Source organism: Filicampus tigris, chromosome 13 (assembly GCF_054856515.1).
Source record: "Filicampus tigris isolate MCC_2025a chromosome 13, RoL_Ftig_1.0, whole genome shotgun sequence".
Classification (NCBI taxonomy): Eukaryota; Metazoa; Chordata; class Actinopteri; order Syngnathiformes; family Syngnathidae; genus Filicampus; species Filicampus tigris.
In genome coordinates, this window is record NC_141229.1 from 16,744,508 (window position 1) to 16,804,291 (window position 59,784).

A 59,784-nucleotide genomic window follows, 5' to 3' on the forward strand; every position below is an offset into this window, starting at 1 on the left:
CACACAAAACACACAACCTAATAAATGATATTTAAAAAAAAGACATGGCAAGGCACAGAGAAACCTTATGAGGAAAGAGTACCCGGAGAGATCCTCTATGCTGAGAGGAATGACAGTCCACAGCTCCAGGGAACGCCACCATGACAGAGACCCCCGGCCCAGAATCACTGGGGGAGACACATGGTGCAGAGGCCCCTCGTCCCCCGGGCCTAAAGAGCCTCCAGGAAGAGGCGAAGAGAAGGCCAGCCACACCTCCTAGCGCGGAGGCCCTCCATGAGGAAACACTGGAGATAAAACAACAGAAGACAACGAAGCTAAAAGACAAAACAATCAAAGAAGCTAAGAACAAAAAAACTGTAAGATTCGATCAAAAATAGTTCTAAATCAAAAGAGTAAGAGAAATGACTTGAAAAGCAAACTAAAAAGGTATTTCTTCAGCCTCCCTTGAAAAATGTCAACAGTCTCTGGGGACCTGATGTCCTTGGCAGGCTATTGCATAGCTGTGGACCAAAATGGCTGAGCAGCCTCACCGTGTGTTTTGGTTCTCACCCAGGGTATATTAAAAGGCCAGTACCGGAGGACCTCAGGATCTGCAATGATGAAAACAAGTCAGATAAATAAGATGGTCCAAAACCATTAAGACAGGTAAAAACTAGTAAAAATAAAACGACCATGAAATCAATCCTAAAACACACAATTCTGAATCATTTTTCCACACCATAGCAAGAAAACAGCATGACCGAGAAGTCATTGTTTTTCATGGTTTTATTCAATAAAATACACCTATACTTTACACTACTTATCTTGCACGGCAAACAGAACCAATCTAAGTAAAAAGTGATGTTTAGAATTTTGAAGCTTTTTAGATATGATTTGAATGAATGGGCCATCAGTTGCAGTATACATAATGTTGACGGCCGTCAGTGACAATTGATCACCCTGATTGGCTGTTAGCTAGCAAATCAGCGCATGAGATAGTTAGTACACAAGTTAGTACACAAAAGCATAGCAACTGCAAATAAAATGACCTTATCTGGTAAATTAAGGCCAGCAAAACGTTCCTTTTTTATTTAGACTTGATCCTGCTTGTATTATGAGTGTGTTGGGCAAATGTGAATTTTATTTCATGAAACGCTGACTGTGGACGGTATGATAAACAATGACTTACTTCTCAGTCACTGCGGTGGTTATGAGCATGTGAACGTACATATCCCCATGGGTGTTTGTGATGACTTTTCAGTGCGCTCTTTTGTCACCCTGGCGTCCCACTGGATTTTTTTCTGACTAAGCCTCTGCACACATATACAAGTGACTCAGAGTTTCCATGATTGTATTTCAAATACCTGATGAAGTGCTAACATAAAAATGATAACAGTGTCTTTATGCGCACATCCAGACACAACAGCTGAGTGTTGCCATAAACCGCCACGTTCCTCGCTTCCTTAAAACGCTCCCTGGTGCGGGATGAGTAATTCCTCCCTCAGTCTGTGAGTCGGGGTTTTCAACATAAGTGATGAAGGCCGATGATCTTCACTTGTATGGGAGGGAAATTCCAAGCGGTTGATGGTGGAACTTTTCTGATGTCGCTCCTATCACTGATGGCTTTCCCAGACCATCACTCATGACTTTGCTTTGTGCTGCATCGTTTGAGGGAAACCGGATGACGGCTTTAGGTGTTGCGGTCTTCCGTCTCCCGCCCACTTCTCCCCTCCAAGAAGCAAACATCAATCCGTCATTAAATAACATGCACGGCAAGTTCTTCTGTTTCCAATTTGCACGACTGACAAATGTAAGATTGGCAACAACACGTCGAACTGAACAAAAATGGGAACATTGACATATCCGTCAAATTGATGTCACTTACATTCATTACATTCACATTTGTTAAATTCCAGTGTCTACACTCCTCGTGCAAGACGTACATCACCCTTTACCTAAATATAGAGTGAACCTTTGTACCAAAACAGTGCATAATACACTGCAAAGACTGTAATTAGGGCAGACACATCATTCTCTAATGGAGTCATAAATCTTGTGAAGAACAAGGGTCCTTTCTTCTTCTTGACGTACAGCATAGGTGAGACACAGAAACACAGTGCCTATCATCTGCTGATAGAGAAATAATTACAACAAATTACAAACCCTTAAAAATTGCGTGATTTTTGATTTGATCATTGAAAGATGAAAGGATTAATTGAGGACATCATAGCATGCAACAATTGGTACATACAGAGGATACGGAAAGTATTCAGATCCCTTGAAATTTTTCACTTTCTGTGTCATTACAGCCATTTGCGAAAATCCAAAAAGGTCATTTAATTTCTCCTGAATGTCGACTCAGCACCCCATCTCGACAGAATAAAACAGAAATGTAGACATTTTTGCATATTTATGAAAAAGGAAAAAAAAAAAAAAATCTATATCGTTTCTCCACACAAGGGTCGCGGGCGTGCCGGAGCCTATCCCAGCTGTCTTTGGGCAGTAGGTGGGGGACACCCTGAATTGGTTGTCAGCAGGGCACACAGAGACAAACATCCACACTCACAATCACACCTAGGGGCAATTTACAGTGTCCAATCAATCTACTAAGCATGTTTTTGGAATGTGGGAGGAAACCGGAGTACCCAGAGAAAACCCACGCAGGCACGGGGAGAACATGCAAACTCCACACAGGGAGGCCAGGGTCGGGATCGAACCCACGACCTCTGAACTGCAAGGCAGACGTGCTAACCAGGTGTCGCACGCCAGGTAGTCGCAGGGCATACACAGACACCGTCACTAAGCGGGAAATGATCCCACGCTGCCCACACACAGCTCAGGTGTGTGTACCATTACACCTTCAGCGACCCACGCTTGCAAGTCTCTTCTCCCAAATCAAGATACTGTTTCTGTTAGTAGTACCAAGACTAACCTATGAGAGGCAGCATTGTGCCACAGGGCATCTAGGCTGCAGGAAAATTCGAAGAGCAAAAAGTAGTATAAGAAGCAACAAAAGAAACTAGGATAGCTTTGGGCCTCTACGGAAAATCAGTCCTAACTTTTATGCCACCTTTGCTTGACCCTTGTTGGAATACATCGTCGGGTCTAGGAATGGACGTAGGATAGATATGTGCGTAAAATTTCAAAGATGAGTTGATTTACGTGAAACAATTCAAGCATTATCAGACAGATCTTTTAAAGGCGATTCCAGTGATGTAAATATTATTTTCCAGTAAAAAAAATATGTAGAAAGTTATGACTCTTTAAAAGAAGTGAAAATGCACCATTTCTATATTAAGTCAATGGGGAGGTTGTTGAGATTTTAGGTGTGACCTTTTTGCAGAATCCGAGTGTTAAATTTCCATAACTTTCTTAACCCTTATCCTATTTTCAAAAGTGTATTATCCATCCATCCATTATCGATACCGCTTATCCTCACAAGGCGTGCTGGAGCCTATCCCAGCTGTCTTCGGGCAGTAGGCGGGGGACACCCAAAATTGGTTGCCAGCCAATCGCAGGGCACACAGAGACAAACAAACATTCGCACTCACAATCACACCTCGGGGCCATTTAGAGTGTCCAATTAACCCACCAAGCATGTTTTTGGAATGTGGGAGGAAACCGGAGTACCCGGAGAAAATCCACGCAGGCACGGGGAGAACATGCAAACTCCACACAGGGAGGTCGGGGCCGGGATCAAACCCACAACCTCTGAACTGTGAGGCGGACATGCCAACCAGTCGACCACCGTGCCGCCCAAGTCTGTTATCTTTGAAAAGAATCAGAAAAGATAACAATGAAGTTAATCACTGGTAGTTGAGTGATTCCAGTCAATGCATGAAACAGTAGTCACATCTCATCTTAACGAAAATCAATATAATTTGATAATTAAAATGAATATTAAATTGTAATTGTCAACAGAAAACAACCTGAAAGCCTCCTTTTAGTAAAGTAATATCAATGTGCAAATGTAAAGTCATACAAATGTGGTAAATTAGAGTAAATAAAGCAAAATAATCAATAGAATGAATGAGCCATCATGGCGTGTCAAAGTAATATCACAAAGGACCTGGCAAACTGTGTCTGTAAGTCAACCAATTGAAGTGACTTAAATATGTAATGTGTTATAATGCAGGAAAAAATCCCGGAAAATGGAATAGAAAATGGTGTCCGGGAACTGTGTGTGCTTCAGGTTGCTTCCTAATTGGCTATTGTTCAGTTTAATGGCACAATCACAGACTCTGTGGCTCACCCCATCTTTGTTTTGAACATAGCCCTGAACGTTTTCCGAGTTAGACTGGGGATGAAAAATACCTCCTGACGCCACATACACCGGTTAATTTTTAAGGACATCCAAGAATTGGGCCTGTGTTGACTTTGATCAGAAGGGGGGGAAAATACTCAAATTCGGCACCGTTGTCTATTTATGTCTAACCGCTTTTAATCTGTTCAAGGTCACAGAAGCAGAGCCTCCCAGAGACTGGATTGTTTGCCAGTGAATAGCAGTGCATCTATTGAATAAAGAAATCCATTCATTCTAAATTACAAAGCTATTGTACACATGGTTCTTAAAGATACAGTACACTGCCAAATGTCAGAATCTTTTTACTCATCAACCACCCACACTTGTTTCATAGGCCTATGTTGATCTTATCGAATGTCCAATTATCTTTCACGCTTAGTCATTATTCCAACAGCTGATAGATATTAATGATCTATCATAACTTTTTCTTCAGCTGAGGGTTTTATAAATGTGTACACATGAATAAACACCCAAACGTGCTTTACCCCGACATGTCAAACAGTTCTATCTGTGATATGTATCGAAGGATTAATTAGGTGCCAGGAAAATTAAACTTGATCGCTTCAAGCTTGGTGATTACTTTTCTGGTCTTTGGCTACTTTGGCTCAGCGTCCGAGCGTGAAAGCAATAGATGAAATAATGCTGCATTCGAGGAGCAGATAAATAAGCTGACAGAATTACAAAGTAAGCTGTGTTGAAGCAAGAAGGTCAGGGCCACGAAACTGCAGCTCCACAGAGTTCAGTCTCTTGCTGTGATTGGATATGAAGATATTTCTGCAACAACAATCAGTGGTTACATTTTTTCCATTTTCTTTTCCTTTTTCATGACTAGGAGAGTCAGCAAAGAGCAAAAGATGAATGATTGACAGAAAAAGGAATACGCCAATGGCCCAAAGATTATTTTACACCTGAAACCACAAAGTTGCCAATGCTAAAATATGATTGCCAGTAGTACAAATCGTTTTCAGTACTTATATTATGTAACACATTCAGAGGGGAAAAAAAAAACAACAACCGTGGATATAGCCAAAGGAAGATTTAAACATACACTGTCAGTTAAATAAATAGAATAGGGATGGTTTGCAGAAAAGTAAATTGTATGTCTTCTGGCTGCAATGAACGATTTCGATATGGGATCCAAAATTTCGACGTAAATTTTGGACTAGATTCACAACACAAAGCCAAATCTACTGTGCAGTTTGAGGTGAAAGACATGATAGACATAGTGTGGAAATACATTTTACTCTCTGATAAATTAATGGCTGGACACTGACTCTGGGCAATATGATACAACTGCTCATATAAAGAGGAAATAAAGCTTTAAAAAATAGATTTTGTTTTAAGAGCAAGTTTTAGTCCCAGAACATTTGGAATCATTTAGGATTTTACATAATTTCTTCAGATCTCGCCATGCTTATAAATTGTGGCAATAGAATTACAATACAATTGCAATACTAACAAAAGTGCATATATGCAGATGTTTATGCTCAATTAACAATACAACAGTTGTGTGGTGCCACGTCAAATACACAGTGATTCTCAAAACACGAGTGCATTGATTCTCCAACTGTGGTACTAGTATCACTAGCAGTAGTGATGGGCATGACAGTTCTTTTCAGTGAATTGAATCATTAGAATAAGTTCATCAAAAAGAACCGTTCAAAAGATTCGTTCACCGTATCGTTCGCATGGCTGAGTTCAAATGAACTGAGAAAGGAAGTAATCACTATGTTCTGTACCTGTTCTTTGCTTGAATAAAGGTATATAAAAAAAAAAAGAACAAAACACTTGAGTGATCAAGTGATCCATTCACTCGCGTTCACTGAAAAGATTCGTTCTTTTTGAACGAATCGTTCAAGAACGACCCAACGCTAGCTAGCAGTACTCGGGCTTACTCAAGTGGTACACAAAAGAATCACTGCCCATGTACAGTTAAATCGTATCTAACTTTTTAGTACAAATTTCCTGTTTAGGCAGAGTGTTAGTGTTCGAACTGTATATATTGTTAGATTAACTTGTAATAATAACAGTCATTATTTCATCGCGCACATGGGTATAATCATATATATATATGGAGCATTATTGTATTTTAATGTTGGTCATAATGGTGGTAGTTGGAGCACTCAGTATTTTTTTTAGGTGATACTCTGTGTAAAAGGTTTGAGAACGATTGCATTAGCAGACCAAATGAGGAACCGCCAAAGTTTGTTGCTCCCAACTCAAATGAGTATAAGGTCCTTGTTATGAACCTTCAATCATAAGTCACAGGGGAACATAAATTATATATTATTCAGTATTATTACAAGGGAAAATGCGGTTAAACATGTGATTGACAGCAAGTTATTAGAAGCATGGTTAGATGGATAGCTGTTTTGTTTTTAGCGACATATTATGCGTCAGCATCTCTTAATGGATTCCAAGTCAATAACAAAATATGCAGCCCACTGAGGAGGCGTGATCTATTGTTTTGCTCTGTCCAAACACAATTGATTGTGAAATGTTGAAATCCACTTGAAGGACACACTATGGTAAAAACAAAAACAAAAACAAACAATGGCTAAGAAACTGGGGCTACTTTACATACTTCAATATGTGAATTTGGTATCGAAGGAGACTAATTTAATCCAGAGGATCAAGAATGGATCGCTGCAAACTGTGGAGCGGCATCTGAGTAAGATTAAGTTAAGGTGTGTTTATTTCTCACATTCCTGGCCACGCATTCTGAAATGTTACACTGCTCCACCATCAGCAGCGCGACCAGCGCTATGTATTACACAGTATTATAATCATATTATCGTACATGTTATAGTCCCTCCAGGGAAATTCAATGGACACTCTGCTGTAGGATTTTTGTTGCAGTCCACTGAAAGAATCACACCAAACACATGCGGCTATGCATAGGGAGATAGTCATCAGGTTTACATCATCTACACATGTGGACAAAATTGTTGGTACCCCTCTGTTAAAAAATCTGACATTGCTTTTGAATTGTGGGTCAACAGCCTTATAAAAAATTAAATAAAATAAAGTTGTGAAACAGGCCTGGACAAAAATGATGGGTATCCAAGAAAAGATCTAAAATAATTTGACCGTAGGGACATGATCATCCAAGGTGTGTCCTCTAATTAGCATCACAGGTGTCTTCAAACTTATAAGTCGGCCTATTTGACAAGTAGTCACTGTGTTGTTTGGTGACATGTTGCACAAACACAATAAACATGGACCACAGGAAGAGAATGAGAGAGTTATCTCACTCTCAGGAGATTAGAAAAGAAATTGTAGATAAGCATGTTTAAGCTCAAGGCTATAAGACCATTTGCAAGTAGAGCTTGATCTTCCTGTGACTGCAGTTGCACATATTCATAAATTTAAGAGCCACGGGACTGGTACCAAACTCCCTGGATGTGGCCGTAGGAGGAAAATGGATGGCAAATAGAAGAGACGGATAATGCAAATGGTAACAAAAGAACCCAGAATAACCTCCAAAGCAATTAAAGACAAACTCCAAGGTCAAGGTACATCAGTGCCCGATTGCACCGTCCATTGTTGTTCGAGTCAAAAGGCACTTCATGGGAGAGAAGGAAGACACCACTGCTGAAAATAAATCATGAAACAACATGCCAAAGTGCATGTTGACAAGCCACAAAGCTTCTGGGAGAATGTCCGATAGACAGTTGAGACAAAATTACAACTTCAGCTCTATGTTTTCAGATGCAAAAATTAAGAATGCCAAGAAGAGAACAGTGTCCCTACTGTGAAACATGGAGGAGGTTCACTTATACTCTGGGGCTCGTTTACTGCATCTGGCACACAATGAACTCTCAAGACTGTCAAGGTATTCAAGAGAGAAACATGCTGCACAGTGTCAGAAAGCTTGACTTCAGTCGCAGGTCATGGGTCTTGCAACACAATAATGACCCAAAACAAACAGCTAAAAACACCCAAGAATGTCTAAGAGCAAAACATTAGACAATTCTGAACTGGCCTTCTGTGCCCTCTTAAAAATCTCCGGAAAGAGCTGAAACAAGCCATCTGGAGAGAGCTAGCCTGGCAGGTCAGTCCGGAAAGCCCGCCCTCCACCACGGCTCAGGCCAGTTTCAAAACGAACTGTCCAATCAAATTCATTTCTTTGCTGTGATGTATTCTTCGTGAAAAATGTCACTCTTCGGCGACAGAAGTCCATCGTCATTCAGAATAGCGTGTGGGTGAGACGATAGTTTGATAACCTCATTCAGCATTATGTCAGTTTTAAAAAAACAGAAATACATGAAATCAACTATATATATATATATATATATATATATATATATATATATATATATATATATATATATATATATATATATATATATATATATATATATATATATATGTGCGTATGTGTGTGTGTGGGGTGTGTGTGTGTGTGCGTGCGTGTGTGTGTGTGTGTGTGTATGTTTGTCACACTTTTAACATTGTTAAATGTGTACCCCCGTATAAGACAAAAAAGGCCGCCTCTTAAATTTACAACTTGGTTTTATGCCTTAAACAAATTTCACTTTTGTCAGGCATAAAAGCATTACATTAACAATACAGTCAGTCACTGACAAATGTTTAAATGGTGTAAATGCATCTATCACCAACCAGAAACCAGGAACTAGAAACGAATGCTGGAATCTCCCCATGAGCCAGGGAAAACTGTCAAATGAAAAGTCATTCATATTGGAGGTTGGAACACAAGGAGATGGGAAACATGACGCTTGGCAAATAGTTCAACAAAGTTCCAGAGAAATAAAGCTTCCATAGCTTTTGTAATTGATACAGTGATTATTTGGCGGGGGAAGGCAAACAATCTTGGAAAAAAACAAGATTCAGAAGACAACATTCCATGAAGTAGTCACAGGGGGATTGTATGTGTGCGTGAAATAAATCGAGATGGTGGGCTCAAGTGGGAGGCCCGGCGGGGGCAGGGAAGGATACATCAGTCAGACAAACTGCCGAGAAACAGGCGGATGCCAGGGAGGGCTTTTTCATGGACCCCAAAGACTTCATGATTACGGCCACTTCGACAGCAGCCCATCTGGCGACTCGGGGTATTGCAGGTGACAGGTAAGAACAAGCATTAGGCTTCAGCCTGGCACTCATCCTGAATGCAGGTCTAACTGAAGACTCATATGAGGCTCAGGGGAAGCTGTTTTACTGCCTGACACCAGGCTGCAAATATACTGCTTTTGAGTTTATAGTCAAGAAAATCCATGCTGCAAATTTTATTTTCATAGGGTTAGACTTTTTTGTTGTTGTTGTCATAAGCAAAAAACATTTTCCAGAGAGGCTCATAAATGTTTAAATTATTTGATTAGAGCTCCTGTTGTTTAGTTGAAGTAGCCACAGGGCACAGAAGTCGGTCATAGGCCAGCTTCTATTCATAATAACAAGAGTCAAACAGGGAATATGATTCATATGCAGAGAGCTCAAAAGGACACATGGAAAATGTTTGACAACGAAAGTCATTACATTTGAAGAGGAATACTAGAATAAAGGAAACCAAATTGTGAAAGTCTCTAAGTGGCACAACAACCTTTTAAAATTCAAAATTACATGGAGAGAAGCCCACCTAAAGTGGCGCTGAATAGGCATCGTATCGCCGATGAACTTGACGAACGTTTCAACTTTTGCTTCCCTGAATGGTCCATCATTTGTGCTCTTTTGTAATATTGTGAACTGACCTTTACAGGACAATTGCTTTCAGATTCGAAATCTGGCAAACACATACACAAACACACACAGGGTAATGTGTTAATTACGACTGTCCTGTCGACTGGAACTGGGATAACAAGTGTACAGGGGACTTGGAGGAGACCTTTGGAGTTGCTTCCATGTCCATAAACCATCAGCATGAAGCTCCAGCCAGAAGTATCAGTGGAAAACCAAAGTGAAAACATCTATGGACACATACAGTAAAACATTCTGCACTCTGCTTCCAGACTTTGTGTTCATATAAGATAAACTAATCAGCAGCTGGCTCAAGCACAACTTCCCGCTGAAATCTTCTCAACTGATTTTTGGCATTAAAGAAATATAGCCTATGTGGAATTGTGAAAAAGATGCAAATCAGTCTATATCGTGTGTCATAAAGCACAACATTATAAAACACTAAACACATTATACTTGTCACCATTGCATATAAACACTTCTATGTATTCCAATTTTGATAATACATATGCAAAATGTGTGTCATTATTCTTAATTCATATTAAATTTTGCGTACTAACTGCTATCCATCCATCTTTTTGTACCGCTTATCCTGTTCATGGTCAGGGCTAAAATGGAGCCTATCTTGGTTGATGGTAGGATGGTCGCCAGTCAATCACAGGTCAAACACACATTAACTGATAGGCATTTTAATGTCTTCAATTAACTTAACACATGTAACATGGAAGGTGGGAGAAGTTAGTTACATCATCATCCATCCTTTTTAATGCCTTGTGACACTTAAGCCTCACCCAAACTAGTTGAAACAAGGCATTCTGATGGATATTGCGTTTGTGGAATATGAGTCAAGCAGCAAAATCCAGCCATTTTAGCCATGTCAGGGGGGCGGCCATTTTGTCACTTCTGTCAACTGAAGATGACATCACAGATGCTCAGGGGTCAGACAACAACAATCACGACTCACCTGTTTTCTGAAGCTCAGCCGTGATTGGTTGTTACCTGAGCCCTGAGCAACTTCAATGTCATCTTCAGTCGACAGAAGTGACAAAATGGCCGCCCCCTTAGCTCGCTAAAAACGGGTGGCTTTCTCATATTCCACAAACAAAATATTCATCAGATTGCTGTGTTTAGACTTTGAAGTCACGCACAAGAGAGCTCCACTGTTTCTTGCAAACATGCCAGGATTTTCCCATTGCCCTTAGTTCTTATTCTGTAGATGATCACCAAGTAGATCTGCTCCTCATATGCCTTGTGGGTTCAAATTCACTGATGTCTGGTGACATTTGCAAAATGCGTGGCCAATCAAACTCCATTTGTGGTGTGGAATTAGAACCATATCGTTCTGCACTTTCCCACAGTTCTAAATTTCTGACTTTGTTGGTCCACTTGATGTTGATTACCACTCAGATGACAATGAAAATCAACAATTGATATTGTTGATAACGTAACATTGTATCTATTTTTTTTTTTTAATCACTGGATAGTCATAAGGTGATAACAATATGTATGCGACTGAATTAGAATGCATGCTATGTATGACGTTCTGGACCTTGGCATGGGTTCATTTTACTGATTTATTTAACTTAAATATTGTAACTAAAGACCCCTGGATCGCTGTAGTGAGTGCTCCTAAACACCAACATAGAGAGGAAATACTGAAATAATTCTCCTAAAGTTATATTAAGCCAAGGTAGGATCTTTATTGGGGTTAAGGTTTTCAGTCATTTCTTTACATGAGGTGTCGGATTATCACTATTGTGTTCGTCAAGTTACAATCCCAGTTGGTATGCACATGCTGTACACAACCAGGAGTTCATTTCTAGAAGTATCTGTGTTAAAACATGAGTCTCAGGTGATCGCACGAGCAGACCAATAGCTAAATACATGGCAAGAAGCCCCATTCCATTATTCAAGTCATATTTACCTCGGATATCTCTGAAAACACTTCCCATGTGTTCCCTATTATCAAATGAAAAGTTGCAGTGTGTCAGTGATGTGAGGGGAAGGTCGAGCCAGGTTTCAGCAGATGTCTTTGGTTTGCTTTCTTTGTTCCATCCTTCCCTCGCAAAGATTTACCATGAACAGCAGACTGGATGTGATCGGAACGCGTGCAGTGATAGTGTGCAGCGTGCTTATAAACCAGCCCCTTTCTGGCTTCTCTCAAGTTTGTACACAAGTCAGACAATAATCGCCTTTCTTCAAGACTGAAAAAGGATGTCAACAATAGACTCTCGCGTGACCTGACGTTGGTTCCAAGCTAATCCTGGAGGGATTTCTTTGGGGTAACACCCCTGATATCATTTTACAAGAACACCTGCATAGGGATTATGCTTCAGGACAAGATGATTTCATTTTCCTCCTTGCATATTAAAAGGCTGTCATTATGAAAATATGTTTGTTGTTTTACAGAACGCTTTGTTCAACCGTCTAGATAAACCTCATAAAAGAAAAATAATCATACCCCCATTAAAGTGGGCCCGTTGGTCTGCGGCATTTAAAGCTTTCCATCTTGTCCTTGTTTGAATGGTGGTAGGCTTAATTAGTCACTGTTGGTACTGTCACAAATCCTTATGTGTGTGGTCACCATTAATGATTGTGATGTAAAACGGAACAATAGTCAATTAGAAAGCGACCTGAAGCTTTGTGCCGTTGCTGCACATAAATAGTGTAGAGGAGCAAGTGGTTGATTAGAAATTACTTTACAGCAGTGGTTCCCAAATACCAAGGCCATGTCTTTTGTTTTTGTGTAGCAAAGCATGTACATCACGACCAGGAATATATGTCAGCAAACAGTCCAACGCCACCTATCCCATCTGAACTCTTATGAAACTATGAACTGTTGCCAGTTGGAGAAAAATATGGATTACCATTGACCATTCTTTTGTGGAAAAAATGGTTGTGGACCATTGCCTTAGAGGCACTTCCTACGAAATATTACTCAATCCATCCATCCATCCATTATCTGTACCGCTTCTCCTCACAAGGGTCGCGGGGCGTGCTGGAGCCTATCCCAGCTGTCTTTGGGCAGTAGGCGGGGGACACCCTGAACTGGTTGCCAGCCAATCGCAGGGCACACAGAGACAAACATCCGCACTCACAATCACACCTAGGGGCAATTTAGAGTATCCAATCAACTTACCATGCATGTTTTTGGAATGTGGGAGGAAACCGGAGTGCCCGGAGAAAACCCACGCAGGCACGGGGAGAACATGCAAACTCCACACAGGGAGGCCGGAGCCGGGATCGAACCCACGACCTCTGAACTGTGAGGCGGACGTGCTAACCAGTCGACCACCGTGCCGCCATTACTCAATCCAGACATCTTTAATAAGATAAGGACCTTATCATTGTGATAATTATGATTATTTTTTACAGATGTTTTCTTTGAAGACTAACACAGATGTTATAAAACGCTTTTGTTAGTTATGCCTTGGTTTAAAGATGCCTCATTTGTCTGCGGTCTGAAAAAAGACCGTCTGCTAGGCCAAATGAGCTACAGATTGAGAACCTGATGGAGATTTAGTTTTCATAAACACATTCAGAGTAAGGCATGGACTGAGACGACAGTTAAATAGAGAAATCAGAATAAGCAATAGCCGCATTAAGATCAGGGGATATTTCGAAGCTGGGTCGCGTTGTAGGAAACCCATATCGCTGGCGTCGGGCCAAAACCTTGTACTCAAAACAGTCACTTTTCAGGAGACCCCAGGAATGGCAAGTTTGTTCATCCATTAGCATTGCGAAAGAGAGCAAGCCATTTTCAGCACTTTAAATTGGTCAATAATGTTTAAAAAAATTAACACTCACGTGTGTGGACTGACTAATGGTATAGATTGTTGAAGAAATATGAAAATCACCAAAATGTGACTTATGAGGTTTTGGCCCGACTGCAGCGATATACTGTATGAACACCGGTAATACAGTAGCATATATGGCTAACTGCTGGAAAACTGTCTGGTTTCTGTTCTGTTTTTTGTGTTTTCTGGATGTTAGCGAGATCCTTTTCAATTTGAGTCCATAACAAGATAAATATGATAAAGCCATTGTAAGAGCGAGTGTCTGTCCATTACATGAAGTGGATGTGAAGTTTTTACCAAATGTTTCGCTCCAGGGACAGAATTTTTGCACCTTTGAGTTGACATTGATTTATTTATCCATGCTGTTCCATGCCTGTTGGAAGGTACATGTGTACCGACAATTAAATCCTTGTCTGTACATTCAGACACTGTCAGCTTCAATTAGAAATCTTCAAACCATCGCTGGAAACATTTCCACTCTTTGCTCTTTGTTCACTCACATTTTCCATCTGCTCTGGAAGTTTAAGTTCCAACATGTTAAGAGTAAGACGTTCTTTCTTTTACCCTATCATTTGGGTTTGAGGGAAAAAGGCCAAGAGATTTCTGTTCATGTAAAAGGAATTAAAACATTATGATGTATTTTTAAACTTTTTCACACTAAGCACTCTAAAAACAGTTAAAGACAAACAAACACAATTTTGGGTCAAAAATGGACCGATCCACAACTTGGGTCAATTTGACCCAACTTTCTTGGTTGTTTTTGCAGAAAACACAACCAGAAGTTGTTGAGCAGAAAACAACCCTAAAAATGGGTAGTTTTGTACAAAACAACCCAGAAAAATAAGCTATTTTGTACAAAACAATGCAAGAAAGGGGGTCAAATTGACCCAATTTGTGTATCCTTCCATTTTTGACCCAAAATTGTGTTATTTGTAACCCAACTGTTTTTAGCGTGAGAGCTTTGCAACTCACTATTGCATTGCTTTTGACTCCTCGTTCCCCATTCTTAAAGCAACTGATTTTCTATTTGGGCTTTGGTATTTCCCTGTTACGAAATGATCAACTTTCTTGTGGGTGAAGATTTTATGCCAATTCCTGTTTAGTAAAATACATGTGTGGACATTTGGGGTGTGATGGTGGGCAGCCCCAGCAAAATATTACTGTATGAACTGAGTTACTGTATGAACCCACACCCCCCAAAGACTTCCAGCAATCAGAGTTGTTTTTGTATTTCATGTGTACTTACTTTTCTACTTGCCAAACCTATTAAGTGAAGTTTTCACAGAGTGTGGAATACCACAGCTTTCCACGTCCATTGTACAACTTAATGTTTTTTCAATTTCCATAATTTTGTTTTTCAAGTTTGATTGATGACACAGGCTTGAAGCTTCTGTCTGGCATATGGTGAACTAATAACCTTTTTAAGAGGAAGATAAGAGACACTGGTTCATGTACCATTAAAATCAGCATCTATTTATTTAGATAGTGAAAATAAAAATGAAATTAAAAAAATATATCATCTCTCTATGCCTCTGTCCATCACGGATGATGAACAATGATGCAGGAGCTGCATGGTATTCTGTCGATTGTGTGAGTTTTGCAAAGAGACTACCGGCTTTCTGTCATTGACTACAGAGGTGTGCTTCACATTAACGTGCAAAAATAGTATATCTTGACTCTCTTTAATTTGTCATTAGGGGGGAGCTTCTAATGCTGAAAATTGCACCGATTAGTCTTGTATCTTTTTGAGTCATGGACAAAGTACCGTTTTTTTTACCATGACTTGTTGTTTGAGGAATGTCTACTTGTGATTTCTTCTGAGTTTTACCCAGCATGGCCTTTGAAGGTTATCTGATCATGTGGAAGGCTGCTGCTAAAAGGTCGTTAGTACACATAATGGGAAAAAGATGTTAAAACAGATACGTATTCACATGCAGAATACAGTATTGATAACAGTTACTGTGCTTGCTCAGTTTGAAGTTTTCACTGAGGAAACTACTCTGTTATTTTTACTTATCTGGAGCAACAAAGAAGATAAAACACTGACTTGCAATCATTTTAGAAAGCAAAATCAAAATTGTCCCTAGCTGTGATTGTGAGCGTGAATGGCTGTTCGTCTATATGTGCCTTGTGAGTGGCTGGCAACCAGTTCAGGTTGTACCCTGCCGTCTGCCCGGGCTACAACCTAGGGATCAGATTATTAGTTTTTATTTACAGATGGATGGATGATTAGTTCCCTTGGAGACAATCAATAAATCAGTCTTTATTTCAGACTCAGAAGAGGTCCATAAAATAACGTAAAGATGACATTGAAGTTGCTCAAGGGCTCAGAAAACGACCAATCATGGCACAGCTTTAGAAAGCAGGTGAGCCGTGATTGGTTGTTACCTGTGCCCTGATTAACTTTGAAATCATCTTCAGTCGACAGAAGTGACAAAATGGCCGCCCCCTGAGATGGCTAAAAGTGGGTGCCTTTTTGCTGCTTAATTTATATTCCACAAACACAATATTAATCAGAATGCCGTATTTCAAATAGTGCGCCTGCATAGAACACGACTTCCCCTTTAAATAGGTCAAGTGACTGATTACAAGTTTGAAGACACATGTGATGCTAATTAGAGGACGCACCTTGGTTGAATATATCCCTATGGCCATCGTTTCGAATAATTTTTGTGAAAGCCTGTTCCATGAATTTGTCTTTTTCAAGTAATTCTATTGAGCCACAATTCAAAACAAAGTCTGATTTTCATCAATTATTATTAGTTTTTATTTACAGTATTATTACTTTTGTAACATTCAAGTTATTTCTGTGACCACTGTGGGTATTTCTTTCATTAACAGATGGGTACTAATAATTGTTTGTTTCAAAGTTATAGTTATTGATGCACATGTAAAAACATGCAAGTAATAACTTGTACTGAATTGCAAGTGTGAAACATTGTACTGTATACCTTGTCAAGATGTCGGATTATATTTCAAATGAGTAAATGTTGAAACATGAACAAGTAACACACAAATCCGAGCTGGTTACAGGATAATATGCCCAGAAAGTCTTCTGCGATCAAACCCGCAGCAAAATGAAAGGCGCCTTTGTTGGTCTTGTGCTGTTGTCCTTTCGAATGAACCACAAGAACCATACTTTCCATGGTACCAGTCCAAACTTGTAGATCCGCCATGACGGGGGCCCACTACCTGAAGAGAGGAAGGAGTTTTGGTTCGTCTGCACTCTGTGACTCAGAACGTCCGCTGCAGTGATTTCTTCTACAAACGTTCACATCCAAGCTAATAAGTCACTAGACAACCTGCATGACTGTACTGTATGTACAGTCTGCTGGATTAAAATACATGAAAATTGTATATGTCTGTAGTTGCCGATCTGAATGTGAAGCCAACATGTAGCTACACTGGCAACCAGAGTCATTTGTTCTCACTTAGGGTTCCACTGCAAAAGCGTGGAAAGAGGGGCATGTTGTGTAAGTGGTAGAAATGTGAATAGTCCATTAGATTACTGTTACCTAGAGGAAATATTTGATCAAATATATACAAGCGTAAATATAACTGCATAAATGTCTTGTGTTGAATGTTAAAATGTGTACTGTATATAATCAAATATGAATGCCAATAATGAAAGTTTTGACCTTTGCATCACTTTGGTAAAGGTTATTTTATTGATCTCATCAGTCCATAAAACATTTTTGCAAATTACAGTCTGGCCTTCCTATTCTTGCTCATGAGGTTTGCGTCTTCAGGTGTAATATCTGTACTTTGTTTAAAGTTTGACCTTCACTCTTGCCCTAAGGTTGTTGCTGATGTCACTAACAGCTGTTCGAGGGGCTCTCCATTCAGCTCTAAAAATGTTCATGTTGTCAACGACATTTGTTTTCCTTGGTCTATCTATTACTTTGTACGCCAATGGTTTATTTGCCCTGGGCATTCCAAATGGTCGTATTGGCCAATGGCAATTGCTCCGATTGATTTTCCATTGTCACTCAGCTTCACAGGCCAGTCCCACGTTCCAGCACATTTGCTCTCACGCATAATGGGTGGGTTCAAACAAAAGGAGCTATCTTCGAAGTGGCGTATCACATCCAGATCCACTATTTATTTCTAGGTCATCTGTATCACATCCAAATGCACTGGATGTGATACAGATGACCTGGAAATAAAAAAATGCAATGTTTATCTTTCGCCATATATTCTCAAATGTTTACACAGACAACAGGAAAAATCAAGGGAATGGTCTCTGTGTTCCAAAGATTTCTAGCACATGTAGAGTAAATACCTGCAAAGAAGTCACTCCAATTAATGGCAACTAAATGTTCAGATAATTAAGTCAGTATAATTTTCCGTGTCTTTATTTTATTATGTCTGTCTCTGGCGTTTTTAATGAGGACACGTTATGGAAAATGGACTTTGTAATCGCTTGCACTCTATACAAATAGTTGAGTTGCTGAAGAGCCTGGCCAGCCATCAAGTAGGGAATTACTGGCATATAACCAACTAAATTCATTGTTCTGTCTCTATTTGTAAAAATGTGTCCATGAGTGAGCCGTTCATCACTTCTGCCCCACTGTTACCTATCAGTGTGGCTAATTAACATAACTACCATCAACATCATTCCGGAAATACGCCGTAGCAAACCTGCTGTGTATAGTGGTTTGCTGGTATGCTTTTATTTTGAAGGCCGTGATCGAAGGGAAGTGTGGAAAATAAATAACTTGTTGAATGCGACCATCTGTCGGACCCAAATAATTGGGTCCAACAGAGGGCGTAACGAGGCGGGGGGTGATAATTTTATAAATAAGGGCGGCGGGTCGCGGCCGAAAGGGTACCCAGGTCAAGGGTGGAGGGTCGCGGCTGGACCAGCAAAAAAGGGTCAAGTGCCCAGCTCTGGCAATAACAATTGCAAAGAGCAGTTAACCGGACAATCAACAATGACTGACAACTCGGCCTTCTTGAAATGACATCACTCACCAAAGATTACCAGAGATTGCCAAACATATGCATTTTTGTTGCTAAATTATGAATCTGTGTGGTTTGCATAAAAAAAAAAAAATAAAAAAAACCGAACAAAAGTATGCTTAAGTTGTTTTAGCCGTTAGTATTAATCAAAAGCAAAAGTTTACTTTACACTTGATCTTTAAAGCGGAAGTCAACCCAAACATATTTTTTTCATGTTCTGCCAGGAGCGGAGCCAGAACGTGGCTAATGGGTGGGCCTGGTCAAATCAGCCTGAATATTTCTCTCGCTGAGCACAATCCTCCTATCCCGACACATCGTATATTCAAATAAAATGACAGACTGAATAATATGAAGTTCAGAATTTCCTTAGACAACCGCAATTATGCCATTCTTAATGTTCAACAAAATAAAAAAAACACAACAAAACACAAATTCAAAAATAATTCAATAACAATTTACTAAAAATGTCAAAGTATATATTTTTTTCATGAATCTCACTGGGTGGGCAGTCTGTCAATCTGGGTGGGCCTGTGCACACCCAGGCCCACCCGTAGCTCCGCCCCTGTGTTCTATGCAAGCCCACTAGTTGAAACGGGGCATTCTGATAAATATTGCGTTTGTGTGTGTTGTGTTAATCCACTCGTTTTTAGCCATCTCTGGGGGCGGCCATTTTGTCTTCTGTCGACTGAAAATGACATCACAACTGCTCACAACGACCAATCACAGCTCAGATTCAGAAAACAGGTCAGCCGCGATTGGTCGTTGTGAGAGGTTGTGATGTCATTTTCAGTCGACAGAAGACAAAATGGCTGCCCCCAGAGCTGGCTAAAAACTAGTGCATGTTGCTGCTTGATTTATATTCTATAAATGCAAAAGTCATCAGAATGCCGTGTTTCAACTAGTGTGCCTGTTGGGAACATATTCTTGAAAAAAAAAAAATGTTTGGGTTGGCTTCCGAATTAAGGAGCAGACAGTGAAGGCACGAACAAGGAAACATAAAAAACATAAAATTCCATCTCACACAAAACAAAAATTTGGTAATTACAAAATCTGTAATAAAAGTTCAACGGGAATACAGATCATGACAAAAATACGACAGTAAATATTGTCGCAACATTATTGCTTGTAACAATCTGTTGGTCTCATTTTAAGATTCCAGTACTAATGCTAAGTGAGCCAGGACTATATGATTCAACAAAAACCCACAAAAAACATTATTTAAAATGTAGTATAATCATGAATTTTGAGTTGCCACTGAACTGTCTGAAGTTCTTGTTGGGTCACTGGTCTGCAGATTTCAATGACATGGCACAGCGTAAATACTGTTGTAAACACGTCATATATGGAATGCACTGGTTTACGTTTCCATAGTGTTTGGAAAACCCTGGGGCCTTGAAGCTCATCAAGTGAAAAAAAATACACAACAGATCCTCACATCGATGGAAAAATATCTCAAAGTGTTGCCAGATGTCCATGTAGACTTTGAGCAGCCATCGTATGAAACGAAATTTAAAGACAAGCATGGATTATATTTGCATAGTGGTCTGTACTGACCATTACCAATGGAATGATTTTAATACCTGTGCATATCATAAACAACTTTATTTCTGCAGTCACTATACCTTAAACTGAGCATCCAGTTGTTACCAGCGGATCAGCTTTTAACTTCCACTGATGCTAATAGTGATCCAGACCTCTCTACGCATCATCTTACCACTTGGGCGGCACGGTGATCGACTGGTTAGCACGTCCGCTTCACAGTTCAGAGGTCGTGGGTTCGATCCCGGCCCCGGACTCCCTGTGTGGAGTTTGCATGTTCTCCCCGTGCCTGCGTGGGTTTTCTCCGGGTACTCAGGTTTCCTCCTACATTCCAAAAACATGCATGGTAAGTTGATTGGACTCTCTAAATTGCCCCTAGGTGTGATTCTGAGTGCGGATGTTTGTCTTTGTGTGCCCTGCAAATGGCTGGCAACCAATTCAGGGTGTCCCCCGCCTACTGCCCGAAGACAGCTGGGATAGGCTTGTGAGGATAAGCGGTATCGATAATGGATGGATGGATGGATCTTACCACTCCGCTTTCTCCGGTGCCAACCACACAAGAGCCTCGCCTGATGGACGGGGATAAGGGGATCTAAGGTGATCTTCCATTACTGCTGCTGTTCACTGTCAAGACGGCTGACTATCAGGTGGTGGCTAGCTACTAGGATTGTAACGATAAGTTATTGATCGATTTAATCGATGTACTTAACAAAATATTTTATACCAAAAAAATCCTAATATCCTGTTTTTTAAATTCAAGTACGAATGTTATTTTTAATCAACTTTTCTTCATTTTTCGCTCATACACGGATTTACAAAATAGTTCATGGCGGCGAGGAAAAATTAGATTTTTTTTATGACAAGATGCCTTTGCAATTGCCGAGTAAAATGTAACTGGAACACGACAATTTGCCTACCGGCGCCGTGGCGTCAAACAGCAAAAAATGTGAATGAATCAACAGCGGCTGTTGGTTAGCAAAAAATCTCAATGAATCAACAGCGGCTGTTGTTTAGTGTTACATACGGATGTCATTTATACAGATCAGTCACAACAACAGGTTAATTTAATGTGAATAAAAGTTTTACAAAGTTTATATTTTTTTTGTTCCACAAAAGAGAATGTCTAATATTGTTGGGATATATGAACCACTTTATCAAAAGGGTTTGTTTACTTTGATGTTTTAATGCATAAAAAAATCAATTTTATGATAAGGTAAATTAGTGTATAAAAAGAGTACTATAGCTTCTTGTGATATCAATGTTGTTACATTTTGGAATCAGTAAAGCTGAGTTGGTTTTGAAATAAAATCCAATGGGAAAAAAATCATCTTTATTTAAATTAACTTTAATTCGGTTAGGTTTATTTACGGGAAAAAAACTTGGGGGCGCAATCGACTTGGACCAACGGCAATCTTCAAAATTGTAATTTCAACACAGATATATCAAATCCCTGTTGCTCAAGCAATGGGTATCCATGTGCCTATCCCTACCTTTACAGAAGTGTTTATACAACTAAAGACCTCCTTTCAATTAAACTAGGTAAGTCCAATATTTGAAGGAATGCAATAATATTAAAGCTGCAAAAAGTGATGAACAGACCCTTACACACCTTTCTTCAAGGCAAATCCTCCAAATGATCATCAAACTTTGATGCCAGGCTACACCCACACACCCACCGCAACACTGATGTTGACAAGAAATCTTATTTGGGCAAATTTCATTGCGAGAGCCCTGAATTTTGCCCAAAGTGGTTGCTTCAAATGAAAAATGGCCAACTTCCTTTTCCGTTTTAGGCATTAGTTCTGGTACTTTTTCGTTTATCCTCTGATGATACAAGTATACTCTGAATTTTGTCAATTGGTGGAACTGAAACAAATTTTTTCAAACTTTTCAGGAATTACTGGGGACCTGTAGAATACATAGGCTTTCAACAAGATACACACGCTAGCCCAAAAAGGTGAGTTTTTAGATGACTTCATTGGGATGATCATAATAATAAACGTTGACAAGAGGGCCGTAGCATTACCTGTCCGGACCGAAGCAAACCTGACTCTACTGAGTCACCAACAACAGTTTGAAGGTTAATATTTGTGTGCTTGTGGTTTGGATCCAGCACTTGGGCATAGTCTTGGTTTTATTCTCTCTTTTGTGCATCATCTGATCATGAATTTTATTGACTTCTCTGTAACACCAAGCACTTAGTCATTTTAGATTTTTGATCCGAGAAGTGACTCATGCAATGCAGAGGATGCGTCCTTACTGATACTCTCGGTTAGGTCGGGGACCAAACAATGGAACCGAATAACACAATGCGGTGAAAACCTCAATAATTAGAAACAGTCTTTATTCGGTAAAATGTTGTGTCATTCAGTCGTAAAACTTGTCATTTTAATTTATCTTTCAATCACTTTTCTAAAGCTCTGTTTTTTGTTGAAAAAAAAAATGTCTCGGGCCATAATTGCTACTGATCTGCTCCTCTCTGATCACTGCTCAAATTTTGACTGTATTTACATTTAACAGGATACAGATTTTCCACTCCCCTCTGTCAACGGGAGATGAGTACAAGTCTGCCAGGGCCGCATCTATTCATGGAAGACTCCACATTGTGACTCTAACCATCAGGCTAATTCACAACATGTGTGTTTTTGAGGGCCGAGCAGCGGAAGCCTTCAAGCTGGAGAGACAGCTACCGCATTTAATCGTTCGTCATTAGCGTAAAGACTAAGCATTTCTTCTTCTCCACTCCAGCAAAAGTGAGGCATCCTGGGGAGATGGCGTATGGCCAATTGGGTCTCCAGCATGTCCAGCCCCCAACATTTGTCATTCGTCTCGCTAAAACATGCCACATAGGAAACATGTACTGCTTTTTGAAGAGTTTGATATTAAACCACAATTTATCAAATGCTGACATCTGAAGCCATTCTTACATAAACACAACGTCAATGGAAACACAATTAATTAATGTACAGAATAATTCTTTGGCTGAGTGATGAATCCATGTATTTTATTGTTTTCTTTCTGTCTATATTATATGTCACAGATTATTGCAAAGTGTGAACTAAAAAATGTACCCTGGTTATCATGCAGGCTGATGTACTGCCTGTCAGCTTTTACTGTAACCAAGCCAAGCAGTCTAGGTTCAAACATTAACCATTTTGGAATGAAGCCACCTTCCTGTTGATGAATGTTAAAATGAATTATAGTCTCTTTTTAATAGATTCAGCTATCTCCGAACTTGTTTTCTTGGCCACTGACCCCAGTAGCTTTTCCCAAACCACAGCACACGCTGCCTGGATACCACAGGATAGCGCTCAGACATGGATAACAAATAAAAACCCATTCCTTGCACTGCAGCAATTGTCCAATGGGGGGGCCCTTACCGTATAGCGTTGTTGTATATAGAAGAGGAGTGTTTTTTGCATTATAGGCTCAATATTCGTACACAGCCCAACTGTGCTCAAGTGTAAAAACCTGATTGCCGGGTGGACGCAAGCCTTGATGGGCCATTGACATGCACTTGGCACGCATAACAATTTGGTGGCTGAAAGTAGACTAAACTTCACGCCTGCTGAAACCACGTCTAACTGTTGGCACGGGTATTGCGGTGAATTTAATCAAGGGGCAGACAAGCAGATTCTGACGTGTGTGACGTGTGGTGGATGCCATTGTATTTCATTCTCAAATATGACAATGGCATGTGTTGAAATCTCGGAATCATTGCAGAAATCAATTAATTGAACAGATTATTATAATTATCATCTGTATTATATATTTTTGGAATCATCGCACTCGCTGTGCATGGGGTGCATGGTCACACATGGTTCGTGTATGATTTGGGTGGAAGGCAGTCTAGTCTTCAAGTGCCAACCTCACAGACCTGTGGTCTCCACGGCCAACCGGTGGAGGTCCGCTTGCAGTTTTTATACACACGCTTCGACCTCCTGCATGAACTTCAGGTTTCCCCTTTCACCATCACTCTAAAAACACGATTTGTGTTGCGTGCTGCCAACAAAATAATGGCTTCACCAAAAAAAAAAAAAATCATGATTTGACATGATTTTTTTGTCTTCTAAAACCAATAATGTACAACCTTACTATAGGACACCACATGGGTGTCCTATAAGAACTTACGGTTTCAAACACATTCCAGCAATTACATCACAAACAGACTCATTACAGGGTCTGAGGCGCATAAGACACACGTGCACTCACCAAGTGCAGTAGTTTTCAATAATATATACTTTTGTTGTGTAGTGGTTTCTGGCAGTGTCAGCCAAGACTGCCTAAACTCCTCCATATGTCATGCTGGAACATTTTCCTCCTTTTCTTAACCTGCGGTTTTTCAGAAAGCTTGTATTTCCAGGAGATGTGTTGGAGGCCTCGAACAAACTGAATACACCTCAACTGGATTTTCAATTATGTTAATCAGAGACTGATGCGCAAATGCACACAATCAGCAGAAAGTCAATGACAAAAGTATCTGCAAAAGGAAAGACATTATGTTGAGGCGCCACAAAGAATTTACTGTCACTGAGTGATACATTAGGATGTTGTCGCACATGTTAGCAATATTAGTAAAAGGTGGACATGCTGGCGTTTTTTTTTTACATGAACCATCACCCTAAATTGGGCAAGCAAAACATTGTGTCTGTTTTAGGCTCATTTCTGCCACCAGCCTTTAAAAGACTTTGATAACAGAACGTTTCCTGTGCCATTACAGCCTAACGCACCCCTTGTTTATGTTCTCCTGTTATTTATTGACCATATCTTAATTTCAGCCCTAATGCCTCTATAAATATTCTGGACTGCTGCAACGGCAATCCGTGTTCATCCTGCCAGTCAGTAGGAAAGAGATCATCTAAGTCATCCAAAATAAACACAAAGTTTTAATGATTTTTCCAGGTATTTTTTTAGAGGTGTGTGCTATGAGGTCCAGCAGGGCTTAGAAGCAAAGAAAGGGTGATGCATTGTTGGCAAACTGAGTAACCATGCTTACCTCTTAGAACACTGAAGACAGTGAGATGTTCAGTTCGGCATCATCCAGTCAGGATTTATATGAAGGACAAAATAATTGTTTCCTCTAGTTTATTTAAGTACCTTGCTGACAGGTTTGACGTCTATTCAATGAATAGGTTATTGAAAATAAGGAAAATTATGCAACATTTGAACTGAAAGTTGGACCTCAAGAATAAACAACAGATTGCTTTCACAAATAAGCACATTTTCAAACTCCTGGGCCTCATAGCATGTCTGCACTTTGTGTTTCACCGCATGCTCAAGGCGCCTGTTTTTTGGTTTGGCACTCTGCGTTTTCCATTTTGTTTGTGCAATAGTGGCGCATGAGGTTATTGTGGCTGAATCTTCCTTTTTGACAGTGTGTTGAAGAGAATATACGCTTAGTTAAAGCTCAAACTTTGCAGAGTATACAGGTCAACTTTTTGTTTTTATTGCAAGATGTGGTCAGCGAATTTAAAGTACAGGAAGTCTTCAATTTACGAACGAGTTCCGTTCCTGCACTGGCGATGTAACAAGGATTTTTGCGTATGTCGGATTTCACGGATTTCAAAGTCGAAATTTACGTCAAAATACTTTGTATAAAAAAATAAATGAAAATACATTAAAATAAAAAGCATAAGCTGCTGTACTTCGCATTACTGCTGAGCGGTGGATGGAGAAAAAGGAGAGGAAGGCGAAAATGGCAAAGATACTGCCGGCGCGCAAACAGACACAATCGAGACGCTCTGCCACCAAAGTATGATGCCATCAAGGCACTTACATTTGTTGACAAATCAGTTTTGAAGTCTGCATTGACTGCACATATTGTTGTGCAGAGCGGGCTTCCTTCCTGCGTTGGAATCACTGTCGCAGTCAATCCATATTTCAAGTAGGTCTTCTGGTATTGTCTGTGAAATGTACCCTTCTTTTTCTTATTGGGCATAGGCTCTCGTGTTGAATTCTGACTCGGCCTTTTCCCATTGCAAAGAATCTTTCCAAATACGTCTGTTTAATTTACTCATTTGCTAGTTTGTCCATTTAATATCAGTGTTACGCGTTACAGTCTTGACATGCGTTAAGAGTCGGTCATTGATGGTTGAGACAAAGGGAATCCAGTCACTTTTCAAAATAAAATGTTTTCCAGCCTCGGATAATAAATAAACTGGAAGTACTGTACTTTTTAAAAAATTTTTTTTAATTTCTCCCATCTGTGCGGCCCAGGAACCATGCAGTGCCGGGCAGCGGCTCGGTAGTTGGAGACCCACTGGACTATTGCAAATAAAACAATGACAGCTGTGACTCCCGTACAGTGAGTAATTATATGGACGCTCTGACACATGATCTGTGGCCATAACAGTTTTAAATTGTTAAATGGCTTAGCTTCAGTAAACAGGTGATCCGTGATTGGTTGTTACCTGAGCCCAGAGGAAATATGATGTCATTTTCAGTCGACAGCAAAATTTCTGCCCCCTGGGAGGGACAAAAGCGGGTGGATTTTGCTGCTCAACTCAGATTCCACAAACACAATATTAATCAGAATGCCGTCTTTAGACTAGTGGAGGTGCATAGAACATATTATTGCAAAGAAAATGTTTGGGTTGGCTTCTCTTGAACAATAAAACAAACAAACAAAAAAAAACATTAACTGCAACAAGTGTGAAAATAAAAGTTAACCTTTTTACAGCATAAAATTTGAACAAAAGACTATCTTTAAAATCAAAGGCCAACTGGCTTGCGTCAAGCGAGCTTTGTCTTTTTAGGCTTACAGTCCTTTACCACGCCAACTCACCCTTGAGGCTCTACTAAGACTGACCAGCTGAATGTTGCATCATGGCTGGCTGGCATGGCACTGAAATACAACAGGCAATGCTGGACACCCCATTGGAACAAGCAGAAGTCTTCTGCTGTTATTGTCAAACAATTTTTGGAGTGCATTGCCACCAGAGTCTGCTGCTTGGAGTTAATGCTTTGATAGTGGCTGAGCTGAGCATTTGTGAGGTACAACTGACATACACTATGATCCATCAGAGTTTTTGACAAGCTTTTAAGGAATATCTCTCTTGAACATTTTGGTCGACATTCAAATTCCCCAAATGACTGGGGGAGTTTAAATTTTGAGGTGCTGCTATATGTTCATTGGAAGTGTTAAGCTTCATTTTTACATAATATTTAACAGTCTGCTGATGTGCTTATGAAATTACTCACAGTGAGGGGATGGTTGTTTGGCATCAACGCTCGAGGACGCATTGGGATCTCCCAAATGTCCCGTGCGTGGGACCCCTTAAGAGTTTCTACAGATGTTCAAGACATATAATCTGCTGTTGACATTGGGCATCATGCCACTTTCTATCAAAGCATCCCACACGCTTGTATGCTGTACAGACAACAGTTAAACTTTAGCCTGAGTTGAAAGAAGAGAGCGCACACGAGTCCCTTGACCGTTTTTGCACATTTTCATGCAGGCTGAGATCACTCACGCCGTGCAGCTTTGCAGACGCTGACAACGCTGCATGCGCTGCGGAAACCACTATATCCACTTGGCTCTTTGCTGCCACGATTCTGTGAGTGGCAGAGGCGGCCAGTCATCTTCACTAAAGGATATCAAAGTACAAACTGAAAACCTCTGTGATTCCACCACCCTAAACACCAATAAACTGTATAAAGATGTTTTTAAAACAATTCTGTCACTTTAAATTCATTGTTTCAAAGAAGTCCAGTGTCACTGTTTGGAAGAACGAAATAAGAGTTTGACTAAATGTTTCAAGCAGATGTTCCAGTTCTGAGTTGGATCTTTGAGTGCGTGCGTGTGTGTGTGTGTGTGGGGGTGTGTGTGTGTGCGTGTTATTGCAGCTGGGAAGTGTGATCCCTGGTTGGATAATGAGAAATGACGTTGCAATTGTTAAATTTCCTTTCAGTTTTTCACATTCAGACATTACGTGTTCACCTTATATCTTCAGATCACTGACGGCCCACTTTAACACATTGTCCGACTTAGATAGTTGATGACACGACACTGATTTAACATGCTTGTTTGCAACATGCAATGACTGCCAATGTTTTGGACCATACCGTCCAATAATTCTTGTCATATTACACAAGGTCATGCCATTGCTGTCAGGGGACATTTCTGAACTTCCGTAACTGAGGAAAGGGGGCCTATTAGGAAGAAGGGGAAAAACGTTTTTTTTTTTTAACCCTGCCAGCCACCCAAAAGTTCCGCAGATTCATTTTCCAGATGCTCCCGTGGTGCCACCATGAGGTTGGAATTTGTGGTTTTAAGATATGAACACAGCGGAATCTGCAAAGTCAGTCTTGATTGACAATGGAATTTGAATTTGTTTTCCCCCACCATACATAAACGTTGGAGAGAATGACTTAATTATTCTTTAATAAATAGAGACCTTAGGAAGGGCATAACAACTGTGCCAAACAAATAATGCGAGTAACTTGCTGTGGTGACCGTTGATGAAACAAGCAAAGAATCACAACAACAAACATTTTGAAGACCATGACAGACACAAGGAGGGAACAGGAAATTCCATAGTGGTGTGTAAATGTATATTACTGCAATTAATGTTACATTCGTCAAGTTGGGCCATCACTGTTTTAGTTTGTATTAACTACGTTGCCATGGTATTTGGCAGAGCTGGGCAGTCCGTCCCCGGGCCGGACCGGTCGGACCCCCCGGCCCGACTGGATGCCCATTTTTGGGGGTGACAAATTTTTAAAAATGGATGGACAAAACATGGCCGCAAGTGGATTTTAATCCGGCCCACTCATCGGCCCTCATGCTTGTGACGTGCTCGCTAGGCGGCCAAATTTAATCTCAGCCTACTCGGTGAAAGGCTTCTTTTTAGGCTTCTTTCAAAACAACTTGTGTCCGGGAGTATATTCAAGCTGCGTGCAGCACTTAAGTATGGCACATCATGCACTTTCCTACTTCCGGAAATACGCCGTAGCAAAACTGCTGTGTAGTGGTTTTCTGGCATGCTTTTATTTTGAAGGCCGGGAAGTGTGAAGGAGGGGAAGTGTGGAAAATAAGTAACTTGTTGAATGCTTGCAGACTTGTCGTCTGTTGGACCCAAATAATTATACAATACAACAAAACCAACCTCAGGGCTCGCACTTGATCAGGCCTGTGAAATTTATTTTGAAGGTTTCCTGACCCGATCAGCTGTTAGGAAGTGGTGACAGCTTTGACGGTAGGCTGGAGTGACAGGCGAAACTGTCAGCGATGTAAGATAATTTCTCTTTATCGGAAATGTTTTTGTCCGAACAAAATAAATCTAAAACCAGTCTCGCATCATGGTTATCCCTGGACCGAGGGCCGTAAGTCATTGCCCGATTGGAAATGTACTGTAGCTTTACCTTTTACTCACAGTGCAATACTGTAGATTAGTTGTCAATATATTTGCCAAGAATCTCTCTGTAAAATATAAATCTGTTATCCATTCACACTCAGAGGTAAAGGTCATTTTGTTTGTTTTTTGTCATGACCCATGATGCAATCTCCATTTTACAGTTCAATTGTTTCATTGACAAAGCATATCATTAGCCTACTCACAGCCTACCCTGTGTTAAATGAATATGAATATTTTTTTTGCTTCTTTTTCAAAGTGTGCATGCAAATATTTGAGGGTACTGTGGTGGTACAATTCAGCTCTCCGGCAGGTGCAAAGGGTGTTAGCTTGTGTAAGTAAACACTATTTGAGTCAAGCCCAAATGTAATTATTGGGTTCTTTCATTTTTATTTTAGGAAACATAAGGGTGGACAGCTTTCCTACAAAAAAATCCAGTTTGTTTGCACTTTCAGCTGTGCTGGTATTTTTGGTATATCTCAGAGAAAAAGGGGCACCCCTGGCTTTCTCTGATTGCCAGCTGTCAATTTTTGGGGGGACTTTTAAGAGTTTGTCCAGATTGGGACTGAGGAGCTGCCACAATAAAGGTTGCGCTCTGCCTCTGCAGCTGAGAAGCATCAGAAAAAGGAGCTGGGAGTCAACCTGAATACTGATTACTGATGTTTGATTACAGCGTGCAGTGCTCTCAAAATGTCTTACATGTGTAGTCAGACTTCCTCTCTGTTTTTCTTTCCTAAACTCAGAGCTTCAATGGTAATAAAAGGAAATAAAAATGTGCATACGGCTGATTTAAATCTGACCCCTTTCAGTTTTCATAACTTTATATTTTCTTGTCAAATTACAGAAAAGAAAATAATAGAAAAGAAAAGAAAGGAAAAGAAAAGAAAGGAAAAAAAAGAAAAGAAAAGAAAGGGACAAAAAGAGCACACTGAGCTTTGGTTTTTGACATGTTAAACAATCCCAACATGTTAAGATTTCAATACTTGGATTAATGAGATACTACAAGGAGAGGGACAAAATGGCGGTACCATGAAAGAGAGAAAAAAAACTTTTTTTTTTCATTTCCGTGTGCAAGGGAGCTGTTTATTTAAAGTGTTCACCTATTCATCTACAATAAATGCCTCATCGTCGCTGTATTTTGATATTATCGCTTTATTGATACAGTATCAAATTAGCCAAATTGCACTTTCAGTTTCTTTTAGAGCGTATAATTGAATTTGAAATAAGACCAGCAGAGAGGAATGAGGGGAAATGAGAGACAGGAGTGAACACTTCCTTGTTTGGTCCCCTTAGCTTCATCCTGACAGGAACCGTATTTAGTAACTTTAGAATACGTTCAAATTTAACCCTAAGGAAGTACAACGTTTTTTCCATCCAGTCACGCACCACTAGTAACCCCCACCAAAAAAAAAAAAAAAAAATCACAATACTGAAACATTTATCATGCTGACATGATGCTGATTGCATGTCATATGATATTTGATTCCAACAAAAAAAGACCAGTTAATTGTCTAGGATTTAAATCTTGACCTTTGATGAATGTCATATAAAGTCTTATTTGTTCTATTACCGCCATTAGCAACTTACCGTGCCTCCATCTATGTATACTGCTCCCCGAACTACTGAGCAGGCATATACGTTTTGAAAGTCCTCACAATCTATCCTCCAGACTAAGCTAAGGTTAAAAGGTAGCCATGAGTACCCTCATTCTTCCTGAAGAACAAAAAATATTCCCCCACTATGACAGGTTCACTACTTTGCTATCCACACAAATCTGGCATAATATTAATAGTATCAGTCCAACACAAACGGTCATAAATAACTGTGAATGGCAGTGACATCAAACCATCGTCCCAGTCTGGTCAGGAATACTTCCACTGGTTATGTAACAGAATGAAGAAAACGGCTCCACATTTCTGGATGGGTGTAAGTTCTCTAAACCTTCTCTTACGCAGCGCACTTGGTCCTGTTCCCCCATACTTGGACACACTGATTCTTGTTTTTCATTGCAGCCGTGCCAGCTGCAGGATTACTAACATACAATATATAAGAGGAACTCATTTGCTACAGTATTTCACGACTTCCTTATTTAACAGGCACAACTGGATAAACATTAAATTAACACAATGATGTCTTTAACCTATTCACGAGCCGCCGCCTTATCGTGGTGGATGGGTTTGTGTGTGCCTGTGATCCCAACGGCTAAAAAGACCAGTCAACTGCTCAGTGCAACACGTTAAAATAATATTGTTCAAAATAGGTTGCAATTCAAATATGATAAAACATGGAATATACGGAGTACAGTTGATTGTGTGCTGTCTTCTATCTTCCTGTGCTGCCTCTAACTTTGGCTCTGACTCTCATCTTGGTACCACACCGAAGTCAGAATCGCGTAAGTAAACCAGTAAAATATATCTTATACTAACATTGAGACAACAAGTTAAACTGGAACCAGGGTGGGGTGTCACTAGTTTTTATGGACAGGGGTGGGCTAAGCCCCCAGGAGATACATGGGAGGTGAGCGAGTGCGGCACACGAGCACAAAAAAATCTCAAATAGCTAAAAAAGATTACCAATATTGTGTAAAAGTTCAAAGTCAACATTAGCTTTGCAGTGTTACTTAAAGTGCAAGTCAACCCAAACATATTTTTTTCAAGAATATGTTCTATGCAAACCCACTAGTTGAAACAAGGCATTCTGATAAATATTGCATTTGTGGAATAAGAGTTAATCCACCCGTTGTTAGCCATCTCTGGCTAACACTCTTGTCGATTGAAAATGACATCACAGTTGCTCAGGGCTCAGGTAACGACCAATCACGGCTGACCTATTTTCTGAAGCTGAGCTGTGATTGGTCGTTACCTGAGCCCTGCGCAGTTGTGATGTCATTTTCAGTCGACAGAAGTGACAAAATGATCGCCCCTGAGATGGCTAAAAAGGGTGGATTTTGCTGCTTAACTCATGTTCCACAAAATATTAATCAGAATAACGTGTTTCAACTAGTGGGCCTGCTGGGAACATATTCTTGAAAATATGAGTTTGGGTTGATTTCCGCTTTAAGTCTGGTTTTTAGTAAAGTACACAAACACAAGTTGTATGTGCACAGCATTAACCACAAAAAAGAAAAAACACATTTTACACATTTTTACAGTGCATGGAAAACTGCATGCAAAAAAGGTCACTGTGTTGTCACAAAGTAAGCCAAGCCCATCATTTTCATAAACAAAAAATTACAGAGAAAAGTTTCCCTTTGGGAAGTTAATTATGTAATGAAAATTGAATAAACAGCAGCTATTGCCAACTACTTGTTGGGTGGAAGCATGAAAGAATGCCATTTGTTTTTAAGGATGACAAATTGTGTTGTTTTGTGCTGTTTGTGCTGTTGTGACTCAGTGCATGGAGGCTAATAACATGATTGTAACAACACAAAATAAGATATGAAAGGGTCATGGTACACCACATCAACCACTGTTGGGGGTGACCACCCAGTTCCCAGATGTACATGTTGCTAGGGGATGAGAAGAGGTGGAATGTCAGGGTCCCTACCCTGGTCCCTGGCGAAGTCAAGTCAATAAGTATGTGTGTCTTCTGCACCAGATGCACAGCCTGTAGAGGCTATAATGTTCCAGGTGGATCCTCCTGCTGAACCACCCCTCTAAATTCTGCCTGCAATCTTAATTTTCAACATTCATCAGCATAAACCCGACAGTGCGACCAGCCAGGTGAGCCTTTCTGGCTGACCGCCGTCATCCATGGGTTCCGGGAAACCTCTGGACTGCGGGAGCCGATCAAAAGAAATGTATCCCTCTTCCGCATTGATAAATTAATTTTTAGGTTGGTCATTTATCAAGTATTCGGCTCACAAGCTCTGGTATAACCACCTTCTCTGCCCCCTTGCTCCCACAAACTGATGTTTCACAAAGCTAATTTAAAAAACACATACATTTCATTGCACCCATTGATTACAACATGGTTTTGTACTATATAAGTTTGGGGGACTTAAAGATATTGTATTTGTCCAAACAGCAATAAAGTATCATGCAAGTCTGCCCTTAGCAGAGGATAATTTAAGGGGTTGGACCGGAAGGTCAAATCGGGGTACACAGTGGGTGAACGCAGTCAAGGGAGTAGAAGTGTCAAGTGTCAAAGGAGAGTCCAAAATAAAGCAGCAACAGCAGAATGGCACTTTGTTCTACTTAGTGAATAGGCACACAGACTTCAATCTACAATGTTTTTTTTCTTTCAGGCCCTGGAAATGAGCAAAAAAAAATGTTTGGTAAATTAAACAAGTAAACACAGTAAACATAGTAGAGCGTTAAGGAGTTAATGTTCCCCATAAGCGTCTTTGGTATGTGAGGAGGGCCAGGCAAAAACAACATGGAGAGAGGCGCTGACGTATTGGAGAAGAACCCCACCACGATCGAGCTAGCTCGTCAGCTAGATATCTCGTTCACAGTCTGCTGGGAAGATACTTTTTTATAGAGTGTAGGAATAAATGGCTAACTGCACATAATGGTAGAAAAGAGCCAATATTTTACGACTAAGTAACATACAATTTCGATGGATAGCCACAGATGAAATGGGTGAGATGCGTGCTCTGTACTTAAAGGGGCAGTCTACCCAAACATATGTTTTTCAAGAATATGTTCTATGTAAGCCCACTAATTGAAACAAGGCATTCTGATAAATATTGCGTTTGTGGAATACGAGTTAATCCACCCGTTTTTAGCCATCTCTGGTGGCGGTCATTTTGTCACTTTTGTCGACTGAAAATGACATCACATGTTTTCAGGGCTCAGGTAACGACCAATCACGGCTGGACTGTTTTCTGAAGCTGAGCCGTGATTGGTCGTTACCTGAGCACTGAGTAGTTGTGATGTAATTTTCAGTCGACAGAAGTGACAAAATGGCAGCCCCCTGAGATGGCTAAAAAGGGGTGGATTTTGCTGCTTAACTCATATTCCACAAACGCAATATTAATCAGAATGCCTTGTTTCAACTAGTGGGCCTGCATAGAACTTATTCTTGAAAAAAATATGTTTGGGTTGATTTCCTCTCCAAACAGTGCTCACTTAGGCTGCTTTGAGAATGGAAGAAGATCTGATTCCAATCAGATTCCTCCTCATATTCGGTGGCTGAATGGGGTCCAAATAAAGGCTTTCCATGTGAATTGAGGTTGTATAAAAATCAGACAATAAATGTACAATCATTCATTCATTCATTCATTCATTATCCCTACCGCTTATCCTCACAAGGGTCGCGGGCGTGCTGGAGCCTATCCCAGCTGTCTTCGGGCAGTAGGCGGGGGACACCCTGAATTGGTTGCCAGCCAATCGCAGGGCACACAGAGACAAACATCCGCACTCACAATCACACCTAGGGGCAATTTAGATAGTCCAATAAACTTACCATGCATGTTTTTGGAATGTGGGAGGAAACCGGAGTACCCGGAGGAAACCCAGGCAGGCACGGGGGGAACATGCAAACTCCACACAGGGAGGCCGGAGCCGGGATCGAACCCACGACCTCTGAACTGGGAGGCGGACGTGCTAACCAGTCGACCACCGTGCCACCTAAATGCACATCACCTCTATTTTAAAAAAAAAAGTTATCTGTGTTAATGTTGAATGTTTATTACAAATAAACAAAATACATATATCCATCCATCCATTATCTGTACCGCTTCTCCTCACAAGGGTCGCGGGGCGTGCTGGAGCCTATCCCAGCTGTCTTTGGGCAATAGGCGGGGGACACCCTGAACTGGTTGCCAGCCAATCGCAGGGCACACAGAGACAAACATCCGCACTCACAATCACACCTAGGGGCAATTTAGAGTATCCAATCAACTTACCATGCATGTTTTTGGAATGTGGGAGGAAACCGGAGTGCCCGGAGAAAACCCACGCAGGCACGGGGAGAACATGCAAACTAAACAAAATACATTTTATTTCAAATCATCAGATGGAAATCATGTTGAAAATGCTATTCAGCAACATGACAATTGAATAAAATTGATTTGTTTTAGGAAGTACGTGTTTTTTACCATGTACCTCACGTGTCCATAAAGTCTGCTGTATTTTTTAAAGGGTTTCTTGGCTTGAAAAATCATAAATAGACTGCCTAATTTTGTCATGAAGTGTACCTTTCGGATGAAGTTGTCAAGTTGTCCTTGTGCCATTATTTGTAAATGTGTAATTGGTTCATTATCATTGCTTCATATGTGTCCAGAGTGTACATATGTGAAACATGCACATTCACACGCATATGTGAGACATGCACACTCGCACACAGCTTGAGTGCATTTGCTTTCGTTTGCCAGTTTGTTGTTTTGCAACATGTAAACAAAGACATGGGTTCTGGCCACTGGTGACGACAGACTGAAAGACAGATGAGCCAAGGAGTAGTGAGACTTCTTAACTTCTTCAAAGAGATGTTTAAATTGATGGGCAAAGTCTCTTTTCCCTCCATTCAGTCTTACGAACAAACAGTGCACATGTCATTTTGCAGCACATACTGCAGATCACATGCTGTTGAAGTCACGTTGGTTGAATTAAGCCACTTGAGGTCTGGCCTACCAAAGGAAGTGGCGGCAAGGGGGAGATATAGCCCACCAACGTGAATAAAGTGGAACCATGTTTTCCATCCCCTAGTTATCCCATCCCACATTTGCTGACAGCAATACTGTGTTGTCTGCCAACGTAGAACACTGAAGCAGTGATCGCATGACAGGTTAGAGGTCTGGCATGATGTTCCTCACGGTGCCATTGTTTTCTTTCCCCGTTTGTGGTGAAAATTAACTGCGTTAATGGTTCTTCAGATGGAATGTGGTAGCAAGAGTAATTCACACGCAACAGTTGCGGTAAATTGTACATATTATATATATACTTTTGTTTTAGAATATATTTTTGGATGGATTGTTGTCCCTAATGCGCAATTACTGAACCAGGCAGGGATATATCTGTTATTAAGAGGTCACACAACTTTCCACAAAAAGAGTTGTTCCATAAAAGTGGAAGGTGTGACCATTTCAACGTTGGGGTGGTTGAAGTGAAGCTTGCTTTTACACAATTCAAAATCTTGACTTAAATCTACTGAATCTAATGGTCATTTCTAAGAGTTCGGTTCATCTAATTTTAACACCAGTGATGCCTTTGGTTTGCACTTAGCATTCATTAATCAAATATTCCATCAGCATTACGTTGAATGAATGAACACATCCTCGTAGTGATTCTCGACCAGTGTGCTATGGCACCTTAGTGTGTCGAGAGAGAAAATAAATATGTAAAATAAATATATGTAAAACCAAAGCCCTAAAGAACGCATATGTAGTCAAATGTGTTGTAAAATAAAATGTGTTCATCAAATAATTTCAGAAGCACATTCCAGCTTCAGGCAGCACAGTGGACAACCGGTTAGCACATCTGCTTCACACTTCTAAGGTTTGGGGTTTGAATTTTTGCTTTTACCCTCCAGGTTAAAATTTGCCTGTTCTCCTTTTGCTTGTATGTCTTCCTTCTACATTCCGAAAGCATGCACATTAGGTTCATTGTAAAGGCATAGCCTAAATTTGAGTTTAAATAGTTGTCTACATCATGTGCCCTGCAATTGGGTGGCAACTAGTCCAGCGTGTACCCCGCCTTCTACTAGAAGAACATGGTGTCATCTCACGGCTACATTTATACAAATCTCTGTACAACTCCCCCATGGCCATGACAATATGGGATGGCATTGGCATAGAAACAGGAGTTCTGTAACAGGTGTGGCACATACCCTTTTGCTGCACTACACAGGTGAGTCAAGTTGGTGGATGTGTACTGTGTTTACTTGGTGGTAGGAAGTTTGGTTTGGCACAAAGAATCAAGCTCACAATGCAAGGGTTCAGTCTCTGTTTCTTGAGTTCAAGTTTCACAAGAGCATCAATCCAGGTGAGGCGATGGCTTCAGATACAACGGCCACTAAAGGCAAAGTTGTATGACATGATCTTTCAAAACAATCATTACATTACATTACACTCAGGAGAGTGTACCAATACACCATTAGCAACTCTATTTGGTTTTGTATGAAGACAAAAAAAAGACAATTTAAAAAGTGAACTGCTATTCATGGAAATTTAGTCAAATGTCCAGAGATTTTGAGCAATCTGGGGGGCAACACAATACTGTATATTTCTTCCGTTTTAGCTCCTGCAAATACAATGGCCAAGTGTCCACCTACGTCATTTGTTTTAATTTAATTTAAAAGACTTATTTTTTGAAATGTCAGCAAAGACAATTCATTTGACGATTATGCGTCTTCCCTCTCAGCCACTAATCAAACAATTGGTTTGCGTGTTGTTCACATCTGCGGTCCTCTTGCAGAAGGCGCATCAGGAGGAAATGATTTATTTTTACCCCTTCAACGATCATTTATAAATTAGGAGATTTATTATCAGCTATTTCTCTTGGGCATCTGTGTTTACTCGTTGCCATGTCTGCATAGATAAAAGGCACTTTGTAGCTTAAGATGAATCAGGATGGCTTTGACATGTTTAACTACAACAGCTCCAAACAATTAGAAACAACTTATAAAAAAACTGGAAACTGAGGCACTCAAAGAGGCTCAGAATTAGAAGGCCTTTATTTCAACATGGCCAGTTGGACAAAATGTCAACCACTCATTTTCTGTAATATATTTGTGCGCAGTCCAAAAGTCAATTTGATTTGGCTCACCATCAAGTGTGTTTGTAACAGTACTTGAGATTTCAACAAGGGCCAAAAATGCATTGACTAATTTCTCATGTATTTTTATGGAATTGAAAAGACAATTTCATCTGAGCTCATTCAAACCACTGGTGGCACCAGTGAACATTTTGGTGCAGAGCTTGGCTGTGGGGTTACATAACTGAGGTTTCAGTGGCTGGATTGGAAGACAGATGAATAACAACTATAAAACTCAAAGAGATTACAAACGTCAGAAACATCATGATACCGGTAAGTACAACAACCATTATGTAATGGCTCATTCATCTGCTGGCTTTCATATGCTAGGTGAACAGTATAACTTTCATGATAATTAACGACAACGTTACAATCGTGCGTGCACTTTAATTTGCTTGTTTAGCTTCAATTCCCTCAGCAGGCTTTTACCTGCCCGAGTGCCCACATGTGACCAAGTAGAACTAGGTCTCTTTATTGTCCCCAAGAGTCGTGGATCTTTAATGTTTGTCTCAACAGCAAACTGGGTGACATTCTGCTTTGCATTTAAAGAAGACTGCTGACAGTAAAAAGAAGAATGCTCACATTGGGGACCCCAACATTCATCTGGAACTTCCGAGTTATATACTGTAAAGCGCCAAGAAACAAACAAGAAAAACATGATTTTACAAAATACAAAATTCTTGCAAAATAAGAATATTTTCACCTGTTGTTGTGGCGGAAGCAAATGACTGCAGCATGAAGTGATAGCAACAGTTGGGTAGCCATAAAGTAAAATAATTAGCCATAGGCTAAAATTGTTACTGTAGATTTGTCACACCATTCCAAAAAGACAATGAAAATCTGTTACAGTTACAGTGTTTGAACAGTGTCAGACTTGATTTGAATCAAAACAATCAATGTGATTGAAGTGATGTTCACCTTTCATTGAATAGGTTTAACAGTAATATAGCACTTTGCATTACGGAATCATTCTTCAGTTATTTTGCAGAGTATCTCAATTTTCAGACACACTAATCGATTTGATGTTTGACATACCGTAATTGCACTAGTGTCAAACATAAAATAACAAACCAGAATGATAATGTCCCAGAAACATGGGGGGAAAGAAAAAGACCTCTTTTATAAACATCATAAAAAGACAACTAAAAAAAAACAAACAAACATGGCATTCTTTTGTGTTGTTATCTTTTTTTGGACATGTTCATAGTGAAACAATTAAATGTTTTACCAGGATCAAATTAAAGTTTGTAAAATGTAAGTCTAGGTAAATGTAATTTTTCTCAGAATAATCTAAATGAATTCACAGAGGTGGGCATTTGACTAAAAATTCACGGTCCGTTTATCACCTTCCGCCTAGAGCCGAGGTACCCTTCCGCCGTCCGTCTATCCACCTTTTTGTCAAGCCAGACCAAATAGTAATCGCCTATAAGTTGGTCCGACTATCCTTTTAAACGGGCTTCTGTTAGCGTTTCCATCGAGCAACTTCAGTTAAGAGCTCACATTTGGCCATCGGACAGCAAAGGGCATTTTATTTGACATCTGAGAGACTGCAGGCCACATGACATCTGTTCCACTGCCCTCCATCATCAGCTGCAACAGTTTCGACTGCTTTGCCGACAAAAACAGCACACCATTTGTGGTGCAAATATTCACTCAGAAAAAAATAAAATAAAATAAAAATCCTTCTACTATGCCACAACTGAAAGCCAGAAGCCAACAGATGCCTTTTTAGTGCACATATTCGAATGCATTGATGTCTCCTATATAGAAGGCTGTAAAGATACACTATATGCAATTTGGCTTTTTCTTGGGCTGTCATTATACTGTTTTGTCAATGCTGGGTTAAAGTACTGAATGCTTAAATACTGTTGTATGAATATTGTTTTATGACTCTAAAGAATTTATTAATAGATAATTGTTAGCAGGGCAAAATAAGAATTTTTCACATTAGACTTCTGGGAAAAATGTGTCATAGTTTAATTATTTTGCAATTGTGTGTTTGTGTGTGTTTTCCAGAGCTTAATCAGACACGTTTGACTCCTTTTTAGTCTTCTATAACAGGGAACAGATTAAAAACATGTGGCATCATTGTGAAGAAACTGCAGTTGTATTCAATCACTAACGAACTCATCTGCTGCCATTCATGTTAAAACGTGTGTGCTCTGAAGCTTGTCGATATGTTGGTCAGGCCTCTGGCATGCTCTTCCTCAAAAGAGCTGCTAATTAAGAGCTATTTAGAGCTCTTTAAACTGATCACTCTCTCTCCCATTTGGGTGTTTTATGCAGACTTGAAGAACAATGTACTTGTTGGTATGTGGGGAATTTGGTTTAAAACAGCTACACCCTGCAAGAAGAAGCACCCCAAAGTTGATGGTTAGAGTGGTTAGGAAAAAAGGAACTTTTGCTTTTAAAAGCTGTCTCTAATATATAACATTTAAAGACTCTGTGGTTGTGTGCAAGTTCAAAAGCTTACAGTATATATGCATGGCTAAATCACGTTTGTTTGAGTATATACTGCAGCACCCAGACGCAACAGATGTAAGTTTCATGTGGCCTGTGGTTTGAGTCTTTAAAGACAAAGATGAGAGAGTCACACATTTCTGCTTTTTACCCCTGGAGACATTAGGATAAGGTACTTTAAGCACATAAATCAGAGAGATGTTAAAAATGTTTTGCCTTCGAGGTGATCAGAAATGTTTTAGTGAATTCAGTATTGTGCGAAAGTCGGCGTGGGTTATAGCTTCAATGGCAGTTGACTAACCATTTCTATTTGTTTATTACTATATTTTTTACAACATAAAAAGAAGATAAAAAAACATTTTATAGGCGAAGGTGGATATTATTTTATGTAATTTCCATTAAAAACCATTAGAGACACTATGGTTTTTAATGGATGAGCTTAACATTGGCACTTATGTAAAAGGTTTGCATGTAAAAATGACATCAGTACTAAAATGCCCCCTTCACGCCCATGGCCGCCGCAATAACACCCCCCCCCCCCAAAAAAAAAAAACAAACTCTGTAGTGATTTACAGGCTAATGCACATTACTACTCTTGTCCACTTCAACCTGTGAAAGTATATAAGTGTTCTGCACAATAGTTTGGATTTATTGATATAAAACATGATCTCATCATGATCACCGTCTACAAAATCAAAAATACCGTGGCGATTGCTTCTCCACTTACAATGAATGCGCACACGAACCCCGACTGGTTATATTTCGTTCTATATCAACTCTCGGGAGGCAGACGACGACTGGCAGTGGGCAAGCAATCAGGCAAGCATGGATCTTGAGCAAATTTTAAAAGACGTGTACTATTCAAAATTATTGAATCTGTTGTCAACCCCCCTCATCCTGTTTGTACAGTCTTGCCCTGAAATGTACGACAGATTCCTACACTTTTTCATTGATAAGGTTGCTACAGCTAGGGCTCTTGTTTCAAACAACACATTTGAGCCCTCTGTCCGTGTCCCTTGTGTGGCAGTGTTAAATTCTTTTGAAGCTGTTTCATTGAGGTTTTTGGTTTCATTTGGTTTTTCATTAGTTTTTTAGTGGTTCTCCAAATTACCGGTAAGCGATCTGGCATTCTTTATGACTCTGTTCCTTCTCATGTCTTTAAGGAGGTCCTAATGAGTAATGGTCAATCGGTTTTGGCCTTTATCAACAGCATTCTGTATTCTGCTGTAGTTCCTCAATATTTTAAACATGCTGTGGGACTCCAAAACCTGGGGCCTCTTCGGAAAGTCAAATAGTTTCAGATGAACTAGACTCCACTTTTCCTAGGTGACGTCATCGTGCCACGACGAGTATTAGGCCCCTACTGACATCTCTAGCTTGCGGACTTGAACCTGCAAAATATTATCTTAATAATAATAATAATAAAATGAAACAGATACATGTGACATGTGAAGAAATGTGTGCGGCTGTCATGCGCTGAAAAGTTGTCATCGATGGGCCATCGTGCGCCGATAACGTAGTCGGCGACAGGGTACGGCCGTCACGCGCTGAAACGTAATCGTTGGCAGGGGGTGTTGCAGCTGGTGGCCGTGATGGCAAGGAACGACCTTGAAATACACAGGCCGTTTGGGAAAATTAATAGTTACCTGAAATTCCCAATTGCCACCCCGCCCCTGGTCAGGAGTAACCTATGCTAAACAATCCAATCGTCCAAGTACTTCCAGGTCATATCGCTCAGATACGATAGGAAAGGAAATTTCCTTGGCAAAAACAAGAATTCGAAGAGGCCCCGGGTCTTAATCAAGGAGTGCTGTTGAATTCCAGACCCATTTCCCAGCTTTCAAAAATTCGTACGGCTGCTGGCGGGCGTTCTGGAACACATTTTCCCAAAATTCCCGATGGCCACCCCCCCCCCCTGCCTCCTTTTAGAGGTCTAAAATTTAGCCTACTTTTTGTCACCCGGTGGCATGCCCTCAGGGCCTTCAAAGCCTTCTCTGTTGGCCTCAACATTCTAAAAATCAATGATGACCATTTAAAACTTTGTAAAGCGTATCCATTTACTTCCAAGGGAACGTGATATTTTATTGAGAATAGTTATAATGTGTAATTGCACATCCACTACAGTCGGATGACTGTCAGTTTTTTTTTTTTTTTTGCACTATGCATGCGCACACACAGCACAGAGCAGGAAAGATGAAGTGCAGTGCACAAACCTTAACAGACACCAAGGAAAAATATTTAACAGGAATGAAAAGCAAGTCGGAGAGGGACTATAAAAACGTTAGTAGTTATTCTTTGTTGCAAGTTGATCTGTATTTCTTTTTTCTTTTTTGTTTTCTTTGATGTTAGCTATGACACAATGTTTTATACTCTTCTACTAAAAGATTTTATAGACAAACAATACTAATAATAGTCACAGTGGAGCGTTGGGGAGGTGCAAAATATTTTCCTCTTCCTGGCGGGTAGTGACAGAGAAAAACTGAGAAGAGAATAACTGAGACTGCCTTAAGGCCACCTTTGTCCCGTCTGGAGTAAATCAAAGCCTGGATGGCAAGAAACTTATTGAACTTGGAGAAAAAAAGAAAAAAAATGATGGTGTTTGGCCCTTGTACATCTTACCGCTGTTGACTTGGGCCCCGTGGCGTTTTATCTGAAGCCAACAGTCTCAAATTTGAGTTTTAAATTGGACAGTGATTTTAAATTGTACCGGCAAATGGTGTTGCTGTTAAATCCAGCTCTTTTTTTTTTTGGCTAAAGTAACGCCTCTCCTTTCAGGACAACACTTGCCTTCGTTACATTTCGGCTAGATTACTGCAATGCACTTTATTTTAGAGTTGGCCAGCCCTCCCTCAAGCGTCTCCAGCTGTTCTAAAATGCTGCTGCTCGCCTCCTAAATGGAGCTCATAGGAAGGAGCACATAACTCCAATTGTGGCCTCTCTCCACTGTGTCCCTGTACATTTTAGTGTTCATTTTAAGATTCTTTTATTTGTCTTTAAATGGTCTCGCACCTTACCAATCTGAGTTCCTCCAACTCTATGTACCTGCCCAGTGCCTCAGGTCAGCGGACCAGACGCTAATGGAGGTACTGAGGACTAAGTGGAGCCTCAGAGGGGATTGCACTTTTTCCGTTGCTGGGCCCTCCCTGGCCCGCCGTGGCACGTTAATGTGTTGTGAGGGATCATTAGGCGTGCTGCGGTAAATTATCCAATGCCAATTACTTTGGCAAAGAAAATATATTTCTAATTAAATAAACCGTTTTATTAATGTATTCATGCCAACCACTTATAGTAACGGGCAAAGTGATCAAATATTCTTGCGTTAGAGAATAACCCTGTACAGCTACTTTTTGTAAATCGTTTTGTTATTTTATCCGTTGTGAAATATGTGCCTTGGCTCAATAAAGGGTGAGAAACACTGCCTCAGAGTGCATTTCCGAATCCACCCCTTGCAAATTATCCTTGTTTGACCCTTTACAGCCTATTTCTAAAAGGGAGAGTGTAGCAAAGTGAAGCTGGCAGTGAAATTAATTGGTATATTTTTCACTGAATACAAAACAACTGTCTGCCTGATTTGCTAAGGGAATGTAGCTCTTTTCAAGGAATTCAATATCTAGAGGCACTGCCGGACGAAAAATGCAAACTACCACAAGGTGACAGGGAACGAACGCCATGAAAAAGTAAAGCAACTGGAAGCTGAATGGCATGGCTAGTGGATCTTTGCCACAATGGTAAGGCGCCTTTGAATTTGGAAAATGTTTTTTTTTTATTGACAGAATAATTCAATTTTACAATTCAATAACATTTCCTTTGTCAATATAACAATGAAAAGTATGTACAAACCATCAGATATCCCAGTACAATTCCATCACAAACAAAACTTCGACAGACTTCAACTAAACAAATTAGAGTATATGTCAAGAAATATTTTACCTTTCTTGTTGTCTACAAACTTAAGAGACTCAATGTAACAAACAATATCAATCAAAAACTTCAAACATGGAGTAAATTTAAATCATTTGGCTTTGTGAATATGAAATGTCCCTAACAAAATAAGACCAACAATATTGCAAATTTCTGTATCTTTGTAAACAAAACAAGTCATAATATTTTTACCCTCAATCTTTACAGTGTGACAAGTTTTATGAGAAATATACATATGTACATCTTTCCAGAATTTGACACTAAAGGGACACCTATAGCAAAGATGAGTTACACATCTTGATCAGTCCCACAAAATGTACATCTATCGTCCAACTCAGCAAATCTTGAAATATATAAATTTGTTGGATAGATGTTATGCAATATCTTTAGATGTATTTCCCTTACTTTATTTGCTACAAAAAATTACAAGGAATTAAGCCATGTTTTACACCAATCTATCTTTTTTGTGAATCGAGAGTTCCAGAAGAATTTCCCACGAGAAATTATTTTCCTATGACTATGGTATGGAGTAAGATTGCTGTCAAAAAGGCATTATCCGTGATTTAAAGATTCATATCCGTAATAGTAATAATTTGTGAGTACGAATCAAAATTGTGAGGGTTTGAATTTTTTTGGGAGTACGAATCAAAATTGTGAGAGTTTGACTTCTTTTCTTGTGAGTACGAATAAAAACTGTGAGTGCCATTGTTTTGTGAATACAACTCTACGACTACGAATCTTCACTACGCACAAATTGCCGGCTGAGGACGAATCACCTTTGTGAGAGCACGAATCTGCACAACATGCAAATTAGGATGACGTCACGCAGAACAGGCAAGTCCCAAGGGGAGCTAATCGATCCGCGATTCCTCTCCCCGCGCATGCGTAGATAAGAAAACAAACAAAGATGGCGTACGCACGCGGATCGGACGGTGCTTCCAGCGGCTCAAGAGACGCATCTTCACAGCAGCAAGTCAGCAACGTCCATCCATCCATTATCGATACCGCTTATCCTCACAAGGGTCGCGGGGCGTGCTGGAGCCTATCCCAGCTGTCTTTGGGAAGTAGGCGGGGCACACCCCGAATTGGTTGCCAGCCAATCGCAGGGCACACAGAGACAAACATCCGCACTCACAATCACACCTAGGGGCAATTTAGAGAATCCAATCAACTTACCATGCATGTTTTTGGAATGTGGTAGGAAACTGGAGTGCCCGGAGAAAACCCACGCAGGCACAGGGAGAACATGCAAACTCCACACAGGGAGGCCGGAGCCGGGTTCGAATCCACGACCTCTGAACTGTGAGGCGGACGTGCTAACCAGTCGAGCACCGCGCCGCCAAGTCAGCATAGTGTATATCCAATTTATTAATACAGTATGTATTTCATAACGTCGTTCTGTCTCAAATAATAGCTTTGGACTCAGGCTTACGGAGATAGATTGCAATCTAATGATGCGTTTCATTGTTAGCATTAGTGCTTGGCTAATGTAGCTCCCTTTTCAACGTATCTGTCACCATATTGTAGTTTAGTCACTTGTACCCACAATCCAGCACGTTAACAAAAATGTATGTATTGTATGGATGCTGTTAATAGCTCTTGCTGAATTGGTTGCTCCATTTTCTTAATTTAAGTAGTCTCACGGAACTCCAAAAAACAAGGACATTATAGTTTGTTAATGTAAAAGAAAAAACTTCAGCAAAATGTCCCATAATTTGTTTCTACTTTGTAGACATGTCACTGAGTCCAATGTCTTTGACCTATCTTTAACAGAAATGTAGTGACACGAAAGGGCAGTGAGGTATTATAAATATTTTATAAAATTGTATTGTGTATTCTAACAAATTATTGAGTGTATATAAACAAGAAGAGTAAATCATTATATATCAGTACACATTAACCAAGTATTTAATGGATTTTGAGTTACACTCCCCAAAAATCCCCGTTTAGTGCGGCGGCGTGATGTCAGATATGCACCACCAATTGAAAAGGAGCTTGCGAAGTAATTCAGTGTTATTTTAAGTACACGCAGCATGGTGAAATAAAAACAATGTGGGACAATATCATTGGGTCTGTGGGATTGAAAGTTATTCAACACAACGAGCTTCCTTTACCGGCCGGGACAAAGACAAAAAAAGCAGCAGGCTTGGAGAACGGGGAGCAAAAAGTCTGACGTTTCTGGTGAGTGGACTGAATTGTTTACAGCTGTTGAACTGTCAACCAAGATAGCATTTAGCAGCCAACACAACTAAGGGTCACCAGATTGACGAGCGATGTTCAATATTTTTATTTTTCCTTGTTGTTGAAGAAGGAAGAGCCCCCCGCTTCTCTGCTCAAAGCAACCCCGGTGTAGTCACACCTGCAAACGAGACACGCAAGACGCATGGTGCATTGCGATATTTTACGTTCGGTCTTAACGTAGCATACGTCGTATGCGGCTCGTAGGATTTACGCCTTTCACAGAAACAAAGCCCTTGAAGTCCAGTACTGGTCCAAATGGCTGATTATCTTCCGCTGTGTTCTTTAAGTTACATATATAGAGGAACAACTTAAACTGGCAGACATTTTCATCAAGGGAAAAAAAAATATTCCTGGTTGTAAAATTAACACTTACACTAACGTTTGCATATTGCATGTCTATGTGAACCTACAAACATTTAGTGGCACTGTAATATTTAAGAGATGTGGTGCAACCTAACAGTTTGAAAATGAGTCCTAACTACTTCATTTTTATTGCAATGCATTAAACTCAAGTGTTCTAGTCCTATACACTGTCTGAGACTCAATGACATAACTACCAAAGTGGTGGAAGACTCAAATCGCTCATTTACAAGCCTGGCATTTCCAGAAATTATATGGCATTCTACAGAATAAATGACGACAGACTTTAAGCATGTAAAATAGACTTTCTGACTCATTTTTTAGTATATTGAATCTGATAAGAAGCATCTGTTTCTTTTTGCCAATGGTACAGTTGGACAGTGACACCTACTGGTTTAATGATACCCCTAAGCATTTCTTTCTAAGCATTTTCTTTAATTGCAATTTCTGATCAACTTTTCATCTTTTAAACTGAGTTGGAGCACTGTAACCAGTACAAAGAACGACTTGAATAAATAAGTTAACTTAAACACCTCTCCAGAAATGATGAATGATTTTTGTTGCTCATCTATCCATCCACACACTGCCTGGCCACTGCTCCCCCTTACCCCGACCCCCTGTTTTCCCCATGACATCATTCCTCACCTCTCTGGAGCCCATTATCAGATCCTGAGCCTCTTCAGCTCCCCCTGCGGAATCTGTCATGTCTCGATTTCTGTCAGCTCAGCTGATATGCCTGCCATGTTTACTTAATAGTCTCCCCACAGCTCTCCTCAGGCAGCCACTTCGACCTCTGAACTTTTTAAAGGTTTAAGGAAGCAAAGAATAACAAATAAAAGGTCTGTTAGTTGCGCATGACTTGCTCTGGCACGCTGCCCTGCTTCTCTTTATTAGTGTGAAGCCACATATGGGACGTGGTCAGATGGAGGTACTGCCCTTTTGTCTGGGTCAACTGTACATATTTTGATCCTGTATGCATTATTAGTAATACTAAAGAGAGAAACTTTCCACCTTACTCCTGCAATACCTGTCCGGTTATGTTTTACATTTCAAAACACATTGAACCTAAGTGTAAAAGACAAAGGTAGGCTTTCAAAATGAAAAAAAAAACAAAACAACGCTTGCCCTGCTTGCACTCAACATCTGTGTGTCTCCATAAAAATACCTCAGAGCGATTCCTGTGCCTGACTTGACCAAACGTTTTGGTAAATTTATTGATATCCTTCCTTTGAGAGAAGAAAGGCCTCAGCGGCATCAGTCAGTCTCTCCATGGAGGGGAATATTGGTAGCTTCAGGTCATCTTAGTGGTAATCCGCCACAGCTGAAGCCATGGTGAGTGCACATGCTCACTAAATGACGTTGATGGTGATGTCATCATGCTCTGATCTCAATGGAAGACCGAGTTCTCAGATTACTCATGGATGGATGGATGGATGGATTGGATAGAAATAGAATTGGGCAGCAAAGCTTCAATAGTGTGTCCATCCATTCATCCATTATCCTATCAAATGTTCAAAATCTTTTGAGCAACTAAAATAAAAAAATCTGTCCATCCTCAGATGGGATTCAAAGCAGAGAGCTCACCTCACAATGTCTGAGCAGCTGTCAGTCAGGAGCAAGGCTTGTTTACTCTTTTGAAGTCACAGAGTCACAAATTGGCTTCGAGGTCTTACAGGTTACCAGGCAACAACACTATACATACACTTCTACTTTCTTTTGGCTGTTGGCAAATACTCTTGGTGCATTGCCGCCACTTTCTATAGGATGCGGCATCGGCATGTTTATATATATCAGAGATGGGCATTCGGTCGCAGGGACGGACCGGACCGTCCAACGGACGCCTATTTTGTGGACGGACGAACGGAGGATGAGAAGTCTTTTAAAAAGTATGGACTAAGCAAGGACGGAAGTGGGTTTTTGTCCCTCCATCTATTCGTCCCAAACCGGGTCAAATACGGACTGAAGGTGTTGTGTTGGGTTCTTTCAAATAGCAAGATCATGGGGCCACCTTCATTAATTGCCAGCACAAGACTTTTCATGTGCTTCCCAGAAGTCGCATTGCACAGGCATAGTCTGCCCTCTAGTGGTTTAACACATGTACTACCATGGATAATGCCACAGGAGTCAGGACACCATTGCACTGACTGACAGAAACACACTCAGCCTGTTGTGTGTGGGTAATCCGGAATAGCAATTTTGTTTTGTTAACTAACTGAGGGAATGAATAAGCACGGAAGCGCATTAAAAAGACGAGGACGGACGGAGTCGCAGGACATTATTTTTATGAATACCCAGGTTGCGGACGGAGGAGGGACCGGCAAAAAAGGGTAAAGTGCACAGCTACCCACCCTCATATATATATATATATATATATATATATATATATATATATATATATATATATATATATATATATATATATATATATATATATATATACATATATATATATGTATATATATATATATATATATATGTATATGTATATATATATATGTATTTATATATGTATATATATATACATATGTATATATATATATATACATATATATATATATGTGTGTGTATATGTATATGTGTGTATATGTGTATATATATGTATGTATATGTGTATATATATACATATATATATACATATATATACATATATATATATATATATATATATATATATATATATATATATATATATATATATATATATATATATATATGTATATGTATATGTATATGTATATGTATATGTGTATGTGTGTGTGTATGTTCCGGTAATGCTTCACCATGTCATGCTCCCAATTTTGTGGGCACAGTTTGGAGCTGGCTCCTTCCTCTTAGAGAATGACTGTGCAAAAGCCCACAAAGACAAGGTCCATAAAGAAATGGATGATATGAGTCATGAGTCATGTGTGGATGAACTTGACTGTCCTACGCAGTGTCTTGACCTCAACCCGATAGAACACCTTTGAGATGAATTAGAGGTGCGACGGAGAGCCAAGCTTTCTCGTCCAACATCAGTGGGTGACGGCACAAATGTGCTTCTGGAAGAATGGTTAAAAAATGCCATAAACACACACTTAAACCTTGTGGACACGCTTCACATAAGAGTTTAAGAAGTGAAAATTGCAAAGGGTGAAAGGGTGTCACTTAACCTTTAAATTCATATATGAGTCAAGGCAGGTGAGCAGAATTTATTTAAAAAAAAAAAATTCAAGACAGACACGGTAAAGCTTGGACTCGCACCCAAAACTCAGTTCTCCAATCGTGTTGACGACAGCGAACAATTTGATCCAAATGGGAAATTGTTAATGGGGTGGATTTACAGCTCTTTATCTTCACCATATTTTGTGCAAAGTTCTTTCTCTGAAAAAAATATCTATCTATTTATTATACTTCAATACATTAAAAAAACTAAATAGATAATTTGATTGATAATAGAAACATATATTTGCAATATTAATTTATCTTTCACGTGTAAATTAATTTGATTTGATTTATGGTACATAGTCCGGGATTATTTATTTATTGGACCAAATATTGGTTCCAAAATTTATATTTTTAAAAAATGCATCTTGTTATTGATACATATGTTAATTAAAGGCATTGATCTCCATCCATAGAGTTGAAACATTTAACATGATACAACCAGAGCTGGGCAATTGACCCTTTTTTGCCGGTCCGTTTTTTTGCAACCCTCCACCCTTGACCTGGGTACCCTTCCGGCCGCGACCCTCCGGCCATATTCATAAACATTGTCATACCTGCTACAACCATAAAGAGACAGAGATGACTAGACTATGCATTTAATTTTATTGCCAAACTATTTTGCTTTTGCAGCAGCAACGAGCTGCGTGCTGTATCCTCTCTCTCCTCTCCGTGTGGGAAACTGTATGTCATCGCAACATGTGACATAATGGACCGGATCAGAGCAGCAACAATTCCTGATGTTTGCGTGGCATGTGTTGCAGACCTGTCGCCAACAGCACAATGCATCGGTCACGTGAATCAATGCGGCAGTTGTCGCTCGCGCCGACGCGGGAGTAGAAAGAAGCCTAAACAGAAGCCTTTCACAGAGTAGGCTGAGATGAAATTTGGCCGACTCGCGACCACGTCAAACGCATGAGGGACGATTAGTGGACCGGACTAAAATCCTTTTCCGGCCATGCTTAGTCCAGCCATTTTTTTAAATTTGTCGACAAACCCCCCCGCCACCCCAAAAATGGGCATCCGGCCGGGCCGGACGGTCCGACCGGTCTGGCCCAGGGACGGACTGCCCAGCTCTGGATACTACACTATATAGTTAAAGATCCTCATTGCAAGTTAACTTTACCAGCTATGGTTGCACCCTTCCATTTTCTTTTCAAAATGTCAAAAGCATTATTAAGTCAATTAATCACAGATTATAAAAAAAAGTAACAAAAGTAATAGGTAACATATTACTCTACACAGACGGTAGTAGTGTGAAAAATATGACATTTCAGAAGTAACTTGCCCAACACTGTAAATAAGTGATCAAATACAAATATGTCCTAGCATGCAGTGCACTATATTGTGAGAAGCTTGTAAGATCACATAACGCAACAATTAGAAATTCTCCAGATGTGAAGGTCGCACTGACCTACTTCCGGTACAAGTGGGTCAGTTCAAGATAGACAAGCGTGTGACAGTTAATATCAGCGGTGGCCTGCCAGTGCTTCAGGCTACCAATCACTTCAAGGAGCCATTTCATGAGGCTCATGAGGATGATTTAATGTAGACTGACCAAAGCCAAATGAGGTCATGCTTTTAAATACTGATTACAGGCAACAGTATTTCCTGCTGGATGGTGATTATTTCTACACATGCGTACGGGTACGTGTGTTTCACACTAATGTTCTATTTGCAAAACGTCCTGCAGAATGACTCAGTTTTATTGCCAGACAGAAGACCTAGACAGGCTGAAGTTAGAAGAAAAGGTTTTTTGAAAACCCAAAACGGCCTAATTTCTCTCACAAATTCTAATCTCTGTCAGCGTGTGTGCTTGGGCATACTTGAGCATTCACAGCATGCATAGCCTCTCCCTAAGTGTCAATAAAACAGCTTAGCAGCCGTACAGACACACTCCCACAATAAACGTAAAAGAGGACAGGAAGTGCTGAGTCGACAGTCTGATGTATTGTTTTAGTGGAGAAATATGATGAGCGAAGAGATTTGTCGTTCTGGACCAGGCTTTCAGGGCCTGTTTTTAATGAGTGGAAAATGAAGGCTCGAGAGCTGAATTTGCATGGAGGGCTTGGAAACTAATCATGAATCCCAGTAGGCAGTGGAAAAGAAGCTGGCAGGAACTCAAAGATGCAAGATTTACTTTCTGTCAACACAAAGTTTTCGCACGTGCATTGAGAAGGAGAAAGTTTCATGACATAATTTGTATGGTTAAAGTCAGAGCTTTCATTTTTGCAATTGCTGCATCGGCACATTTGCTCTCAGCACCTTCCATTTAAAGGGTGTTGTTAACCGTGCGTTGTTTGACTATGATGTCACTCTTTAGGCACACTCATTGTGTCACAAGCAAAGATTGTTAATTGTGGAGACCGCATTGAGTTGGAATGATGTCATAACTTCTTTTCCTGATACTCTGTCAAGAAAACAGCGGTATGACTGGCTGTTAATCTCATTATCACATTAGCATCGTTTGACCACATTTGGCGATAAGCAGGAGCTACAACTCATAGCAAATGAGATCCAGTAATAACCCGAGTCTCCTGTAATAGCAGAGCTTTCTCGCAGTACTTGGAGGCTCAGATTGTCCTGCATCTCCTGTCATGGAACGACATCCAAATCTGTTTTCTTTAAGTAAGAATGATTTCCCGGGAAGAATTGCTCCAGTGAGGTCAAGTGGAATACGATAAAGTACGGTGGAATTCGGAAGAGCATGCAAGCACTTGAATTAACTGGGTGTAACTGAACAGGGTGATGGCAGATTGTGTAAACGAGAGAATAAAAATGACTCCATTGCGTCAGTGCGCAAGCCATTCCATAAGAGCATTTGTCACTGACTAGACTTTGTGCTTAGCTCGCATTATCCGCTCATCCCAAAGGTGTTTGAGGGGTGAAACTCCTCCACAACTCATCGTCCGAGCAGGCCTATATAGACCTGAAATAGGCCTTCCTCAAAGTGTTCACACAAAGTTAAAAGCATAGACGTGCCATGCATGTCATTGGATTGGTTAGCTGTCCAACGGCCTGTGTATTTTTTTTACTAACTGCATCATCCACTGACCTGTTTGTGTGGTCGGCAAACTGTAGGGGGTCCAGCCGGAGTCTTGTGATGACCTTTGGGTGGTCCAGCATGAGACGTTCAAAGGACTTCAGGACCGCAGATGTCAGAGTGACAGACCTGTAGTCGTTCAGTCCCAGTATTAGAGGTTTCTTGGGGACTGGGGTAATGGTGAAGAGTTTGAAGCGGGATGGGACTTCACACAGCTCCCAGGATCTGTTGCAAGTCTACATGAAGACTAGCTGTTCAGAGCAGACTTTCAGGCAGGCGAGGGAAACATGGTTGGGCGCAGCTGCTTTGTTGCTTGAAGAGCCGTCTCACGCCCTGTTTGTGAATAGTCAAACCATCGGGGTTACCATCTCGTGAATCAACACATCATAAATCGAAAATTCTTAAGACATGAACTAGACTGGGGAAAGAGAATCACTTATGAACCTGACATTGTGCAAAATCTCCTTTCTGTTCAACTTTTTTTGGGATCACTTATATGATGTGAATGTACTGCAGTACTGGGGATTATACAAACAAGTAAAATGGTTCACCATTATTATTAGTCCATCCAGTAGATATTTTTAAGAACACATTACATCCTGTTTTTCTCCTGTTGCATAGTTTTTTCTGGTTTGTTTGGCTTCCCCGAGCTGGCCCGAAACCACACAACTATATTGATTTTTCTCCTCCAACTCAGTGGATTCAGACCACTTTGATTACCTTACTTTGTAGAACAGATGTAAATAGGTCTGCCTTGAAAATGAACTAATTCTTGAGGTTTGGCACTGGGTTTTTGACACAATTATACCAGGAATAATATTATCTGAACTTGAATCTGTAAAAAAATATATATATTTACAATCTGCAAAACGAGACCTTTAAATCTTCTGTTAATGTAGAAGCCAATAATATGATCACAACATAGCACTCACACACTCCACCATCACACGTTCCTATCCCTGAATGACATCCATTAATTTGTAAGCACATTCTGTAAAGTGTGTTTCCAAATTTCTGTACTCAGGTCCGTGCCACAGTGAAGGACAAGAAGAATTTCATCTATATTTTACCGTGAAATGAAGCCATACATGCTTAGGTCTGCAGCAGGTATTGCAATTAAATAATAAATAAATCTCCTACATGCTGACAAGGATCGCAGAGATTTAGGACAAAAAGGAAATCCGGTGCATGTGCATCTGTTCGCTAGCTCAACTCAGCGGATGTCTGAGTGTGTGGCTGGCTTTCATATCTACCAGCCAAGAACTTCCAATATTCTTATGGGACAGTTCAAGGTAGATTTAGCACAGTCACAGCAGATCAATATTCATTTTATTATGTCATAAAAGCACATCAGCAGCACATGCTGCACTTCTTTTTTGCTTTGCGTTTGAACGGTTACATAACACGAGCCTCCCCCTATATCTTATAGCAGAAGATCGCGTTGTGGGGGCAATAAACTCCTCTGTTCTTGTTCTGGGGAGACCGTCCTCTGGGTCCACTGCTGCTGACTATTATAGCGCTTCAGAGGGGAGTAGTTGAGCCAGCCAACAGACATAGGTTCTCCACAATAAAACCAAGAACCATTGTAAAGATTGCTGTAAATGTATGCCCCTCATGATTTACCTTTTCTTCTATTGTGCAAGGTGTATATATAGGGACCATATTGAGTCAAACTCACCCCTGTGAGTCTGTAAAAGCAAATAGAGGGTAATTCCAACCTTTAACATCTTACACATATGGCTTTGGTAGCACAACATAATCACATTCATGATAATTTGCAGTTTATTTGATTAATGAAATGTATATTTATTTTGCTTGTAGGGATCAAACGGTCCATTGATATATTGTGATGAAATTTCATACAGATAGTATTAAAATTTCAACTTTTAGTGTCTCTGATTGTTCTGTAGTGGGTGCAGGACGAAGCGAGGTGCTATTGATGTGCTCATTATGTTGACATAACAACAGGAAAACCTGTTAGAGCATTAACAAATGTGTCTTTGGTTGAGCATACTAGCAGTAAGTGCCGTCATACATACTGGATAATTGTTTGCTTTGCAATTGCGATAGCACTTTAGCTTTTCACCACATGACTTGAGAATAATGAGTTCAAGTTTGGATATTTGCGTATGTGTTTGCGCCTTCTAAAGCCTTTTCCAGCAAAAAATTCAAGTTATCAACAAATGCCAGTTTTGCTCCATTTGGTAATTATTTGTGTGGGTTTGTTCACTTATCACCCTCACTCATCTGTATAGAAAACGTACCTCCTGTTTGATTGCTTTGTGACCAAAAAGAGCAGACAGTGAAAAACACATTTTGTCTGGTCTCGGCTTTGTCAAAATTAATTTAACATGTTCTAATGTGAAAAAGGTGCATAGGGATGTCTCTATAGATATGGATGTTTCTATTTTTGTTGCAATGTTTTAGGTTCAAACAGTATATCTGTATCTTCCTTTCACAATATCATGATGATACTGATAACCATGATAATTTTGGCCACTATACTCATGATATGAAATGTTCATGTGTTTCATGTCTGGTTACTAACACTGAGGTGGGGACAAATTTCTTTACTTGATGTCATTAGTCCACAGGAGTCACTTTTACGGCTTGTTAATAGGCGGACAAGCTGGCGGTCTGACAAGACACAAATCAATGGAACACACAACTGACCCCCCACCCTCCAAATCTCAATCCTCTTTAACATCCGCCACGGGGGCTCACATGTATGTGAGCCTTGGGGTCGGAAGATGGAAAAAATGGTTTTACATCAGAGAACCGCAAATCACGGTCGGTCAAGATGGATCCAACCATCACTTGTATTACGCGTGCAGCCACACATGCATACACACCACAGCCAGAGCCCTCAGGCTTAATGTATGGATCAAGATAGGGGAAGGGAGACTAGAAGAAATATTTGAGGGAGTGAGGTGATCCCTTGAAGCAATTACAAGCTTTGGGGCCCATACTTTCCATGACTTCATCTGGTGTTCGCCATGGAGTCGTCTCCACAGCGTCTCCATGAAAGAGGCCTGAGACGGGGAGATGGCGGTTTCTGATACAGAACGATGGATGGCCACTGTCAAGGTTGGCAGGGTTGGTTTAAAAATGCATTCCCATAGAGTTACTAAATGTGATCCAAATACCATGATATTAACGTTACATAACTTGAGTACTTTTGATTACTTTTGGAGTACTGGAATACTAAATATGCTTAAAAAAAGAAAGAAAAATCAATATCAATATGAAATATTTATACATATTTGTCTGTTATTTCATGAATGTTTAACATGCGTGGTTTTGGAATGCGGGAGGAATCCAGAGCAGCCAGAATTCAAATCCAAAACATAATAACTGTAAGGCGGACATGCAAGCGACTTGTTCATCATGCGATGGATGGATGGATGGATGGATGGATGAATAGATAGATCATCCTCTCTCATCCCGCATTAAAGATACAGTACAAATGTTGCAATATATATACCTGTAATCTGATTACATATTTTTTTCCGTAAATGTGATGGATTACAGTCCGAATTACATTACGAATGTAAGGATGGAAGCACTTCAAAAGGACAAGGATGGGTGGGGTCAGAGGACGGTTATTTTTATGAATAAGGACGCAGGGACGTTGACGGAAGGGTGCCTAGGTCGCGGACAGACGGGAAAAATAGGGTAAAGTGCCCATCTCTGGTATTTTCCGTGTTTAGGGAGCAGATGGGCCATCTTGGGAAGACAAACTGTGCGTCAATATTGTCTTCTGCAGATTGCTGAGGTGAATAAATTCTGGAAAACAGTCACTTGAGTGCCTTTCCGTGAAGCCTCCACACACACATCCGTTACACTTCAACACCTCTGGCTTTGTTCCAACCATAATCCCCCTTTGACTGACTGCTAACCAGTCCAAGGTCGGCACCCTACTTAAAATGGGTAAGGCTCCAGCTTCCCCCGTAAGCCTTAACAGCACAAGTGCTATAGAAAAATAATGAATTGATGGTATTTTGCCCAGAAGCAAAATTCCCACTGTTTTTCTCCCACTCTAAAGTCATGATTGTGTCTCACAAGGCAAAGTTCTCTCTCTAGAAAACAGTGTGTGCACTCCACCTGGATTAAAAACGTCTGGGCATGTTAGCTCTAGAGTCTGATATCATTATGTAAGTCTGGACACTACCTAACTTCTTTCAACTCATACCTGTTCACCAGGCTGAGGCCTGTATGCCATTGAGCTGAACTCGGCTTCATTTCATGCCAGACTGTGTAAAACGGAAGATCATGTCTGCCAATGCTCAACTCGGCTTGATGTTTTCTACATATGGAGGCTCCCCTAGTGCAGCAGCAGAGACTGTAAAATCTATTTAGGTCAGAGCTCTAACGTTTCAACTGTTGTTCCTTGTCTCAGCAGTTTCAGGGGTCCAGTGCCTTGACTCCATTCGTCTCCAATGTGTTTCAGACCTCTTCTATGCTACATGGTTTATCGAAGAAAAGGAGGACACCTCTATCAATGATACGCAGCGGTTAAGAAAATGAAAAAATCTAAAGGGCTTGGTCATCGAGCGTGTATGTTGTTTTGCAGTTCCAGCTTGACATTGACAGACCTGCTCGCTTTTCATTATAGACTGACTCAAGTTTCATGCAAAGGAAAACACACTTAAAGGAGTGGTACATACACCGTGCATATCAAATGTCTGCTTGGCATGATGATAGCACAAATCTGCCTTGGATATGCCTGTTTTTAATCTGTCTTTATGTTATTGTCTTGCACCAGACACACATCTAAAAAGGTAGGATTTTGTGATAATTTTTCAGTTTGTATAATTTTCAAAGTATCACTACTGCCATTTTACCAGTGTGCCCAAACAGTGGCCTGTAGCCATTGCCAACAGACATTATCCAAGGCAAACAATATTTGACTTGAAAATGTGGGACTTTACATTATGCTGTAAATCAAAAGTGTCTACTGGGATGTGCTAGACTGGACATCTTTCCAGGTACACAGGCACTTATACAAACCTACTGCTGGACAATATCCATGGCAGCAGTGGACCAGATTTCCTCATGTGGACCTCAGATGTCTGAAGCTACCATTCAGAAAAACAACATTCCATCATAATTCAGCGGGCTGTCATACAGGGAGTGAGAACAATCTGGCCTACGCAAGTAAACGTATCTGGTCATATGCACAAGAGTTACGATGCTGTTGTTATTTAGCTGGCGAAGCAGGGCAATCGTTTTGTGTTAGGCCACACTTGGGCTGCATTAATTGGGTGACGTGACACTGACAAATTCCAACACACTGATGCTTTGACGTCAAAACTCAAGACAGTGAATCTGGTGTTGCTCTCAATTGAAACACAATATATCCTAACCTTAGAGTAGTAGTATACGTACGTATACAAGAAAACAGATGCAGTGAAGTGTCATAGAAAATGGTTGGAAATTGCAACTGGTAGCAAACTGGGTACAGTAACGCACTACATTTAATCGTACACTATTACATTTAGTTAAAGATCCCCTTCCATCATAATCCAATCTTTTCCACTATTTTATGCATAAAATATGCCAAAATGTGTCTGTAACATGGTTTAAGGTTGACATCTATGCGGTTTGTCGTTTGCATGCAATAGCCATGGAAATCAAAAGCATGCAGGAAAAAAAAAAGGATTTCAATTCGGCGCCATTGTGACATACTGTATATAGGATCAAGACTCATTATTCAAGAATGTGCTCAATTCGTGGCTGCTACATACCCACTCAACTCGGGGAAAGTGATTGACAGGGACAACGCACAGTGTCTAAAACTTTGCATCAGCTGCCAATCTCACACAAGTGGAGGAATAAACTGCTTCAATTTATTTTGGAAAAACTCCTAATCATTTCTGAACCTGAATTATGCTGTGTTCAGCACATTTACTCAAGGATGGCTTCCCTAACGTAAGCTTTCACACACACTGCAACTACATTTCTGGATTTTAAATGACAGCGCCACACATATACATTCATACACACATTTGTCCCCTCTGGCGGAGTCACCATAGAGGTGTATCAATATCTTTGTTATTTTTATTTTTTAATCAGAGTACAGCATGCATTGAGAATCAGCCCGGGAACGTGGCTTTGGTCGTGCTGCAAAGTCCTCCTCAGAGTGCTCTCTGGGTGGCCGCGAGGTTGCTGGGTGTCACCATGGAGGTGGAAAAAAATTTCCTCCAGGGGGACCTCGGAGGTTGCCCTGCCGTGCCCG

The 59,784-nt window shown here is 40.3% G+C and overlaps 1 long non-coding RNA gene across 3 annotated transcripts; it reads right to left on the minus strand.

Annotated features, from left to right (window-relative positions):
- Positions 1 to 20,449: 20,449 nt before the first annotated feature.
- Positions 20,450 to 54,804, minus strand: LOC147137773 (uncharacterized). 3 transcript variants are annotated; one of them, XR_015089426.1, is made up of 3 exons: positions 54,617 to 54,804; positions 53,559 to 53,879; positions 20,450 to 20,595 (listed from the first exon to the last, which is right to left on the minus strand). It is a non-coding gene; the product is annotated as an uncharacterized LOC147137773 (long non-coding RNA). The 3 variants fall into 3 exon arrangements; XR_015089425.1 differs by lacking the exon at positions 20,450 to 20,595 and adding an exon at positions 47,949 to 48,095; XR_015089427.1 differs by lacking the exon at positions 20,450 to 20,595 and adding an exon at positions 50,053 to 50,340.
- Between the last annotated feature and the right edge of the window lie 4,980 nt (positions 54,805 to 59,784).